The sequence below is a fragment of the Gigantopelta aegis genome, chromosome 2 (assembly GCF_016097555.1).
Source record: "Gigantopelta aegis isolate Gae_Host chromosome 2, Gae_host_genome, whole genome shotgun sequence".
In the NCBI taxonomy this organism is placed as follows: Eukaryota; Metazoa; Mollusca; class Gastropoda; order Neomphalida; family Peltospiridae; genus Gigantopelta; species Gigantopelta aegis.
This window is the reverse complement of record NC_054700.1, coordinates 26,594,771-26,666,859: the sequence shown is the minus strand read 5'-3', so window position 1 is coordinate 26,666,859 and position 72,089 is coordinate 26,594,771. Positions and strand designations below refer to the sequence as shown.

Genomic DNA, 72,089 nt, shown 5'->3' with positions numbered 1-72,089 from the left:
GTAGTAGTCTGGGGAGGAATGTAGACCAGGATGTTTCAACGTTTTAAAAGGGCACCTGTAGTAGTCTGGGGAGGAATGTAGACCAGGATGTTTCAACGTTTTAAAAGGGCACCTGTAGTAGTCTGGGGAGGAATGTAGACCAGGATGTTTCAATGTTTTAAAAGGGCACCTGTAGCAGTCTGGGGAGGAATGTAGATCAGGATGTTTCAACGTTTTAAAAGGGCACCTGTAGTAGTCTGGGGAGGAATGTAGACCAGGATGTTTCAACGTTTTAAAAGGGCACCTGTAGTAGTCTGGGGAGGAATGTAGACCAGGATGTTTCAACGTTTTAAAAGGGCACCTGTAGCAGTCTGGGGAGGAACGTAGACCAGGATGTTTCAATGTTTTAAAAGGGCACCTGTAGTAGTCTGGGGAGGAATGTAGACCAGGATGTTTCAATGTTTTAAAAGGGCACCTGTAGCAGTCTGGGGAGGAACGTAGACCAGGATGTTTCAACGTTTTAAAAGGGCACCTGTAGTAGTCTTGGAAGGAACATAGACCAGGATGTTTCAACGTTTTAAAAGGGCACCTGTAGCAGTCTGGGGAGGAATGTAGACCAGGATGTTTCAACGTTTTAAAAGGGCACCTGTAGTAGTCTGGGGAGGAATGTAGACCAGGATGTTTTAACGTTTTAAAAGGACACCAGTTGTAGTCTGGGGAGGAACGTAGCACAGTTGTAAAGCGCTCGCTTGATGTCCGGTCGGTATAGGATCAATCCCCGTCGGTTGGGTCAATTGGGCTATTTCTTGTTCCAGCCAGTGCACCACGACTTGTATATCAAAAGCCGTAGTGTGTGCTATACTGTCTGGGATGGTGCATATAAAAGATGCCTTGATACCAATGGAAATTGGTAGCTGGTTTCCTCACTAAGACTATGTCAAAGTTACCAAATGTTTGACATCCAATAGCCGATGATTAATAAATCAATGTGTTCTAGTGGTGTTGTTAAACAAAACACACTTTAACTGTAGTAGTCGATATATATGAGAGACTTGCCGAGAAATTGCCACCAGAAAAAGTCATGCCTCATACTTCATTTGATCCAGCAATTTGGTATACGACCATGGTGTTTATATATATTCAGCGTAACACAAAAACACCAAACTTATACGTCGTGAAATATGCACTAAAATCTCTCTCTCTCTGTCTCTCTCTCTCTCTCTCTCTCTCTCTCTCTCTCTCTCTCTCTCTCTCTCTCTCTCTCTCTCTCTCTCTCTCTCTCTCTCTCTCTCCCCTAGAAACTCGTGCGATTTGCGCCCTTGATCTCAGAACGCCACCCCTCCCAACATGTTCTACAAAGGCGCCTACTTAAGGTTCCATTAGACCAAATCAATTCCTATTGCCGGTAATGTTAACGTTTACTAATAAAACTGATATAAGCAGCGTTTCAACACCCAGGAAGTACAGCAACAGAAAGTGTGGCACCTCACATCTAATCTAGCTGCAAGAAAATGGGGGGTCACGTATCATTTAAGAGATTTAATTTATGTTTTTAATAGCAACCGTCATTTTTGCTGGAAATTGCAGTTCCATTTTTGGGGGTACCCCGCATTAGTTTCAACCTCTGGTATATACTGCATAACAACTGTATAACAAATAAAAGTGTCTTTATTTATTGTCAATGGATAATAGTATTAGCACAAATAATCAATGTCACATATTACTACCAATCACACCCACAGCTGCTTTTACTCCGTAAATATTTCACGGTGCACGTCGAACCTTGACACGGTACTCTCTTCTTTGGTACTATGCAACCTTAAAGGTAGCACAAACCAAATAACATCTGGCTGGGTCAAAGTTGAATGTGATCCCTTTGATTTATTTATTTATTTTACTTTTTTTTAAGTTATATTTTTTATCTGCCCAATAAATGTATGCAATTTTATTTCATCTAGTGCCACTGGGTCCTGTAGTCTGCACAGGGATTCTAGACTATGACGAACGAAGTTTCGGGGGTGGTGGGGGTCATATGGGATATTATTTGGTATAATGCAAATTATATGCATTACCGTAGTCGGTATAAATCTTTAAAACAATACGTGATTTTGTTACAATGTTGACCGATACTGCTGATGTTATACGATGACTCAGTCTTCACTGTAATTTTTCGCTTCGAAAATAAATAGAACACTGTAAAGGGCGCAAACAACCCTATTAATTTTAGTCGAGAGCGACGTTTCGAAGGTTAATGTACGAATTTTACCTTTGCTTGACACTGTAGCTAAACTAACTTGAATACTTGAACACTTACTGAGCAACTAAGATGAATATTATATGATTACTTGTGTGTACAGTAACAGGCTTCTCTTACCATAGTTTAAGTATTCGCATTGTGTTGGTTACAAATGGTACATATGAAGTTAGCAGTGTACCAAACACATCGATGTTGAAGTTCGAAGTGAGCTGCTGAACTATCTAATCGTACCTTGTCTGCAGTGTGTGAGGTATATGACAGAATTTGTTAGTTTTTATTTGACCAAGTTTCAGTGTACATTTTAGGGTACACTAAAATGTGCTCAGATTTCCTTGTGAAGAACTAGATCAGTGAAAGACTGTTCCGGTTACATGGTAAACCAGCACTATTAGGTCCAATGTTCTTTAATTTAGAATAAAGGTAAAATGTCGTGGTGTACCGGTATCTTTAGTGTCTTGTATATCTTGAATGAGGGGTCGGATTTAGCTCAGTCGGTTGAGCGCCCTCCCGAGGTGCTTGCGTCGCAGGATCGAACCACCTCGGTGGATCCATTCAACTGAAATTTTTTTCGTTTCAACCAGTGCATCACAACTGGTCACAGGCGGTGGTATGTGCTTTCCTGTCTGTGGGAAAGTACATATAAAAGATATCTTGCTGCTGATGGAAAAATGTAGCGGGTTTCGTCTGTTGACTTCGAGTCAGATTACCAAATGTTAGACATACAATAGCCGATGATTAATTAATCAATAGGCTCTAGTGGTGTCGTTAAACAAAACAAACTTTAACGTTATACTGAATGAAAAGTTAGTTTTTTTGTTTTTCCACGACGACAATATAAACCACAACGTTTAATATGCCTGTAGTGGGGACTGATTAAGAGTTTTAAAAAACATGATTCTGCCGAGTGGGTTCGACCCTACGCCCACGAGGACGTCAAGCGTGAGTTAGATCTGCGCCCCTTGACTGAAAAGATAAAAAGTTAAAGTTTTTTTTTTTTTTTAACGACACCACTAGACCACAATGATTTATTAATCATTGGCTACTGGATGTCAAACATTTGCTAATTTTGACATATAATCTTAGAGAGGAAACCCGATATATTTTTTCATTAGTAGCAAAGGATCATTTATAGATAGCACATACCATGACCGTTGCTATATCAGTCTTGGTGCACTGGCTAGAACGAGTAATGGGCCCACCGATGGGGTTCGATCCTAGACCAACCGCGCATCCAGCGAGCGCTTTACCACTGGACTACATTTCGCCCTGACTGAAGGGTTGCATGTCGCAGCTTCAGCAGTAAGGTCATTCAATATTCTTGCGCCGTCAGTGCATTAGATATGTAGACATCATAAACAAAAATATGACAGTCAATACTGATTTAATGTACTGTTTAATTTATATCAACTAAACGAGAGGTTTGATTTCAATGCCAGTAGTCATCAGAACTGCACAATGTCCATGTTCTAAACTGTGTTTGATTCTTCGTCTTAGCATGTCTTCAGATTCTGCGCAGACACCTTGTTGTCCGTGTACACGCATGACCTAACACCCTGACACGGTGCGAGGAAGGCAATTTGTGTAATACAATAGAGAGTTTATAGCTGTGCGTCTTAACATGTCTAATGTAGGATATTATTCTGTTACTTTATTCTGAGGTGAAGACTTCGTTATAATTAGCTGTCGAATATTTCTGAAACGAGAAAAATTATCCTCATTCATAAATCATACGCTTAAGAGGCCCATAGGAATGATATGTGAAGTGGACGATGGGGTTATAAGTATATTATTAAAAAATTATATAGAGTGTAAAACAAAGAGGTAAATAGTTTTGGTCTTAATGGGGGAGGGGTTGGGAGCTTCTTGGTTTCTATGAGCCTGTTTACACAAGTTTGCTTACTTTCAAGTTGTATATACTGACAAAGCTGTTTACTGTTACATGCACGATATGTTTATTGTAGTCACGTCTCTAAATAAAGCTGATTATTGTACAGTGTTAGGTCTATAGATATTGATAAAGCTGATTATTGTACAATGTCAGGTCTATAGATCTAGATAAAGCTGCTTTTTGCAGTGTTCTGTATATCTAGATAAGCTTCTTATTGTATTGTGTTGTGTCCGTAAGCTGAGTATTGTACAGTGTTATGTCTGTCTAAAGCCAATTATTGTACAGTGTTATGTCTGTCTAAAGCCAATTATTGTACAGTGTTATGTGCATCTAAATAAAGCTGATTATTAGTCCCCTATCAGTGCAATCGGATGGGCTATAAGTTTCATCTCAGTCCTTCTGTCTGTATGTCTGTCCATTTGTCCCAAATATAGTTTTCCAATGGGTTTTTTTTCTTCAGAATGCCTCGATATACAGAGCTTTATTGTATACTGTTACAGTTAACTTTCATAGTGATTTACCCATTTATCACAGAGTTATGGTCCTTGAACTTAAGAAATATGAAAATTTGTTGGGCCCAGTATTGGGCATGTATTGCTTTAGCAGTACTCTCATAATGTTACATGTATTAAACCAAAGCTGCTTTACATAGTCCAATGTGTATCTACATAAAGCTGGTTGGGTATACGTGTATCTAGATAAGCTGTTTGTTGTGTAATGTTACAAATATCTCTAGTCCGTCCCGTCCTCGTACAAAAATGTTTTGTTTGATGTAACAAGAAAAGTAAAAGTGGTTTGGAAATAACAAAAAAAACCTACTTTTGTGTGCAGTTTAAAAAAAACAATCGGCTCAGAAATAAATAGCAAGTGGTATAAAAAAAAAAAGCATTCCCTCTGGGAAGAACTATGGATAAATCTGCTTATTCAGCTGTTCTGGGTTACATATATTTACATATAGCTGCTTACCATACAGTGTTACGTTCATTGTCCTGAGTCCGTGCGGGTTATGCGCCACACACTGATATCCCCCAAAATCATGGCTCAGCACATGTAAGATCCTCAACTTGGAGTGAATCCGGTGCTGACCCGTCGTCGTTGGGGTGACGCGGTACTTGTAGCTGTCGAAGACACGGCGTCCATGCCGCTCCCAGTACAAGGTGGGGCGGGGCCTGCCCACGGCGCGGCACACCAAGTAGGCATCGTCGCCCTTCCGCATCCCCACCGTCTCCATCTCCGTGTACGTCACAGGTGCAGCTGCAACGTTCAAATCGGTGCACGCATCAGTTTATTTACTCACTTATTTTGTATGTGAAAAAAATATTAAAGGGACATTCCTGAGTTTGCTGCATTGTAAGATGTTTCCGACTAATAAAATATTGCTACGATTAAACTTACATATTAAATACTTACATATTAAATATATTTTCTTGTTTAGAAACTGGATTTTGTCTTCAAATAACTTCGTAAATATTTTAGGAAATAAAATGAAATTTAACCTAGTACAAATATTAGAACGATCATAAACACGTTTAATATACAGCCACTAATATTTTATGCAGAAAAAATATATTTGATATGTAATTACAATCGTTAAAAAGTTTTTGTCAGTCGATAACATTTTAAAAATTGCAGCAAACTCAGGAATGTCCCTTTAAAGTTTGTTTTGTTTAACACCACGAGAACACATGGATTTTTAATCATCGGCTACTGGATGTCAAACATTTGGTAATTTTGACATATAGTCTAAGAGAGGAAACCCATTACATTTTTTCCATTAGTACCAAGGGATCTTTTATATGCTTCATCCCACAGACAGGATAGCACATACCACGACCTTGATATATCAGTCTTAGTGCGCTGGCTGTAACGAGAAATAGCCCAATGGGGCCCACTGACGGGGATCGATCCCAAACCGACTGCGCATCAAGCGAGTTCTTTAACACTGAGCTATGTCTCTCCCCCATGTAATATTGTATGTGTATAAATTGGGCGGGATCTAGTTCACTCAGTAGAGCGTTCGCCTTAGGTACTTGCGACATAGGATCGAATCACCCCAAAGGACCCAATCTCTGATTAGGAAAAACCGGTGCACCACGACTGGCATATCAAAGACCGTGGTATGTGTTGTCCTGTCTGTGGGAAATTGCACATAAAAGATCCCTTGCTACTACTGTAAAAATATTTTAGCAGGTTTCCTTTCTAAGACTATGTCAGAATTACAAAATGTTTGCATCCAATAGGTGATGATTAATAAATCAATATGCTCTAGTGGTGTCATGAAACAAAACACACTTTTTTTAAAATGTTCTTCAATAAATGTGAATTTAAAAATGAATAGTTACCCGGTATTATAAATGTGTTCATTGCCGGCTCACCCCCTTTGATAAACGTGTACAATGGTCAGAATGAATGAACGAATGAATGAATGAATAAATGAATGAATGTTTAACGACACCCCAGCACGAACAATGGTCAGGTTCAAACCTACTAACTACTGTACATATTCATATTACTCTAAGAAAATCTCACAAATGTGTTATATATATATAGTTACCTTGCCCTTCAGGTTCATGTGGCGTGGTTTTTGGCGCCATCGTCGTAGTGATAGGGGCAGCTAAATAAAAAAAAGTACTTCAAATATATTTGGCTTAAAGAAGAAGATAAAAAGAAAAACAAACATGATCGTCAAGACTTTGGTAAACATAGGCTATCTTTAATACTGAGAGCGATGTGGTAGTGGAGATAAGACATGAACTACCGGTCTCAATGGTGTCGTGGTTAAGCCATCGGACATAAGGCTGGTACGTACTGGGTTCGCAGCCCGGTACTGGCTCCCACCCAGGGCGAGTTTTAATGACTCAATAGGTAGGTTTAAGACCGCTACATCGACTTCTCTCTCACTAGCCACTATAACTACTACGAACCCTCTCTCCTGGACAGACAGCTCAGATAGCTGAGGTGTGTGCCCAGTACAGCGTGTATGAACCTTAAATGGTTATAAGCACGAAAATAATCTTAGTATTAAAATCTGTAGTCCCGCAAATATACGAGGAACATATTCCCTGTACACCGGAGGTGAAATTTCGTTTAGTATATTTATAGTTATGTACGTTTTTTCATAAATGCCTTTCCCCTTTCTCTGCCTCCTGTCTCTGAATTGTACTGTGCAAATGACTATTTAACTTTAAGTAAACAGCTGCGGTCCTACCTGTGACGATGAGCTTGATTCTAGCCCGTGCAGACGGTGGTACCCCGTTTCTGGCGGTGCAGACGTAGTCGCCGCTGTCGTCGGGTGTGACACCAGTCAGCTGTAGCCGCTCACCCTTTGTCTGGTAGCCTGCGAATTACATTATGATCAATGAAAAGTTAAACTATATAATAGTTATAGAATATTAAACGAGCTTCCATTTCGTATCATGTATATGTCCAATCTAATTAAAATTAGCTCCACTATTACATGTGGATCTAAAGACAGCCAGCTGGAGCTCATGTCCACCAATCAAAACCTTACTTGCAGAATCCTGCCAGTGATTTAAAACTAACACTGCGTAGTTCCCAATGTCCAGGTAACATTTCGTCTGTAAATAATAATTTAAATATTGACCAATCACACTTCGCCTTTTATAACGTTATTTGGGAGCATACAAATTCTAAAAATATCGGGCGAGTCTATTTTAGTGGCCGCAGTACAGCGAACCATACCAATACGTACGGGGTGGGTTATCAGTCTTCAATTTTACATTAAAAATTATTTATTTATTTATATAAAAAACCCAACTAAATCAGTCTTCAGTTTTACATTACAAATTATTTATTTTATAAAATAAAACATGTTTTACGGCATTCGTAATTCACACGAAACATGTCGTATACCCTCAAGATAATTCGGAATGTTTTCAAATTATTTTTAAATCACTGGCAGGATTTTGCAAGTAAGGTTTTGATTGGTGGACATGAGCTCCAACTGGCTGTCTTTAGATCCACATGTAATAGTGGAGCTAATTTTAATTAGATTGGTATATGTCCCGAGTGAAATAAATTTCAGTTGTCACGACCTTTAGCGAGTGACAGTAAAAAATAGTTCACGAATATAGTTTGGTTGACGTTCCTCTAAGGTTGAAGTGCGCCAATCGATGACGTCATTGTGGGACGTCCCATTGGCGTTAAAGTGGGACATATCACTTTGATATGTACCAAAATATTTTTAAACATATTGGTAATAATACGACAGTTTACCTAAAAGCAGTGTCGTGTATAGATTATGGCAGGGTTCGAAATACTGCCCTCCCGATCGGTTTTTGCCGGTTAAAATCACCAAAGGCCGGGAGGTTTTATTGTCTGTCGGCCCAGGCAATTATTTTACGTTTATATTCACGCAATAATTTGAGTCTGTCATGTTTGGTTTTGCAGGTTTTGATTCGGGCCAGTAGTATTTGTAGGTTGCTGGACCGAATACCTGGTAGAAATGTCAGCCAATTGCCAGCCCTGATTATGTAAATTAAGATATTACACTGTGAGTTCGCTCCTCCTGAATTAACGATCGCTACCAGATACCGTTTTAAATAGCTAGCTTATACAACATCATTTTTTATTAATGTAGACATAATTAAGTTATATACCAAAATACTGATAAACACGTCAGATAATTGACTGTATAGCTGAAGGAATACAGTACACTGCGATAGAAATTTAATTTATATGTTTACAAGGAATAGTTTATTATACCATTTTATACCTAAATTTCATGCCGCCATTCATTTAACACAACACCCTTCGTTGGCGTAGGAAGGTGCCAAAAAGTGGGAGCACTTATATAAATATATATAAACACCCTCTATATATATATATATATATATATATATATATGCCCCCTAAACACCCCCCCCCCCCCCCCCCCCCCCCCCCCCCCCCCCCCCCCCCCCCCCCCACCCCGCTTCCTGCGTCAGTGCCCTTATGTGTAAAAAGAAACAGCCAGTAGTTGTGTAATGTATAAAATACACACCCGTTTTGATCGTCTTCTTGTTCTGGTAGACCTTTCTGTACCACGTGATCGTCGGTGGCGGAGAACCGGTGAAATGACAGGTGAGGGTCACAGAATGACCCTCTTTAGCTGTTACAACCTTCTTGAAACCATCCTTAATGCGACCTGGACCTGTTCGTGATGGACCTGAAACACCCAAATAATTAAAGTAAAATGTATACATGAATTACAAGGATAGTGGCCAGTTTACACCTGGCGACTAGCCAAATCCGAATCGTCAGTTATCAGCCCCAAATCGTCGAGTCATCTGTTGTTAGGGTGCACGCCCCCATCGTCAATCAAGGAGCGATATTTTGGACGTCCATACTCCAGTCGAAGACTGGAAATCATTGCTGGTGACTTGCGAAACTAGTTGCATAATCCATCATGCTATTTTCATCCAAGTTGTATTATAGGCATTTTAAACTGAGCAGCGTATTTATAATTTATTGTATACATAGTAAAAGGAAAAGGAAAAACAACCCCCCCCCCCCCCCCCCAAAAAAAAAAAAAAAAAAAAAAAAACACAACAACAACACCCCCCCCCCCCCCCCCCCCCAAAAAAAAACCCACCATTCTCAGAGTACTGCTAAAGCAATACATGTCCCCTACCGGGCGCAACACATGTCGTATCTAAATGATAAAGCTATACACAAAACTTCAGCACATAGCAATATCGTGAGGCATTGAGGGAAAAAAGACAGGAAAACTAATTTTCATATCTCCGAAATCATATGTCTCCAGACCATAACTCTGTCAAATATTGGTAAATCGTCATGAAAGTCAAACGTCTTCTGTTACAGTACATGATATATCTATACACACAATTATGTGGAAAAACTAAATCCGGAAAACTATATGTGGGACGGACATACATGCATACAGACAGACAGATGGTCAGACTGAAAGAAGGATGGAGATGAAACCTATAGCCCCTCAGGTTGGTCCGGTAGGGGACTAATAAAAAATCAAATTTAAAAGTTGCAAGAGATGTTTTACGCGCACTTGCCTATAAACAAGACAGTACATACCATGGTATTTGAAGTACCAGTCATGGTCTTTGATGTACCAGTCATATACCGTAGCTGAAGAAGTTAATTATCGTTCTTTGTACTAATACTTATCACAAATATTGATACACTTGTCGCCTAGTATTGATATGGGGTTTCTTATAATGTTACAACCATCTCGGTGGATCCATTCAAGTGATTGGGTTTTTCTCTCGTTCCAACCAGTGCACCACAACTGGTCAAAGGTCGTGGTGTGTGTTTTCCTGTCTCTGGGAAAGTACATATAAAAGATCCCTTGCTGCATTAGGAAAAATGTAGTGGGTTTCCTCTGATGACTATCCAAATTACCAAATGTTTGACTTCCAATAGCCGATGATTAATTAATCAATGTGCTCTAGTGGTGTCGTTAAACAAAACGAACTTTATAATATTACCTGCGTTTTTTTAGCTGCACCGTTCGTGTGAGCATGGGGTTAGTGTTTGCTAAACAGGTGTAAGCCGATATTACTCAATGTGCTCTAGTGGTGTCGTTAAACAAAACGAACTTTATAATGTTACCTGCGTTTTTGAGCTGCACTGTCCGTGTGAGCACGGGGTTGGTGTTCACTAAACAGGTGTAACGACCGAAATCCGCCTCCGAAACCTTCCGCACCTGGAGACTCCAGTCCTCCCGCCTAGTGTGGATTACTCGCAGACGTCTGTTACCGGAATAAACCCTTTTCCGAAATGTCAGCAAGTCACCTTTCTGGTCCATCCATACAACCTAACAAAAACACACACAAACACAATAGATTTTAACATCGAACTTTTGAAAGAAAAAAAGAGTAGTTTTTCTGTTAAAATGATAAAACTAGCTGTCCAAATTTGGGGGAAACTGAGATAATCATATTTTTATTGATTGATATAAAACAGTAGTGTATATAAAGTACGTGGAGTTATAATAGTTTTAAACGTATTAAAACACCGTGCTCTGATTTTCTCTCAAAACGTTTAAAGTTTTGTGGGTTGTTTTTTGTGGGTTTTTTTTTTTTTTTTTTTTTTGGGGGGGGGGGGGGGTTAATTCTTCAATTATTTATAATATGTTAAGTGTAACCTTACGTTTGACAGTGTCTTCAAAGTTGTTAACATGTATCCATTAAAATCGTCTGGGGTGAGCCTTCCAAAAATAATAATATTAATAAATAATCTTATATAGTGCTTATTGCCATTCAGGTTTATGTTTCCTCAATACATTCTAATATAACAGTTTGAAAATGTAGGTGTGGTCATTATGTCTTTCTTTCAAACGGACCAAAACTAGTGAAGGAAGGAACCGAGAGATTTTACCTTCCCAGGAAAACTCGAATGGAAAGGACCCTTGACATATATTACCATATTCTGATTGTTTGTTTACTATCCGCCACTTCCAGGCAGTAACTAAACTACTAACTGAAAACGGTTTTTAAAGTACCTAAAGAAGTCTTCTTTTTTTTTTTTTTTTACACACCCGTTAATAATAACACCGTGGCAAGTTTTAGGTATGACGTGGCGATATCTGAATATTTGTACATCACATTTACATTTTACTTTGTTTTGAGAGTATGTAAGAAACAGAATACTACATCCGTTAGATACCATTTATCTTACAATTCGTTGCTTTCGCTCGTTAGATACGACGTTTTAAAACAATCCGTTGCAAGATAAAAGGTATCTAACTGTCACTTGTGTAGTATTTTGCTTTTATTTTATATTATAAAAATGTAACAACATGTTCCGTAGTTTGATTTAAACCAAAATAATTATAACGTCAGCATATGTTGTTGCATCACGTGACTGACCTTGCGCCTCTTTAGGTTGATGATCGTGCATGGAAGAATGGCTGTTTCACCATAGTTGACACTGATTGTTGTAGGAGTGGAAGCTATGTATGTATCACGGTTACCTGAGAAAGAAGACAACTACACCCGTGAAAAGCGAATTACACCTAGTATAGATATTTAAAAAGAACTGTATTACATCTATCAATAATCTGATGGAAAACTTTAATAATAAGGCTACCTTTGCCGTAAGAAACAGCTAGACCATGTAGCGTATTGATGACCATCATAAATATGACGATGATGGTGACGATGGTAATGTTGATGTGGATACCAATAATAATAATAATACATGCATTTTAAAACCCTTTTATATTCTTGAACAAACAAAAAAACCACCAAACAAAAAAACAAAACAACCAAGAATGAACCATGTAGCCTACCAATAGCACGCTTACGTTGAACATTAGAACGTCGTGGCTTTGTAATAGGTCTAAAACAATAGTTTAGCGTGTTTTCCATGGTGTTTACATATGGTGTCCATGGTTTTATGCAAATCATGGTAGTCATGTGACTCGTGAAACATGCAAGATCTTTTTTGACCAACACGTCATTAATGTGCGCCAGACTGCTACATTCTGATAGCTAAGGAGGGTATGCTTTAATTCAGACATTGTTATTACAGACTTACAGTATTCATTATACAGACTACATGGCATCACCTATATCTTGTATAAGTATATGTTAGGAATGTGAAATTTCTGTTTCGATTCAGTATATTTAAATGGACTGTTCAGTTTATAACCATTAAAGAAAACCGTGGCTTAATTTGTAATACACTTTGGTTAATAAAACGTATTAAAGTGGCTGAAACATAAATAAAACTCATTATAATCGAATTTATCTATGATCCTATAATTTCAAAGTATATTTAGCATTGGAAGAAATATGTATTGTAATGCTAGTCTCCGACTACCAACTGTCACGACGGAGTTGACCAACTCGCCGATCTCTCTCCGACTGTCCAGTTGCTAGTGTGAGCGCTCACACGGCTCGTCCTATACAACTCCTACGACCTGCTAGTTGTTAATCTGAGAGCACCTGTTGTAAGCCGGGAGTTACAACGCAACTATCGAGATGGCCAACCCCGTCGTGTCAGTTGGTAGTCTGAGACTATCATGCACATACTGATCGTGGGCATTTTAAGGAAAATGAGTACCTGCTTAACATAAAATGGAGGCTAGAAATGCATACAATAAGCAAGTCAATGTAAGCACTAAACATATTGTAATATTAAAGTCACTGACCCTACTTTTTAAACACTATAACGTATTTTTTACATTTAAAGCCGATTTTGATAATTTATATTAGAAGTACTTACATTTTAATATTTAGAATATTCAGTAGCGTACACCTGAAGTGGTTCTGGTCATCCAGCTTGTTGTAATACGTCGAAATGCATTTCTTATCATTCTAAAAACGCACGTTAGTCTGAGAAATAATGGTTATTGAGACCAGCTCTGGTTATTTTTAGATGGTGTTATCCGATTTAAACATCACAGTCTTTATCTTCTCTCTGTTATTCACTTTATCGAGATATGCTGCATGTTTGTAAATTAACTAAACTTTGTGTACATTTTCATGGGCTGAAACAAAAGTATGCGCCGTTAATAATGAAAATAATGAAATATTGGTCAAAAACATTAGACTACAACCAGGGAATAGTTTCTTATTCCAGATAAACAGAAGAGGAAAACGAGAATTAAAGCAAATTAAGAAAATGAATCGCACCTCTCTGACCTCCAGCTATCTTTATCTGGGAATTTATATCTTTGCACATAAAGTTTGTTATCTCGGCGATCAGTGACGCTAGGTGTTACGTTTTCTGCGCCATCCATCATATTTTCAATCATTAACGTGCTTGTTTATTGGTTGCGGTTATCAGCAGAACATAGTTGTTTCGCCTATGAGGTCTAAACATATGTGGTAAGTTAGTAAACAATGTGAAATTTTTAACTTTGAAAATATTTACTTTTGTACGAGGATTTGTACGAGGATTTCGTGCAGTGCAAAGATTAAAGGTACTTGAATTGATCTAAAACTTAGGAGAAGAAAATAAATGGTTGCATTAAATATATTTTTTGTTATCAAATCTAGTCATGTTAATTTAATTACTCATTGTATAATCGTACACAGATTCATCCAGCATACCATAACTCAGAATTGTCAAATTTTATTATATCTGGAGATTTGATTAGAAGGGTTATGAATTCACACACTTGGATGGTTCATATACGGTGTATTTCTTAAAGGGAACACTTGGCATTATAATCATGACCGGCCTCGGTGGCGTCGTGGTTAGGCCATCGGTCTACAGGCTGGTAGGTACTGGGTTCGGATCCAAGTCAAGGCATGGGATTTTTAATCCAGATACCGACTCCAAACCCTGAGTGAGTGCTCCGCAAGGCTCAGTGGGTAGGTGTAAACCACTTGCACCGACCAGTGATCCATAACTGGTTCAACAAAGGCCATGGTTTGTGCTATCCTGCCTGTGGGAAGCGCAAATAAAAGATCCCTTGCTGCCTGTCGTAAAAAGAGTAGCCTATGTGGCGACAGCGGGTTTCCTCTAAAAAAAACAGTGTCAGAATGACCATATGTTTGACGTCCAATAGCCGATGATAAGATAAAATATCAATGTGCTCCAGTGGCGTCGTTAAATAAAACAAACTTTACTTTACTTTTTATAATCATGTTTAATTTATATATAAAGTACAAAGGTGCTAGACTTAATATCAATAATGTGAGACTGAATGTCAATAACACGATTAACTTCCCGACATTATACCGTCAGCTGCCAATAGACCCCCGTTCCCTTCCCTTGGGGAGGAGGATTTGCCACTAAATGCGTCTGAAAACATGTTCAATTTGACACTGATTTTCAGTTATAGGCTGTAATGTAGCCCCTACCCCTCGGGGAAACAAGTGGACTAAAGCATAGTGATACTTATATTAGTAGTCTGGCAGACTATGTCAAACCTGGAAAGTTTGTATTTAGGATTCTTGTAATTGTCTTGTGTAGGAACAGATGTAAAGTTTTGGAATGTGCCTGATAAATCAATGTCATCTTTGAGTATTTTAATTAATTCAAGATGGCGTCCAAGATGGTCACCATTTCATGGTATTGGCTATAACTGCCTTCATATTAAACCAAGAATGTTACATGTGATGTCTTGTCATAGGTTTTGGAGGTCAAAGAACCTATTTAAACCATTTTCAAGACTGGTTAGGGATTACATCATAGGAAATTCAAGATGGCTACCACTACGGCTGTCAATTTATGTTTTGGATATAACTTGCTTCACTTTAAACCTGTGACATCTAATAATTTTGGTGTGTAGTCACAGGTTTCAGGGGTCAGTTAATTTATTTTAGACATGTACAAGGTTAGTTGCGGATTACATCATAGGAAATCCAAGATGGCTACCACTATGGCTGACAATTTACGTTTTGGATACAACTTGCTTCACATTAAATCCAGGGTGACTAGTGATGAATTCAGAGGGCTAAGGTATCCATATATCCATCTAGAAGGTTGGAATGCTTTACATAATATGAAATTCAAGATGGTGGCCTATACAGATTCAGCTCTAGTCTATCCGGGGTCATCCGTCGTGGATCCGGCCAGACGATCCTTAACAGTGTGACCGGGGCTTTAACGACGCATTCAACACATTTTATTTACGGTTATATGGCGTCGGACATATGGCTAAGGATCACACAGACATTGAGAGAGGAAACACGCTGTCGCCACTTCATGGGCTACTCTTTTCGATTAGCAGCAAGGGATCTTTTATATGCACCATCCCACAGACAGGGTAATACATACCACGGCCTTTGATATGCCAGTCATGGTGCACTGGCTTGATCGAGAAACAGCCCAATGGGCTCACAGACGGGGACCGATCCCAGACCGACCGCGCACTTTACCACTGGACTACGTCCCGCCCATTTTGGTCTTAATAATACATCCAAAAAAAATTAAAAAATTATTTAACGACGCCCTCAGCACATTTATTTACGGTTATATGGCGTCAGACATATGGTTAAGGACCACACAGATATTGAGAGAGGAAACCCCTGTCCCCACTCCATGGGCTACTCTTTTCGATTAGCAGCAAGGATCTTTTATATGCACCATCCCACAGACAGGGTAGTAAATACCACGGCCTTTGATATGCCAGTCATGGTGCACTGGCTAGAACGAGAAATAGCCCAATGGGCTCACCGACGGGGATCGATCCCAGACCGACCGCGCATCGTCAGAGCGCATTACCACTGGGTTATATCCCGTCTATTTTGATCTTAATAATGCATCAAGACAAACTCTAATGCCATCTCTTTCAGATTATTATTCTACAACAATGGCACTGATTGAAATAGAACTGCACGTGTTATGAGTGTGGGTGTGGGTAATATTTTGCATGCTTTCATCAGAAAAATGTTCAAGTACGCCTGTCGTGGGCACAACCTCTGACTTCGCCAGAGAGTTCTGTCCATGACAGAACGTGTTATGATGTATAATTCATCTTACATAGCGCTTATAATATTAATAAGACTAACCTGGCATGATGAGTGACAGTGTTAGGAAATAGTTTCCCTCCCCTGATAGTGAGCACTGGTACTCCCCTGCATCCGAGTGGTTCACCCCCCTGATAGTCAGTGTCCATTCGCCAGAATCACGGAAGTGAATGATGCGGTATTTCTTTATTGGAGTGAACTTTGCTGTTCCTATAGATATTGGAACCGGATCGGACAGTTTGCGCCATATTACCTGAAAATATTGTATGAAGGACATTAATTATGTCTTTTAAATTGTCTTACAGCATTAGGCATAAAGACTGCCAAATGATGAAGTAGTTAGCGCTAGGAACCCCAACATTAACTGACAGGGAGAGACAGAGAGACATAGAGACAGAGCCAGAGAGACAGAGACAGACATACAGACACACAAATGCACACACACACAGAGAGAGAGAGAGAGAGAGAGAGAGAGAGAGAGAGAGAGAGAGAGAGAGAGAGAGAGAGAGAGAGAGTAGCTTATAGGGAAAACTGATTGTTTTCTTAATTGTTTTATAGCAATAGGTTCAACTGATGAAGTTTTATGTACAGAGAATGCATGCAAACACAAACACAAACACATACACACATACACACACACACACAGAGAGAGAGGTGTATCTTTAATAGTATCTTGGGACCGTGCTAACTCTAAAATAAATTGGGGTGCAGTAAAAAAACAAAAAACAATTGGATAATAGTAATATTTGGCCGTTTTCGGCTATACCAAAATGTCTATTTTTTAAGCAAGTTATATGTGTTTTACCCCTCAACCCTACCACGTGTAGCTGGTTAATAGAGAGTGTATAATAGTATATCTACTTACTGTCCGGTGTCCAATATCTTTGACATTACATCGTAACGTTACGTCGGTGCCAATGGTATACGTGATGTTTACCAAAGGCGAACGAAGCAGCGGATTTGGCAGCAGACAAACCACTAAAGAAGAAATAATGGGAAAATATCAATATTTTGTTCATCTATACAAACAAAACATGTTCACTTTCATAATAAAATAAATGCGTCAAATTAACTTATTTCTATTTTAAATGTATATGCCGTACTATGAATATGCAGTTTCAAATTAAGCGGTACTTAAAAATGATTCAAGTAATACGTTTTAACGACTCAGTGGGTAGGTATAATACCACTACACCCTCTTCTCTCTCACTAACCACTAACAACTAATCCACTGTACTCAACAGACAACCCGAATAGATGACGTGTGTGTCCAGGACAGCATGCTTGAAAACCTTAAAGGGACATTCCTGAATTTGCTGCAATTTTTAAGATGTTATCGACTAACAGAGACTTTTTAACGATTGTAATTAAATATCAAATATATGTATCTGCATAAAATATTAGTGGCTGTATATTAAACATGTTTCTGGTCGTTCTAATAGCTGTACTAGGTTAAATTTCATTTTATTTCCTAAAAAATTTTTCGTACGTACGAAATTATTTGAAGACAAAATCCAGTATGGGCTTCTTACAAATATTAAGACGATCAGAAACACATCGAATATACAGATACTGATATTCTAAACAAGAAAATATATTTAATATGTAAGTTTAATCGTAGAAATAGTTTATTAGTCGGAAACATCTTACAATGCAGCAAACTCAGAAATGTCCCTTTAATTGGATACAAGCACGAAAATAAAGTTGCAATCAGTCACTCAAACCAATTGCTCGTGCTAGGCTGTACGAGAAATTAAACCAAAGCATCTACAGTTAACACACATACATCAACAAAATTATATACTTTACGTATAGTGTACTAACCTGCACGTTGGAGAACAATGGACAAGCTCAAAGTGACTGCAAACCACCTAAGTAAATATGTTTCCGGGGTGATATTCATTTTATTAAAAGTTCTGGAAACATCAACACACTGTACACAGTAGGCTTGAGATCCGAGGAAGTCGTCTACGATATACTGCCAGTCATAACAAAGGTTATCACCGCTAATACATTATACACCGTGTGAAGAACAGTTCGCTATACGAGGCATTTGACGATGGTTTTATTACACTTTTCACGATGTTTGGCACCCAGTTCTTGTCTAATTATACTCGTGGTCATAAAAAAAAATTCCTCTTGAGTCTTACCAACAGATTTATGGCTCAGGACGAGGCTAATTAGGAGAATTAACCGATAACCTAGCAGGATGCGGCGCTTTAGCTATTTTCTTTGAAGGCGCCGGTGAATGTTAGATTATAGCAGTGTCTCAGAGATCATAAAATCTCTCAGAGATCATAAAATCACACTATCACAGATGGAAGCAGTATTACCAGTCGTTAATCATTACTAGTAACTAAACACAATACAATATTAGAATATGACAAATGTGTTGTCTTCCCTGTGGGAAAGTGTATACGAAGGATCCCTTGATGCCGGTGCAAAATGCAGTGCTGGGTTATCTCTGAAGTGTGTCAGAATTATAATATGTTAGACATCGTATATATAGCTGATGGTGAGGTAAACGCTTAACAACGGCTAGACAAAATTATATTTACAAATATTACAGTTGTGTTCTCTTTTATCCAACGCTTTAGGTTAACTCCAGAATGGACGTTTAAACGTTCACTTTACATTCCTATTTACAATGTTTGTAAGACACGCGATTGACGGTTGCGTTCTTAAAGATGTATGATGTAAGTACACAAGTGCAGGAAATGACCTCTATTTCTACAATACTGTGGTGATATTTCCGGGACAGGCTCTCAAGAGAAGACCCCGCTGAATGTTTTCCCACCGATATATTGCTACCTCAGTAGTTTTAAACATTTAATTAATCTCTTGCAGGCGATTAGCGGACGCTCAGAATGGTACATATCCCGGTTCAAACCTATTTACATCATATCGCTACAAAAACAATCACGTCTTTACAACATGAATTCCTGCCGTAGAATTGTCGGGTGGGGTGGGGGGGTGGGGGGGGGGGTACATCAGAAAATTGTCCACGATAAACATGCTTGAATATTTTTTAATGGAAGCATGCCACAAATTATACACTTTATGGATAACCTTTAATATATGCGCGTGAGTTTGTATCTAAGTGTGTGCGCGCGTATGTTTGTGGGTGTGGTGCGCGCGTGTGGTTAGGGCATCTAATACGCATAGGTCCTATATATCACCAATATATATTTGAATAAAACCTACCAATATATTTATTTTAAATAATAATAATAACAATAACAATAATAATAATAATAATAATAATAATAAAAATAAATAACCAAAACAAAACAATCAGCTATTATGACTGCTACAGAACTGGATAGGACTATCTTGGCGGTAAAGCGCTCGTTTGAAGGCATGACACCTTTCAGTGGACAGGTTTCTTCAGTTCCAACCAGTGTTCAGTGATTCAAGGCACTGATATGTATACTCTGCCTTATATGTGTGGAAACAGTTTCTTTTTATCGCGCCAGGAAGCTATATTCATTGCAAACACTGACGTTTTATGGATGATGAAATATTTTATCATCGCACTCAACACATTTTAGTTAATGGTTATATGGCGTCAGATTTATGATAAAGGACCATACAGATGAGAGGAAACCTGCTGCCGCCATGAGCTACTCTTCGATTGGCAGCAAGGGATCTTTTATATGCAGCATCCCACAGACAAGAGTTGTTCAGCACTGGCTGAAATGAAAGATAGTCCAATGTGCCTTCCGACAGGAATCGATCCTAGATCGACCGTGCGTCAGGCGAGAGCTTTACCACGCGCCAAATCAGTTTCAGTTATGAAGCTTTGCCAAAATATACGACATGACGACTCCTGCCTGGCATCTCAAAATTTATATTTGTTGTTTTGTTTTGTTTCTTTATTGTTTTGTTTAGTTTATTATTTTTATTTATCTGTTTATTTTATTTATTAATTAATTGTTATTATTATTATTATTATTATTATTATTATTTTGGGTTTTTTTTGGTTTTTTGTTGTTGTTTGTTTTGTTTTTTTGGTGTGGGTTTTTTTGTTGTTGTGGGGGGTTTTTTGGGGGTTTTTTGGGGGGAAGGGGGGTTTTCATGTGCACAGAACTGTTCAAATACAATATAAGTAAATGCTCGTGCACTTCACGAACTTATTTTATTAAAAGTAATAATAATAATAATAATAATAAGTAATCAAAATAAAACCAACAGAACACTTTTCGTAACCAAGGTAAATTTGAACATTAAAACATCTCACCAGTCTAACTTATCCGTAATTCAGTTTAGATATAGCTTTTTGACATTTCAATAAAGAAGTTTCGTCAGAACACGGTTATGGAACTCGCAGCATATTACTTGCGCATGGACAACGTACCAAAAAAACAACACGTCAGAAACGGATTCAAATGTTTATTCTGTGAAGACAAAGGACACAGAGAACAAAGACAAACTAACATAGCCGTGTGGTGAATCAAACACCTGATTTTTGTTTTATAGCATTGTACTCGGGGATTATTACTCAAGTCAAAAGCATAGTTCAAATATGGAGTGGGATGTGTGGGTGTGGTATTTTACTAACACACCATTATAATTGTATATTACTAAAGTAAAAGTTACCAATGTTCCAGTATAGTGGGTTGGTGGGCGGTTATTTTACAAAAATAACACAATCCACTTGTATATTGCTCAAGTAAAAAGCATTGTTCAAAGTACGGTTGTGGTGGGTTTTTTTTACTAAAACAAGTCAGAGTTACAGTTAAAGGTAAAAGCATCCATCACATTCTCGATATATCAATTAATAATAACCAGATCATAAATAATGTGTGTGGACTTGACAATTAGAAATGGCTTATACAGAGGGAAAGGAAAGGTTTTAACGTTTACAAAAACAACTAGTTGTCACTAGTTGGTTATTTGTATCTGTAATTCTCCTTGCACAAGGATATAAGTGAAAACGGTACCGGGCTGTGAACACAGTACCTACCAGCCTTATGTTTGATGGCTTACCACGACGCCACCGAGGCCGGTTGAAAATGGTCAAGACAAATCGGAATCAGAAGAGCTCAATGACAATGTCAGACAGACCACAGGAACATTCACAGAAATATACTAGTCACAACAAGTTAAAGGCCAGTGTCAAATTTTATCTTACACCTTTAGACAAAAAAATAAATAATAATAACTAATTTTATTTTATTTTTAAATTCAGGGGCGGTGATAGGTAATGAAATGTAGGTTACATACTTGGATAAAGCATTTCACATTGCATGTTCACGAGCCTTTTATTTTGTTTTCGGTAAAAAAAAACCGTGTGGCAATTGCATAAAAAATAAAAGAATGTTCGACTTTTCAAAACTTTTTTTTCTGACTACGCAGGGCATCTGCCTGAAAACTGCACGGAGCACGTGAAACTTCTTTTTTTTTAATTATGTTAACACATTTCATGTTTGATTCGGTTTGGGAGGGTATGTTATTCTTTGCAGTTGGTCTTCGGATAACCATGCCACCAAAACGCCAGTGGTAGAGTCCTGCCGTGTCTGAATGATGGCGTTTCCATTAGACATGTAGGGAGATGCCTATAAGTGAACCATTCCGTCATCCATTGGTACTACGCTCGCCTGATGCACGATCGATCTTTCATCGATTCCCGTCGGTGCGCGATCGATCTAGGATCGATTCCCGACCAGCCAGTGCTCCACAACTGGTACAACAAAGGCCGTGGTATGCACTATCCTGTCTGTGGGTCGGTGCATATAAAAGATTCCTTGCTGCTAATCGAAAAGAGTAGCCCATGAAGTGGCGACAACGAGTTTCGTCTCTCAATATCTTTGTAAAGGATCTGTTTTGAGATATTAGACAATTGGTGCAAAATTGCACTTTTAACCATATGTCCGAAGCCATATAACCGTAAATAAAATGTTTTCAGTGCGTCGTTAAATAAAACATTTCCTTCATTCCTTCCATTAACCGCAAGAGCGTTTCCATACCACTGGCAAAGCGAACTGGCCACCCCTCTCGGATGCAGTGTCCATGTTACCCGTAATTTCTTGTGACTACTACAGATAGCTGTTACCCATGTTACGCCCGGGTCACACATCAGGAAAAATGCACCAATGTCGGCGACGAACCTCTTCAACACAATCGCGGCACAATGGCAGTCTGTAGCCGAGAAGTGCATGGGCGGCTGATCGGTGTAATCACACGGTCGACCTGAGCTAAGTCTTTGAAAGCAGTGGGTCCTCTTACACACTGTGATATCTCGGTCTATAACTTAAGATTCTGGTTTGTAATAACAATTGTATTCATGTCTAGTTATGTGAAATTTATTATCGAGTGTATAATCTGCACATTTATCCCACTATACTAACCCAAAATGTTCAAATTTTACTTGGAGAAAAGTGAGTGGTTTATATTCGCGATCAGTTGACGTTATCCGAATCGTCAAACATGAGTATAAAACCCCTAGGGTGTGCCAAACTGCTGCATCAAATATCTGGCTCGAGCTTTTATAGACATCATTACAGCCAGTACTACACTGGATGTACAGAAATTAATATTTTAAACAAAAATCTGTAAGTTTCAATCAGTTTTTAGACGACTATGAACTTTTAAAATCCACCCCATTGTCAGTGTCGGTGTTGTACTGAAGTATGTATATTACGCCAATCTGTGACGACACTAAACATGTTGATTAGTAAATATTCATAACAAATACATAGATGTGAACACTCATGAGATATTCTCCACACCAGAGTACATGACGCTCATTAAGACACACATGTAGTATGAAATCTACCATCATGTAGAATATTACATTTAAATTTCAAACATTTTAATTCAATGCAATGATCAGTCTGACAATTATCAATTTTTTTAAAAATTAAAACGTTCAAACATTGGAAATGTGTATTTTTATATTGTAGAAAGTTTTGTAATCTACTTGATTTTCATCCATGATATATTATTACACTATGTATTATCATTGTAAGGCAATGAATGATTCAAGGCTCCCCATTGCTGACATTGTCTGTTTAATCTGGGGTAATAATACAATAATAATAATAATAAAAAGATCACTGTCTGTCATGGCCATCTGTGAAAACTAGGGAGAAAATAAGAACCTCAAAACTTTCACACCTGTAAATGATATCGTGACCAAAAAAAAAGTAGTTTGTTTTATTTAACGACGCCACTAGAGCACATTTATTTTTTATCTTATCATCGGCTATTGGACGTCAAACATATGGTCATTCTGACACAGTTTTTTAAATATTTTTTTAGAGGAAACCCGGTGTCGCCAAATAAGCTACTTTTACGACAGGCAACAAGGGATCTTTTATTTGCGCTTCCCACAGGCAGAATAGCACAAACCATGGCCTTTGTTGAACCAGTTATGGATCACTGGTCGGTGCAAGTGGTTTACACCTACCCATTGAGCCTTGCGGAGCACTCGCTCAGGATTTGGAGTCGATATTTGGATTAAAAATCCCATTCCTCGACTGGGATCCGAATCCAGTACCTACCAGCCTGTAGACCGATGGCCTAACCACGACGCCGGTCAAATATATCGTGACCAGTGTTTACTTATAATTATGGCAACAGAGTTGTTCTTACAGTTACTGTTATGAACACAGCCAAGTGAAATATCTAGATTGAGGATTTCGGGAATAGAAATCTCGTATTCGTGTTATGAACACAAACAAGACTAAAGTGAAATATCTAGATTGGAGGATTTCAGTAACAGAAGTTTCGTATTCGTGTTATGGACACAACCAAGTGAAATATCTAAAATAACAGATAGAGAATTTCAGTAACAGAAGTCTCGTATTCGTGTTATGAACACAACCAAGCGAAATACCTAAAGACACAGATTTCAGTAATATAACACTCGTATTCGTATAACTGTTGTCATTGACCACATACCAGGCTAGTCTTCGTCGACTGCCAACCTTTACATTTAGGCTAAAACACAGGTACACAATGTTCAAAAGAAGCACATGTCTTTTGTCCCGATAACATTTTTGAATTTACCATAGTTTGACACCCAATAGCGATGCATTTTTCGTGCTGAGGTGTCGTTAAACATTCATTCATTCATTTGTCTCGAAAACTAAAAAAATATGTTCAGACAAGCAAAATGTACTTCAATGGTTATCGGGACATGGTAAATGTTAAAACACAGAATCATAACTTTGAGCAATAAAAAGTATTATTGATGCTCTTGAACAAATAGCTATTTGGACAAGAAAATGTATTTTCTAGATGTACTTGTCCAGTGGACTAGTAGAACATCCTGCTCATTTCTGTCACTGATGCATACATGTGAATACAGAATGAACATGTTTAAAAAGATGTCTGTATTGACTGACTAATGGTGCACATCGTTCAAGCTAAATATACAGTGGACAACAAAAGAAATCCAAATATTAAGTTAGTTTTAATTCTATTTAAAATTATTCATCTTGAATCCCATTATTTTTACATCAGATCTATTAAAATGTTGAATGTCTTGTGAACATTTCAGGACCACTTTGACAGTCTATTTACCAAATTAACTGCATCATGAAAAACAATATATATACATATAATATATATATATATACTCATTTATTGTGTTGTTCTGTATACATGTAGCTGTAACACCAACCCTCACATGGAAACAATACCTACCTTGTGGTCCATGCTAAGTATATGGGTGTTAACTCAGTTTGTGAGAAATTCTAAATGCCAGCTTAAAAACACTTCAACACACTCTAGTCACTTATAAATATACTGAGACATAAATAATGCAGGGGTGCAGAAATAGAAAATATTTCACTAGCCCTCCGGACCAGAACCAACTAAAATGTACTAGCCCGCCAGTATTTCTACTAGTCCACCAGCCCATAGATCAAAATATTATTAACAATTTTATAATATACACTCCAAATGATAGATATAAATTTGACTAAAACATTATTAATAACACTTGGTTGGCAAAGTGAACAATATTACATGCAAAAAAAAAAAAAAAAAAGAGACACCTCCCCCCCACACCCCAAAACATTGATTAACAAAACATTTTTTTTTTTTTTTTTTAAATAGTCTGGGGAAAAAAGAAAAGACAGATCGCCAGTTGTACTAGTAGTTTTATTGTTTAAACTCGTCCATCAGAATTTATACTCGCATTTGACGAGCAGGCGAGTACTTTCTGCACCCTTGTAATGCAATACATATTACACCAAATATTTTCTTATAGAAATGTCATACCATATAATATATATTAAGCACGTGAACAAAAGACATACTGGTAATGACCGTTACTGAAAAAGGATTTTGTTCAAATTAGATTTTTAAAAAGTAATGAAATGTGTTTGAAGGAACAAAAGCAAAACTTGGTGTTCATTGCAACACAGCATTGCATAATATAAACATCGTTTTTACACCATTGCCTGTACTCAACTCTCTATAAAAGCAACTGTTTTTACACGTTTTGTGTTGTTTTGTTGGGGGGTTTTTGTTGTTGTTTTTTGGGGGGGGAGGTTTCGTCTTTCTACAATATGCCATGGTAATGCTGAATTTTTTTATAGTTTTAATGGTTTCAAATGCATTTTATTCCATCCCTCCCCCACCCCAATTTGAACAATATTTGCTTTCAGTTACAGCTGTTACCAATATGTCATTTGATATCCAATAACCAGCGATTAATTAATATATGAGATCTCAAGGTGTTATTAAACAAAACAAACTTTATTTCTTTTACTGTACTCCCAATTTTATTACATTTCAAATGATGTAACACGGCAAGAACTGACAAATCCAATACGAATGTCAAGCACAATTTCTCTACTCCTTACTGCAGGCATTAATAACTAGCTAATAATAATAGATGCCAGCTTAATGTTAATAACCAGATAGTTATTGATGTTAGCTCATTTACCATTCTGAAATGGAACACTAGTTAGTAAGTTATTTTCATTATAAATGAAAAATGCAAAGTAACGAAGGATCTAGTTTAAAATGCAGCACTAGCCATGTGTTAATTTCATACTGTGTGTTGCAACAGTGTCTTTTGAACTATGGTAAGTTCAAATACTGCCACATTTAAAACAACGAGTATTGTAGTATAGCGAATACACATTGGTTATGATTTCTGTTTGAGATTTCGTAGATTATTACTAGCTTGAGATTCCAGCTCTAACCTAAAAGGTGAGTATAAATAAAACGTTTATAATGACACCTTTTTCTAATGCAACTGAATGCAACAACAAAAACATTTTAACAGATATCATACCATATATTGAAATCATCAAAGCATTTTCAGCACTGGCTCGTCAAAATTAACAGATGACAAAACACAACCGAAGAAATGGATTTATCAGAGTATTCATACAGAATAAGCCTCACACTGACTGAGGTAAATGCCTACTGCCAGATGCCTATCGACGTATCGTATGGACGGACAGTAGTTTCACACAAAACAACCTCTTTAAAGCCGATGACCCAAATTTCTGAGCTACATATCTTTTTTTCTTTTTAAAAAAACCCAGATATGAATATTTTCAACTAGTACAAACAACAGGATGTCCAGAAACATGTTTAAGTTGCCAAAATTGATATTATAAGCATGTTTCAAGTAATGTGCAATTTTGTGGGTAGAATGATGGAAATACATGGTAAAAAGGAATCAGATTAGCACATTTTACCCAAATACCTCTATCATTTTTGCACGAATTTGATGATTTGCTCCCTGTCTCATACGCTTATGTTAATGATAATAAACATAATGTTTAAAGCATTATGTTAAAGCAATACATGTCTCCTACAGAACTCAATTTTTTTCCGTATCTCCTAAAATCAAGAGCCATACCTCTGTGAGATGTGGGTAAATCACTATGAAAGATAAACGTGATCTGTAACAGTACATGATAAAGAAATATACAAAAAGTCATTTCAATATCTTCAGGCATTGCAAAACAGAAGTCCAGAAAACTAAATTTTAAATCTCCTAAGTTCAAGGGCCATAACTCCGTCAAAACAGGACGGACGGAGATAAAACCTATAGTGCACTAAAAACAGTTGTACTAGCCAACACTATTTTGTACTGCCTACATGTAGATTATCACAACTACTGGAAACTGTTTGACAGTAACATTATCAAAGTCGACATTTACAATAAATGTTTTCTAAACAGAACTATCATAAGTGCCATACATTAGTGGTTGAGCATGGGGGCTCTGCCCCCTCACACCAATTACAAAGATTATGCATTGGCCACAATTCCTAACCCCAGTTCAAAGGCAAATTAATATATTACTGACTTCTCCAGGTGACGACATCTTAAGATAACACTGAAATAATCTGTCATCACAAAATATTACAAACACGATGACACCATAGACTAAAAATGTTCCCTGGGATGATGATTTCGATTTTTGATCATGAATAAATTTATAAAGTTTGTGCTGTGTTCTTTTATTGATAATAGCTAAATAATATGTAGGTCAAGAAAAACTGGCATAATGTATTTAGTGTAACTCTTAATGCTACTTTAATAGGCAACACAGTAACTTGCAATCAAGTTTCAGATTTGTTCTTACTTCAAATACTGAATACTAATTAGTTAACATAAACGTCTGTAACAAAACCTGTTAAAAAACACCAGAAAATTCAACATAATAATTCAGATTTCTTTTTAAAATGTTTCAAAGAAACACAAGTATCTCTGTCTGCAACAAAAAGATATATAAAACAATGGTATGTACAGGTAATAAAATATATTAAAAACAATATGCACTATTTTTCAGATGTCTTCTTCTCAGCACAAAATGAAAATTAACATTTTATGAAATGACATAAACCTAACTCAACATACCGTTATATTTTGTTTGGAAAGCGTAACTTAGTTTTTAGGCTGTTGTCATAGGTACACTATTAAGTCTAAATCCTTTTCGTTAATAACAAGGTACAGGCTGTGGCTATCACAACAATGCCCATAATGATAATGCTTTTTACAAATAACTGTATGTGAAAAATAACAGACATTTGCATTGTGGACACTTCTATAGCTTTGTCATGTTTATGTTTCAAAGATTCAAAATAATTGTGTGGGTTTTTTTGTACTGCATCCTTAGTTTGGTATTTTAATACACAATCAAGCTTCTGAAAATTGTGAAAGCAACAGTTTATTTCTCCCATCCATTTTGTTAAATACTCGTTTTTACTCATTACATTCACTCTTTAGGATTTCATTGACATGGTTATGACAGGTTTTGAAGAAAAAAAAGGAAATGGGTTACCAGAAACATGTTTTCATCATAACCCATAATTGATTTCAGTAAATATTCAATTCCCAGAGGCCTGGAAATCTGAACTAGAGGACATCATTACACAGACAACCTTTGTATTGGTTGAAGAGGCCAGGTACGCCACACGTCAGTGAAAAGTGATTCCATTTATTATCAACTTCACGACCATCTACACTTCTTGTACACAGTTTTATTTTCTAGTTTATACTTCGTCCTCTCACATATTCACCAACGAGATCACACATCAGCTTGGCAGACATTCACAAAACAGAACGTACTGCTGGTACCAGATTGCAATGTGACACATTGAGCTTGGATAAATCGGTTCACACAGTGGTTTCTAGGGTCTATGGCTAGTCCACGGTCAGTGGCTAATAGGCTGCTCACTGGCTAGCACAGCACTGTATCACACAAGCTTGATAATAGGGTAAACTTTGTGCTGGCTAAAGTCAAACTCCGGTGGATCCTGAAATCAAAACAAAACATGTGTAAATAAAAACAAATTTACAGTAAAATAATTAAAGAAATACAGACAACTCTCAAGAAAGATAAAATGATTAGAGAATAGTACATTTTGATTGCAGGTAATTTAAAAGATATCAATTTAAAAGTCTTGTTCAATATAAATGGCTCAAATGTGATGACAATGAATAACTCAGGGGTGTTCAATAATTACTTAACAAACTTTGGCATGATTTATAACCTCTCTCCCAATTAAGCACTTTGCAATGCTACATTAACTCTTATCAATATTCACCTCCACTTGCCCTGTAATCTGACCAATAATATTGGAATTCTTGTTTGATTTTAATTTGGTTTGGTTTGCTAATAAATATGAGAAAGAAAATCATTTGTTAAAGCATAAAATAGTAATGACTGACTACACATTACTTTTTAAATAAAATGAGAAAAAACAACAAAAAATACTAAGCAAACCTAAAAAGACAAACCCTCCAAAAAAAACACCTTTCAATGCTATCCCCAAAACACTTACAGTGGAATCTTTCTTGTGCCCACCTACTAGCAGTTTCATCACAACAAAATTGGTTTTTGATATTTTAATCAAGGACTGGATCTGAAAAAGAAACAAATAAATACAAATTACTATTTATTCTGCAATCTCTGTATATTGATGAGATATGATGGCCAGATAAATTTCTATATTTTCAGCCACTGACCAAAAATGCAGGTCACAAAACAAGCCCGACTCGACTCATACTTTTTATATCATTCGTTTTTAGTTCAATATATACAAATAACTTTTTGTGTTTTGATAAAGACACAAAACTTATTTATTTATTTATGAATTAATAGTTTAGAAATGCTTTTTCAATGTGACACAATGTATGTATACTGTATGATATCATACTGCCAAAGCCTTGCTAGTAGACGGTACTTGATTTTACAACTATTCCTGTTGGATGCTCGCTAAATAAAATAACCAGTAACTGCTTTAAGATATCGGCTTTACCCTGTTCAGGTCAAACAACGAATGCCACTAGGCTCAGACTCTATAATACAGACATTTGACTAAATCTGATGCCACAGATTTTTAGTTTTGTTCCATTTCAAATTTACTTGTTATATTAAACTTACACATTGGTCACTAGCACAAATACTACAAGAAGGAAGCCAACACCACCCCTTCTTGAAAGCAGTTTTGTTATTGCAGTGTGTGTACTAGCTGGAAACTACGTGCGTTTCTTATTGCAGTGTGTGTACTAGCTGGAAACTGTGTGCGTTTCTTATCGCAGTGTGTGTACTAGCTGGAAACTGAGTGCATTTCTTATCGCAGTGTGTGTACTAGCTGGAAACTGGGTGCGTTTCATATCGCAGCGTGTGTACTAGCTGGAAACTGAGTGCGTTTCTTATCGCAGCGTGTGTACTAGCTGGAAACTATGCGCGTTTCTTATCGCAGCGTGTGTACTAGCTGGAAACTGTGTGCGTTTCTTATCGCAGCGTGTGTACTAGCTGGAAACTGGGTGCGTTTCTTATCGCAGCGTGTGTACTAGCTGGAAACTGTGTGCGTTTCTTATTGCAGCGTGTGTACTAGCTGGAAACTGTGTGCGTTTCTTATTGTGTACTAGCTGGAAACTGTGTGCGTTTCTTATTGCAGCGTGTGTACTAGCTGGAAACTGTGTGTGTTTCTTATTGCAGCGTGTACTAGCTGGAAACTGTGTGCGTTTCTTATTGCAGCGTGTGTACTAGCTGGAAACTATGTGCGTTTCTTATTGCAGCGTGTGTACTAGCTGGAAACTGTGTGCGTTTCTTATTGCAGGCACTCAGTTTCTTATTGCAGCATGTGTACTAGCTGGAAACTGTGTGCATTTCTTATTGCAGCGTGTGTACTAGCTGGAAACTGTGTGCGTTTCTTATTGCAGCGTGTGTACTAGCTGGAAACTGTGTGCATTTCTTATTGCAGCGTGTGTACTAGCTGGAAACTGTGTGCGTTTCTTATTGCAGCGTGTGTACTAGCTGGAAACTGTGTGCGTTTCTTATTGCAGCGTGTGTACTAGCTGGAAACTGTGTGCGTTTCTTATTGCAGCGTGTGTACTAGCTGGAAATTTCTTATTGCAGCGTGTGTACTAGCTGGAAACTGTGTGCGTTTCTTATCGCAGCGTGTGTACTAGCTGGAAACTGTGTGCGTTTCTTATGGCAGCGTGTGTACTAGCTGGAAACTGAGTGCGTTTCTTATTGCAGTGTGTGTACTAGCTGGAAACTGTGTGCGTTTCTTATTGCAGTGTGTGTACTAGCTGGAAACTGTGCGTTTCTTATCGCAGTGTGTGTACTAGCTGGAAACTGTGTGCGTTTCTTATCGCAGTGTGTGTACTAGCTGGAAACTGTGTGCGTTTCTTATTGCAGTGTGTGTACTAGCTGGAAACTGTGTGCGTTTCTTAAACAGTGTGATCATTTGGCCATTGGAATTTCAAATTTTACAATGTTTAACACTAAAGACAATGCCATACAATACGAGAACAGACGACTGTGACAAGACAACATTACAATTTCATCAGTTGCTATGCAGTCAGCCTTTCTCACACACACAACACTCTTATTGTTTGGCACTGCCTTGAGCACAATCAAGCCTTATTCTCAAATATAAACAATATAGCTATAGGATAATTGTGAACAATATAACTATAGGATACTTGTGCTAATACAGGAGATGAAATTTAAAAACTGAGTTTGTTCTCATATGACTACCAAATTATGAATTATTATAATTGCTGATTGCAATGATCTACCAGAGAAGTAAGTCTACATTGCACTGGTTTAAATGATTATGGAACTATTAATTGAACTGTGTAATATGTAATATTATAAATATATTGTGTAATATGTAATATTGTAAATATATTGTGTAATATGTAATATTGTAAATATATTGTGCATTGGGTCATGACAGTGTTGCGAGGGGCCAACAATGGCCAAATTCGAGTCCGCCATTACTAGATATTCAAATGACGTAAGAATATGTGGCGCGGTGTATTTTTGAATGGAAATGACGTCAAACTCGAATGACGTCATTTTGGATGTCCTTACATCAAAATAAAGTTATGCCTAACGTTTTTTGTTTTTTGAACGCTGGACAGCTTTCAGTGTCAAATTGCCACTGAAATGTTTTTATTTGATGACTATGAATGCATACGTCAATCATGGAGTGTCACCCAAGTATGTTCGCTTAAATGTCAATAAACCTAGTGCCAAGACCTCGACTAATTTACATCTAATTTGCAAAGTTATCAAATTCTCAAAGTATGTGATCGGAAAAATATCACATACTTTGATTGCACTGAAAATGTAAGATATTATATGATAAATATAAATATTACATCTACAAAGACATCAAATGTGAACAAATGCATACATCAGTTGATACCCAACAGGCATGTAACATGCATGACACCGAAACAATTGACTAAAGAAAAACATCAAGAACAGGCAAACCTCTTCATCTGGGTACGGTAAACTCTCATACAGCTGCTTGGCCTGGTAGAAACACTTGCATGCTGCACTGTACATATCTTTAGCCGTCGGCTCACACTCGTAACGCTGTAAATCAGACATTTCCTAAAATACACAACAAGCTGGTCGTGAAAGGAAAGGAAAGCAAATATTTGTCCTAACAATACCTGAGCCCATTTTGGTGTGTCACGTAGGGGCAAGTGATCTTTTATATGCAGTTTTCCACCGTCTTTAATGTATCAGTCAGGGAGCACTGGTTGGTACGGGAATCCCCCACCCCCGAGTCGACCGAGGGACATTGATCCTACGACCCATCATGCCGTAGGTGAGTTCCACCTCCGAGCTACAGCCTGCCCCAAACTGGTCACATAAATTGATACACTAAGTGTAATCTATCTAAATCAGCCCAGTTTTATGGTCCTGAATCTTAATTTGGTTTAAATATGACCTGATCTGGTCTAAATCAGATGCTCTACTTTACTTTAATTTAATACAATTTTGCTAAATAATAGTAATAATCCGATATGTCACCTAAAGAGGGAGATAGAGCTTAAAAACACTAATATTGGGGGGCAGGATATTCATATTTACAAAACAGACTTAACTGCATCATTTAACAAAGAAAAGTTCACTAGCCATCGGGCAAGGCAATAGTAATTATTTACTAGCCCAACACTGAATATCACTAGCCATTAGAGTGGGGCTACCATAATCTAGAAGTTCTGTGATATGATCTGGTTTACACAGGTGTCACTGTGTAGCATTATTATTTATCAGTCACCTGTTATCTCAAGTCATTTAATATATTGACCTCGCCATAAAAACAACTGACAGTGTGATAACTGCTCGCCTAACTTAGATTATGGGCACCTATTTATGATATCATATTGATACTATATAAATTCAGATGCTAAGGGGAGCTAAAATTGCTCTCTCAGGGGGTTTAGAGAGTTAGCTCACCGTAAACAGCAAAGTCTGATATAGCATTAATGTTTTAAGCAGCTACCTATCCTAAGCAGCTACATTTTGATACGATCTTAACAAGAAACTTGAAATACTCTCACTTTGTACTGACTGTAGTGAACCATGGGTGGAGTGACCACGTTAGTGAAGGGGGCAAACCGATGGCAGTACCGCACTTCTTCACTGTCAAACTCGAAGTCTGTCTGCTTTATTTTCCCATCCAGCTGAAAGCCGAGCACAGCCTGAAATAACAAAAGAAAGGAATGCTCGTTTAATGACACCTCAACATATTTAAACCTTCTAACTACTGCAGGCGAGATGTCTCGCCCGACATCACGCCAGTCGACATGCTGTATACTGCATATAGTGCATTCCTCAATTCATATTTACCGCCGTTTTGCACACGATACTCACTGAAAAAAATTAGATAACAGGAAATGGAAAACAACTCAGCTTCCTGTATGTTTAGATTTTTTGGTTGAAAAAGTGGTTTTCGACAAGTATTTCTGCTTGACAACAATGGTGGCACGTTGCGGTCATTTTCAGGGATTGATAGCCGATTGTGACAGCTAATTTGATAATAAATTTGATCGTTTTACCAACAACGAAAATCGCCAAATATTGGGATATGAATCAGAGGTTGTTTTTGAAAAAACATTCTGGTCAGAAAACACTGTTATTGGGAATAATGGATATAAATACTGGACAGCTGGCCACAAATACTCGTTAATAAACAAGACGTTCCTCTTATTTTTGCCTAATTTTATGATGGGGATCAGGTTGATATATTTTAAAAAGTACATTCAATACATTTCCATCCAAAACAAGAATGAAAAATGTATTGAATTTTTAAAATAGGATTGGCCAGAAAAGACATGGCAGATTCGCATATGCATTGTGGGTGAGAAAAATTGGGTGGTTTTTTTAATAAATCAAATCACTTTATTCATAAATACATTAACAGTATAAATGTGTTTTGCCATGTATTGTGGTCTATTAGTATATAAACAAACAAAATAATATGACAAACAAACATTTACGGAATGTTTCAACATGATTCGTAAAACATTTCAGTTGACGATAATTTAAAACAAATACTAAATTAATGTAGACAGTACACAGCCTAAATCATGTCAATGTTTTTTTCTCCTTAAAAATTTTACACAAGGAATCTGACAATATTTTTATTACATTGGCTGACTGCCGTGTAGCAATTATGTAATATTTGAAAAATATGATATTTACACGTACGATGTTAATATTATATTCTGGTCTGTCCCACGTGTAAGGTCAGTACTTTTTTAAAATTAACAACAGCTAGTGCAACTAAAATGGGTTAACATTCAAACCATAATATATTTTGCTATCTAGGTTGCTTAAAAGTTTGCGTTAATCACAAATGATTCTTTGAAGCAACGCTGAATTACTAACTAGCGCTGTCACAAATTTCCTAATTCATCGCTGATATCAAATCTGAACACATTTCTTGTCATTGTATTGTTCAGTTATTTCTATTGATGGTCAAAATTCATAAATTATATTTATAACCCTTTTGCTTATCGCTTCTTTGATCAGTCCTTGTAAATACATCAACTAAAATGGCGGCAGAAATAATAAAATACCATGTGCTAAAAAACTGGTGAAGTATATCTGTAAGTAAGATTAATCAATGCTGTACTGTCAACTAAAATGGCGGCAGCTGTTAAAGCAAGAAAGTAACTCTAAATGAATGCCGGCAATTCTGCAGAAATAATAAAACACCCTGTGCTAGAAAACTGGCAAAGTACATGTATATCTGTAAGTAAGATTAATCATTGCTGTATTGTTACTTTGTCAATTACCAACACATCTATCAAAAACAATAGGCCAATCTGATTAAAATTAGCTCTACTGGGTCTACCAGTAGATCTAACAGCATTACGTGGACTCCCATGTCCAGGTGACATTTCATCTCTAAATAACAATTTAAATATCGATCAATTACACTTCGCCTTTTAAAGCGTTATTCGGGAGCATACAAATTCTAAAAATATTGGGCGAGACTATTTATGCAATAGGCGAACAGATTTTATGGCTATACCATCACGTTTTTTTGTTCGTCTTGAAACAAATTTTATATAAAATTTTATATTGCAATTAGTTTCCGGTATACTTCGTAATTCACTCGAATTATTTCGTATACCCTCGGCATAATCCCGAACGTTTTCAAATTTTTTTCAAATCACTGGCATGATTTTGCAAGTAAGGTTTTGATTGGTCGAATGAAAGGTCAACTGGACATGAGCTCCAATGGGCTGTTGTTAGATCCACATGTACTAGTGGAGCTAATTTTAATTAGATTGACAATAGGCCTACAGCGAATGCTGTTTAGTCCTACAAAAATGTTTTTGTTTCAAAATAATTTCAATTTGATTTTATGTTAAAAAAAAAGAGTAACAGGGTTTTGGAAATAACGCAAACTCCACCTACCCACACCAATTTTTTTTTATTTTTAAATCAACAACTATTTTTGTGTGCAATTTAGAAATCAAATGACTCAGAAATAAATAACTTGTCAAAAAAAGACGTTCCCTGTGGGAAGGACTATAAAGTTTAGCATTTTGTTATTTTTGTCAGATGCACATTTTAAAGTACTGACAGATTCTGGACTATCATTCACTGTCATACACTAGTACCATAATACGCTGTAAGACTAATAATGGATTAATCTAATTGTAGTCCATCTATAGTTAAAACAGCAACAGACTTTTTGATCTCGCTTTCATATAAAATACTCTAATTTCATTGGTTATTTAGCCTTGGACAAAACTCTTATACCCTGCGTGGGTGGAGTCAAATCTCTTATACCCCAACTGTAACTACTGGATGATTTGCCAACCACTTGGAAACTGAAATTGAAGAAAAGCGAGCATTTTGATGTGGCGAAGCATTGTAATAATACAGCTAATTTTGAATTTGAATGGCATTAATATTCCAATGACGTCACTTTACATCTCCCTTACAATAACACTAAACTGGGTACATGACTTTGCTATTGAAATTGTTTTTTTTTAACATTATTTATGCACCTGGATGTGTTTGAAGAATATCTTGTAATTAAGCATGTCGGCAAGATAAATTCGTTGTAGAAGTATCACTAGTGTTTTATGGATTTTTATACTCTCTGTACATGAATGCCTTCGGCTCAGGGTACATGAGCATACAGAGGGTATAAAAATCCATAAACCCCTCATGATGCTTCTACAACTTATAATATCCATCCAAGTTCATCATAGGGGATTGGTCCTATGACCAATGGTACCGAAGACAAGCATTCTATCACTGAATGTCATCCCACTCTGACAGATGAAAAGACACTGTTTCTACTGGTATATTAAAGGTCATGATATGTTCTGTTGTCGGTCTTGAAAAGTGCATATAAAAGATCTTTTGCCGCTAATGGAAGAATGTGGCAGGTTTCGTCTGTCGACTGTGTTAGCATTACCAAATGTTTGACATCCAATAGATGATGATTAATTAATCAGTGTGCTCTAATGGTGTGGTTAAACAGAAACCAAAGTTTAACCTTGTAGTATCCACCAAACATCTGCTGCTGGGTCTGAGCAATGACGATTTCCTTGCTGACAATCTTTGAACGCTTTTTCCTCCGGTGATTCTTTTTATTGTTTCTACTCTTCATTTGTTGATCTGAAAAACCAAACCAGAAACTTCAACTTCGACAACACTAAGTACGTGATTTTCATTTTAAAAGACAAACAAAAGAGCATTACACTATTGTTGTTAACATTATTATTAATATTATAAAACATGTTTTGTGATCTGGTGATTCACTTTTTATCTAATTTTAACTACTGTATTAATAGGACATGAAAATTCATGCTTTGTGTCCATTGCCTGCATGCTGTTAAACCAACTGCTGAAAATCTCATTATTTACATGTATGAACGTTTTTATTATTTCTAAAAAAATTGTCATTTCACTTATTAAAAGTTGTAAATTTGTTATAGGCACTCTTTCAAACAGGTTATAATTCTAATTTCCATGTGATTCAGGGTTTTTTGTTAGTGAAATCACAAACAAATTGTAAACATTGAAACGGCTAACAACAAGCGAATGTTTTAATTATTATGTACAGTGAACACATTCTACATAATTTAATAACCAACAATGTGTACATTATTAATAAATTTATGTAATTGTACCCTGAAGGCTTATATCCAAGAAACATCAATAATACAACATGACACAATAATTATCTGAATACAGTAATCCATTTAGCTCAAGGAAAATATTTTTCAGTTCCAGCATATTTGTTTCAGTCAGTTTTATTTTACTATTAATTTATTTATTTTTATTAATAATTTTTGTTTCTGCCTTCATGTCCCATAAAGATTTACTTAATCTGCTGCTGTGCCCCAAGTGTGTCCTCAAAATTGCTGTGATGCCCTCCTGATCCAATGCCCATCTGAGGCAATAATTGCAGTGACCCCTAACAGTGTAATTCAAACCCTAAAACCTAGTTAGTTCAGGCGCGTGCGCAGGGGGGAGGGTTTTGGGGGTCGAAACACCCCCCCCCCCCCCCCCCCGCTCAAGGCGAAAAAAAAAATTCATATCCCAATTTTTAATGTAATTTCTTTCCAAAAAAATGTGGTCAGAAAGCAGCTCGGCTAGCCAGCAGAAAACACCTCAGAATAGCCCTAGAAGGGGTCAATTTTTCAAACTTTTCAGGGGGAGGGCCCTCCAGACCCCCTGCCACGGGCTTCGCGCCTGCGGCGCCCGCAGTGTCAGGCTTCGCCAGACACCTCGACCCCCCCCAGCAAACTTTCCTGTGCACGCCCCTGTAGTCGAATGGGTCCGCTGAGGTGGTTCAATCCAGTGATGCAAGCACCTCAGGCGAACACAGGGATGGGACACAGCCCAGTGGTAAAGTGCTCACTTGATGCACGGTCTGTCTGGGATCGATCCCCGTCAGTGGAACCATCGGGCTATTTCTCGTTCCAGGCAGTACACCATAACTGGTATATCAAAGGCTGTGGTATGTGCTATCCTGTCTGTGGGATGGTGCATATAAAAGATTCCTTGCTACTAATGGAAAAATGTAGCGGGTAATAAATCAATGTGCTCTAGAGGTGTTGTTAAACAAAACACACTTTAACTCAAGCGAACACTCAACCAACAGCTAAATCACACCCCACTGGAACATCAAAGGCCATATGTACATGTGTATGGTCCTGTGTATCGGAAACTTCATATAAAAGATCCCTTGCTGCTTTATAGTTAGGAATAGCCTGTTTCCTCTCCATCTATCAATCAAATGTCTAAATAACCATACGTTAGACACCAAATAGTCGTAGTTTAAAACAAGCTGAAGTGTTGAACAAACATTCCTTTCCTTTAAATGGTTATAAAGTTTCTCTGTTTGTTAAAAGTTTTTTAACTATTATATGTCAATATAAATGACTAAATAAATATTTTAACAGTAATTACAAAAGGAGGGAAGCCTACCTAACATGGTCTCGTGTTCAAGAAGAAAATTTTCTGCCCTGTGCAATGTGGAAACCAGCCACGCATACAACAATTCATATAAATACCTGCAAAAGGATCAAGTTAAACAAAATCAATATACATGTATATGATAATAAATTTTAGACTACTACAAAATCAGAACTTCAAACTAAACTGCTAAAGCACAAAATATATGACAAAACCACTTACAATAATATTAGTAACTTACATGTAGTTTTAAACACATTGCAACTTTTCTTCAATAATCTACTTAGGGGATACCAAATGAGTAGCCGTTTGATACCACTGAAATAATGCATCTAACAAGCGAAAGCGAGTTGTTATAATTTAACAATTCATTGCAAGTCAAGTATTGTATAATTCAAATGGATGTAATAGTATTGGTACTGTAAAATAGGTACAGGTGCTGGAATGTTATGCATGAAATAGCAGTCCCAGTGAAAATTACGTTAAATCAATGTGATGGCCAATCGCGTTAGCCCTTATATGAAGCTTTGTAACAGTGTCCGACAAATTTTTGAGAAAGTCACTAGCCTTCACAGAAGCTTGCGCTAAATGCTCTGTGTATAATAGTAATACCACTGATAATTTCCAATAGTCCAGACCAAACATACATGTATACTAGCTGGGACCGAAGGCTAGTGGATCTGTTGAACCATGCTTTGTGATGTAATAGGAAAGCGTTCATCACAAGTAGGTGATAAATTTATCTATTAAATCAAAATATTTAGCAAAACTAGTGCTACCAGACGTCCCTACTCACCAGTACACATAGTGGTACTCGTAGAGTGCATACAGCTCCAGCTCGAAGCCCGACAGGACGTAGTTGATCATCACCTGCAGGCTGTGGTAGAGAACCCACGTACCAAAGCACGCCAGGTGGCTGCGGTTAGGCTCCACTTTGATCAGCAGACTGTGCAGGTACGAGTCCACCTTGTCCGCCTGGGAAAGCATCACATTAGTATTATTTACAGTCAACAGATGGTGCTGTGATAGTTATAATGTTAAACAACTGTAAAACAACATCACGTTAGTATTATTTACAGTCAACAGATGGTGCTGTGACAGTTATAATGTTAAACAACTGTAAAACATCATAACGTCAGTGCTATTTACAGTCAACAGCTGGTGTTGTGATAGTTATAATGTTAAACAACAGCTAAACAACTGTAAAACATCATCATGTCAGTGTTATTTACCTGTACAGTCAACAGCTGGTGTTGTGATAGTTATAATGTTAAACTACTGTAAAACAACATCATGTCAGTGTTATTTACAGTCAACAGCTGGTGCTGTGATAGTTATAATGTTAAACAACTGTAAAACAACATCACGTCAGTGTTATTTACATGTACGTATCTCTTGTCAATGTGTACATACAATATACCTTCAGTGACATATAGTCATAACAGGTCGAGAGCTTGACATTGTACGTCAAAATCTTGAGATAATATGTCGACATTTTATGATAATAAGTTAATGCACTCGACAAAACAAGTCCAGATTTTGAGATACATGTATAAGTCGAAAGAAAGAAAAAAAGAAATGTTTTATTTAACAATGCACTCAACACATTTTATTTACGGTTATATGGCGTCAGACATATGGTAAAGGACCACACAGATTTTGAGAGGAAACCCGCTGTCACCACTACATGGGCTACTCTTCCGATTAGCAGCAAGGGATCTTTTATTTGCGCTTCCCACAGGCAGGACAGCACAAACCATGGCCTTTGTTGAACCAGTTATGGATCACTGGTCAGTGCAAGTAGTTTACACCTACCCATTGGGCCTTGCGGAGCACTCACTCAGGGTTTGGAGTCGGTATCTGGATTAAAAATCCCATGCCTCGACTGGGATCTGAACCCAGTACCTACCAGCCTGTAGACCGATGGCCTAACCACGACACCACCGAGGCCGGTATTTATAAGTCGAAGTTCAATATCTTTAAAAGTAAGAAAAAAATGTGTGTGTCCTAAATATACCACCATATTATTTATTTTATGTTGGGTTGTTGGGTTTCTTACTGTATGAAAAGAAAGTTTGAGGCGTTAGTACATTTTAATTTAGTGTTTAACATAATTAATGTAGTTATTTTGACACTGTATGGCCGAACGTTCATTCATTTCCGTGGCAACAGGATTAAATAATAATCTTAAAGGAGAGGACAATTAAGGCATTTGGCCTGGTATGCATATTCAACGATATATAATGCACATTATTGCTTAATATCAACACGTATAATCGTATAGTTAATTAATAAAACAGTTAAATGTGACGGCTATTATATATGGCGAGCTGGTGGTTACGTAATACTTAACGCGTAACGTCAGGAATGAGCCTTAGAACTAGAGAAACACAATCTACCTGTTTTTTGCGGGATACTAGTAAATAGTCATACACTGCAATGTTCTGTAATAATACACATCCCAGTAAGCCAGCAATAAGTATATCCAGCACTATATATATTATTTTTCAATACAAAATAAAATACCATTGTCAAAGTGGCTACACAACAAGTTGAAACAATTAACAATGTTTTACCCATGCATTAACCTACGTACTGAAATGATACACGGAGTGTTTTCTTAGTTAATCGGTCTATGCTGTTAGTTGCTTCTACCTGTGATTCCTGATTGGCAGGTGTGTATTTGATTGGTAACCAGACGAGCCAATTAATTGACGCTGTCTAGACACAAAAATACATACCGGTATTGTGGAATAATACCTGTCGCCCCTAAAATTGTAATGGACATGGTTTATTACTGTAAATAGTTCTGCAAAATTATTGATTAAGTAGACCACAGAACTGACCAATTACGTAGTCCCAAAGAAAAGAAAATTATCACTTGGGTATCGTGGGTTGTCGTTTTTGCTCCAACTTAGCATGTCAATAGGCCTAATAGTGTACATTTTTCCTTTGGATTATTTAACAGAGAAAAATACTATAACCCCATTTTGTTCCGTTAATGCAACTTGAAATATATTTAGTTAAATAGTTTATTATAATATTTATATTATTACGTCATTTATGCTGTTTTACAAGTCAGGTTGATCAAAGAGAAGCGCCTTGTCTAAAATTACTGCTTTTGTTTACACTGTACATACAGAAGATGGTCAAGAGCTGACGTCACTTCGCCCTAAGCTATCCCACCGGACGTCATAAAAACGAAACAAAATGGCTGCCCCCAGTTAGCAGGAATAATCATGTTTTTTTATTAACTCTAAAATTACGCGTTTTTCATTTGCTAAAGTGTCAGTATGTGTTGGTGGTCCGGGTATACATCTTTCCAACACATAAGGCTCTTGTTTGAGTTGACCCTACCTTTAACCACTGTGAATTAAATTTATATACCAGGGCATAACTTTTTTAAGTTTTAGATAACCAATATGTCGTTCATGTGGTTTTAATGTTTACACGAACGATTTTCTTCAGTAATTCAAATAAAATGTACACATGAAAAGGTTAATGAGCAACGATATTCAAACAAGCTATTTTCGTAGCTTTTCTCCTATCATAAATACGAAAATATTCTTTTTGTGTGCTAGGACTAACTTAAAAGCTACCAGGCGAAAATAAAAATTAGGTTTGTTTGTCCTAGCCCGACTGACCCACGAAAATCGACCCATGTCAATCTTTTTTGACCTCTTTTGGAGATTTTAATTATTAAAAAAACATATTTAATCAATTTCAATTGATATACAAGTATAATATTTATCTGTTGATGGTATTTGTCAAACATTTTAAAACCTCGATATAATTTAGCCAAAATTCAACGTCAGTTTCGATTCGTTAGAAATTAGAAATTCTGTAAAATGCTATTCATAGTAACGAGAACATTTTCCTGCGACGGTGGCACGAGATCTCACTCACTGCAGTGCATGTTCGTAATACAATGGTACATGCTCTTGTGATAGGCAAAATGGGATTTAAACTAAATCAATCTAACGGTAGCTGCACAGGTACCTTCGCGTGAGGCAGATGAGGCTATGTTCGGGTATGCTTTGAGTCACAAAGTTAATATTAGCGATCAATTTTTCCGACACTACATGTAGGTACAGTCGCTAGAATAACATCGTGTTTGCTATTAATAGACATGATTCAGTCCAAAAGAACCTACACAACTGTTGAACTCCGCGAAGAATCCATAATCCGTATTCCGATTGACTTGAAATAGTGGTGAGATATATTTTCATGACACCCGTCTATAATTTGTTTAACATACTTTGTTTTCATCAGTGTCATTAAATATAATATAATATTTTAAGAAACTACCCATAAAGGTTCTGTGACGTGCTTCAAGCGTCTAATATCGTGACATCAGGACTTTAATAATTTCAGAACACTACCGCAAATTGTAAATATGTTAGTGGCGTGTTAACGCAGGTAGCATTTTATAATGAAAGTACACGGATACATTGTATCTTTCGCACACCGAAAATGTAGGTTTATTTTCTTCCAAAAACAGAGATAAATTTCGTTAAAGATTTTCTGACGAACGATTACAGCTTTTGCACGAACGATCCATCGTTTATGTTGATATTGATTTTGCATAACCAACAGACGAACGACAAAATCATTCGTGCCAAATTTTATGCCCTGTATACGCAGTCATTGGCTGTTAAGGCCATGGTTAAAATAGCTGCTCCAATTCAATTAGATTGTTGTAAAGCAATAGGCGAAGACATTGGCCTATTTCAACATTAAAAAACAAAGGGAGGGAGGGGGGGATAAGTAATAAACTCTGGATTGTGTACTAGAATAAATATAGTTTATGTCTATACTATCACAGGTTTTTCTCTGTCTTGAAATGAAAGTTTTTTTTATTGAAATTAGTTTTCGGCATATTTCATAATTCACTCAAAGCATTTTGTACACCCTCGGCATAATTCTGAATGTTTTCAACATCTTTTCGAATCACTGGCATGATTCTGAAAGTAAGGTTCTGACTGGTCAACTGGACATGAGCTCCAAAGGGAGCCTGTTAGGTCCACAGGTAAGTTATTAACCGGTGGAGCTAATTTAATCACATTTTTCTGTAATAGTAATAATGTTAAAAACTGTAAAACAATATCAGGTCAATGTTATTTCACTGGTTTTAATGAAAACAACTGCTGAACAGTATCAGATCAATGTTATTTTCACAGGTTTTAATGAAAATAACTGTAAAATAATATCAGGTCAATGTTATTTCACTGGTTTTAATGAAAACAACTGCTGAACAGTATCAGATCAATGTTATTTTCACAGGTTTTAATGAAAATAACTGTAAAATAATATCAGGTCAATGTTATTTCACTGGTTTTAATGAAAACAACTGCTGAACAGTATCAGATCAATGTTATTTTCACAGGTTTTAATGAAAATAACTGTAAAATAATATCAGGTCAATGTTATTTCACTGGTTTTAATTATGTCAACTGCAGGGGTTCTAGAATTTCTTTTAAATTCACTTGCCATGCTTAAAAGTTATTTTGCCCAATTTTCACTATAATATTGATAAAATAAAAACCAGTAAATAAAAATAACTAACTTTTTAATGTACAATTTGTCATCCTGATATCATTGACATATCAGATCAGTTTGTTTATCATTTTATAAAACAGATAGGCCGATTTGGCATACTTTATGGTTTGTCTAGAAAAACATGACTTGTAAATAATATGCTTCTTTTATTTTCGTACAATCATAGTGTTGGATTACTTTCTTCACACTTTGCCATCGGGCTCACAAAAAATAATTATTTGGTGGCCCAAGTTCAAAAACAACTGGACTACGTTCAGCCAGCCTGTGCAGAAAAACATACGCTTGACTGATTTATGTGCTTCGCAGTACACCAAATGGCCATGACGGGAACCAATAGTTAGTTGGCTCAACTTGGAGCTGGTGTTGGACATCAGGCTATCTAATGTTTTCTAGAACCCCTGAACTGCAAAACAATATTATTTTCATTTTCACTCAACAGCAAGTGCTTTAATGTTTCCAACACTTAATAACTGTCGAAATAATACTGCCTTTACACTGGCATTTTGACATAAATATAAAACCATGGTCAGCAAAATCCTAAGTAGTTATGGAGTTGATTCTACCAGATTTGTCCAAGTTATACTCTTAGTCTTAACCTCAAGTCATCAGTAACAAAATGAGTCTTGTGCTTACTGGAACAAATTAATTTTAATGCAATAGTAATGTTTTATGAGTAGTTTTAGTCATTGAAAACCAAAGACGGCAAGATGTACATTTTTAGCTCAGTGGAAGAACACTTGTCAGAGGTGTGATGGGGCATACTTTGGTTTTTCTTCATTCCAGTCAGTGCCCCGCAACTAGTATACAAAGGATGTGGTATGTACTGTCCTAGCTATGGGAAACAACATATAAAAGATACCTGGCTGGTTTTTAGGTAGAAGTAGCCTGTGTAGGAATAACCATATTTCACAAACCAAATACATGTAGATGTAGCGTGCAATGTGTTATTAAATTTCTTTTTTTGTGTGTGTGTGTGAAAAATTACCAACATTTATTGACAGAAATGCACTGATGGTTTATTTTATGGATCAACTTTTCAACTGTTATCAAGCAAGATGACTAGCATACCGAACGTTTTTTTCTCTGTGGCAGGCAATCATCATGATAATCTATTTTGATCATACAACCATGTTTCCGGTAACCCGAAAACCCCTATACAATAATTCAAAGAGTTATTATGTCACTGCCTGATATCAGGTCGCTGGGAAGTGAGTTGTGCGCAAGGCAGATGTTTGCTCAATTTTCAGGTAGGTCATTTCCTCATTTTTCAAACATCCATTTACAACAATAATTGTTGAAATGCATAAATAAATATAGCATTCACACTTCCCATAATATCAAATTGCCTCTTATTTTTCAATTCTCCATTATTCGCTCCCATTTGGAACTAGTCATCATTTTGAATTAAAAATTTTGAAACAAAAAATCAAGTAGCTTCTCATTGGAACAGCATCTAATGCCACAGTCACTTGCAGCCAGTGATGTCGATTTTCTTCAGGTCACACATAGACTTGCGTTTATTTTCACAGAACAAGGCACAAAAATTGTAATGATGTGACACAACGGACTGTGAAATATAATCGAAGTAGTTTATTTGAAATTTGAAAACACATAACTTTTTAGCTGGCTATGCCATTTCCAAAATGCTAGTTTCTACATAATAATACTAACAGTTTCTATACCACTCTTGACTGAAACATATTACAAAAATATAATTAGAAAGGGATTGCATGTTAAAAAATATATCAGGTTACTATGTTTTGATGTTGTAGTTATTTGGCTCGGTTCAATAACGATGTAACAGGCTCGCTGAAGCTCGCCTGTTACACCATCATCTAAACCTCGCCAAATAACCACAATATCAAACTGTAACAAGTATTTTATGAGTACTGCTAAAGCAATACACTAACCATTTTTCTTATCTCCTAAATTCAAGGGCCAACCCTATGTAAAAACTGGGTAAATCACCATTCAAGTTAAACTTGATTAGTAACAGTACATGATTAAGCTATATACCCTGTAAAAGAAATGACCTCAATATCTTCAGGCATTGCAAAACAAGTCTAAAAAACAAATGTTCATATCACTTACATTCAAGGGTCATAACTCTCTCAAAATTGGGTAAATTGCCATGAAAGTCTAACTTGATCTGTAACACTACATGATAAAGTTATATACAAAATTTCAGTTCAGTATCTCAAGGCCTTCTGAAAAAGAAATTTGTTTTTCACATTGCCTAAGTTCAAGGGCCATAACTCCGTCAAAAATTGGTAAATCAACATGAAAGTCAAACTTTATCTTTAACAGTATATGATAAAGCTATACACAAAATTTCAGGTTAATATTTCAAGGTCTTCTAATATAAAAGTCTGGAAAACAAATGTTCATATCTCCTAAGTTCAACGGCCATAACTGTGTAAAAAATGGGCAAATCAACATAAAAGTCAAAGTTGTTTTGTAACAGTACATGATAAAGCTGTACACAACATTTCAGCACAATATCTCAAGGCATTCGAAAATAAACTTCCGGAAAACTAAATGTGGGACAAAAGGACAGACAGACAGAGAGAAGGACCGAGATGAAACCTATAGTCTCCTCCGGCTGGACAGGACTAATAACCAGATATTCTATATAAGATTACCTCCTCCTGAAGACTTGCAAAATCCTCCAGCACATGCGCCCACTTGTCTCTCTGGCGAGCACGGTTGTGTCCCGTGATTTGAAATAGCATGCATATAGGGTTCACAGCATGTGTCAACAGTGCATCAACGTACTCCTTGGCCTGGGGGTTATTGTACAGGGAACACCTGAAAATAAACAGTCAATGATTGTACATACAATACAGAGACAGAGACAAAGAGTACATATACCGTATATTGCCGTGTATTAGCCGACTCCTTGTATAAGTCAACCTTTTAGTTTGTCCCTAAATGTCAAGTATAAAATCATCGGCCTCGTGTATAAGCCGAAATCATCTTTTGTCCAGTTGTATGCTGTATGGATTTTATAAATACTGTCAACAAACAGACTTGTGCTCTTCTTTTTCATTGTTTTTTACCTTTAATTATTACAAACACGGTAAATGTAATCGCAATGTTAACATTTTACATGCGGTGCAAAAATAGTTGAGCACCCATATATCATAACACTAAAATTATTAATTCAAGCTGTAACAATACATCACTGCATACATACAAGTAATTACATTATTCATTGAACAGCAGAAAATAAACTAATTAAGGGATGTTTAATCCCTGCCCCCCCCCCCCCCCTCCCAACCCCCACTAAAACAAAAGATACCCGATGATTTGTGTTCACTGGCATATGGTATGGTCATGTGACAATTGTGGAAGTATTTATTATCATGAAATTCATGTTGTTTTAACTGGCCTCGGTGGTGTCGTGGTAAAGTAGGTACTGGATTCGCAGCCTGATAGTGATACTGGCTCCCACCCACAGCGAGTTTTAAGAACTCAAGACCACTACATCATTTTCTCTCTCACTAACCATGAACAACTAACCCACTGTCTTGAACAGACAGCCCAGATAGCATAAATACAGTGGCAATCAATAAATCATAAAAATAAGTTGAAATGAATGAATGTTATGTTTTTTCAGTCGATAAAGTTACTAATGAACATAATTTATTTGTTGAATTACTTTACAATTTGATGTACCATGCAAACTAAACAATGATATTAGAAATATAATATATTTTGAAGTGAAAACGCTTTATAAATTAAATTTGCTATATGAAAGACTGGTCTTGTCAAACAAAGATGGTAGACAGGATGAAACAATATTTCACCACTGAAATAGATAGTAAAACAAGTAATTTTTGTATTATTCATCAAACTTATAATGCATTCAAGAACAAAAAAGTATAAAATATTGTATGATGGGGTGTTTTATGTATACTGTGCACAAGTTATTGCTACATAAGCTGGTAAAGGCTTTACGGGTCTTATCAAAATTAATAAGTTGTGGTCTGGAGTGTTTTTGATCAGGATTTTATGAACCAATCTGTTGCCTCCGTGTATAAGCCGACTCTCTTCTTTAGAAAAGTATTTCTAGACTTCAAAACTCAGCTAATACACGGCAATATATTGTAACACTGATAGTGTATATGCTTATTTCACCAAAGTACACATTCTGTAAGTGTTGAAGAATGCACACACACATGCAAAGGCACACACACATGCAAAGGCACACACACACACACACACACACACACACACACAGAGGCACACACACACACACACACACAGGGGCACACACACAGACACTACACACACTACACACACACTACACACATATACACAGGCACACTTACTTCTGGGCAAGAGCAGGAGGAGCCATGAAATTCCTAATTGTGTCTTTCATAAAATCCACCACCGTGTGGCTTCCAAATACTCGATGGTTTGGAGGTAGAAATGTTTGCTGCAAAAACAAGAAGCATATTTTAAAACATTCAGTTTTTATAACAATACTTACTCAAATATACAAGACATTACAGAAAAAGTAACTCTAAAAATTAAAATAATGTAACAATTTATTTTAAAATGGTAACAACATTTCTCTGAACTGCATGAAACCCTACACCAATTCTTTACTTTATGACAAAAATAAATCGCTTAAAGGTACAAACACTAATTACAGCCAATGAAAATTGACACTAAGTTTAATTACCCCCGGTAATCTACAAACCTGCAACACATTTCTATAAGGTTATAAAAGAGAGAAATTAAAATCTGTGATGTTCAAACAGAGAAATATTGTCTAAAAATAACTTGAGCTTGTCTCGATAACCATTACTTCTCAGACACATGTGCGTATTTAGAATTAAAAATGCATTTTAGGGTATTGCAAAAACCTGGAAGACCAGAACCAAGTCAGATATTCTCAGTAATAAAATGTAAGTACTTCCAATTTAAATGATCAAAAATAGCTTTAATAGTGAAACATATGCTGTAGTATTTTAAAAACTATGGCCTGTCAATTTAAAACTGTAGTTGAATATATGTAAGCACATCTTGCAATAAGTATACAGATGAGCCATGACAACATTCATAGAAAACATTAGTTGAGTGTCAACAGGGTTCACAGCCTTAAATACCAATCAAATTCAAAGATTTTCAAAGACTTTCATCTACCATTTTCAAAGACTTTCACACAGCGGTCAAAGACAATAGAATGCCATAAAAATACCAAATCAATCTGTTTACGTTTCTGTCCATGGCAAGAAATTATTGTGGGTTTTTTACACGTACATGTGTATCATGACAGGTTAAACCTTGTAAATAAAAGTATTGTGTTATGATGTAGCTATGCCAGCAGAAGGAAGGTCAGAATATTGATGTTGACTGAACAATAAAAAAATGAACACAATACGAGAATTTAAAGACTTTTAAAGACTTTTATTACAATTCAAAGACCTTCAAAGACTTAAAAATAATTTTTCCAAATTCAAAGACTTTCAAGGTATTTAAAGACCGCTATGAACCCTGGTCAATGCTGGGGTAGACATTGGTTGTCATGTTATCAACATACCAGCAAGAAAAGCATGTTACTGTTAGTTGTCATCTATTTACTTTACAATTATTTTAATAATAAAACAAAGTTTTACTGTATTTTACTGTATTGTATTTTTGTTCCTATTATATATTGTCAATACCGAAATACACGAGGGTAATAATCTCTTTATCATATAAGCTCAAGCTTAATACAACATGTTTTTGTAAACTGTACCCGCAACTTTAATTCCAGTCCGCCATTACTAGATATTCAAATGACGTAAGAATATGTGGCGCGGTGTATTTTTTAATGGAAATGATGTCAAACTCGAATGACGTCATTTTGGATGTCCTTACATCAAAATAAAGTTATGCCTAACATTTTTAGTTTTTTTTAACGCTGGACAGCTTTCGGTGTCAAATTGCATGTTTTTATTTGATGACTATGAATGCATACGTCAATCATGGAGTGTCACCCAAGTACATTTGCTTAAATGTCAATAAAGCTATTGCCAAGACTTCGACTAATTTACATCTAATTTGCAAAGTTATCAAATTCTTAAAGTATGTGATCTGAAAAATATCACATACTTTGATTGCACTGAAAATGTAAGATATTATATGATAAATGTATGTATCTTTGAGCTGAAATATGTAGATATGTACTTTTATGATCACCGACAAAAAACATGTTGTCCAAGTTCCTCATCTGTACCCCGTCTCACAGACATGGTCACATAAAGGTGTGTGTTTACCCAGGGATTTATCGAGGATATTTTCCCAGGGCCCCATACCTGATGAGATCGTGAAAATTAGCATGATTTAATCATAAATGAGATATTTTTTCAGGCCACTGAATGACACAGTACACCACTGTTAAATTAATTTATTAAAACAAACACAATTAGATAGATAAATAGGGAATTTTTAGCATAGGAATTGGGAGTTTTTAGTGCCACTTTCTTTAAGAAAGGGGCCAGGGCTAACTCTGGCACTCACCAAATGCGCCAACTGCAAATTTCAAAAACAATTGGCGAATTTTATTTTAATTTGGTGAAATAATTTTATGAAATAACTGATATTTTGCTAGAAAATATCTGGGTTTCTGCAATTTTTCAACTTTAGTAGGTAATTTGGCGAAATTTTCTGCTGACCCAGAGCTAGGCCTGGGGTCCCATGTTCGGAGCCACTGAATTCCAGGCTAGATCCATGTTACCTGCAATATGGACCGTGCTAACACACAGGGTGAACACTTGCTGAACTCGGTGAACACTTCCTGAAAAGGGAAGAAAGGAATGTTAATAATGTATCACATAAAAAAAACTTAGGTGTCAAGCGAACAGTCATTTTAACCATGCAAGGTTTCTGTCAGTGTGTAACAAGGGTAAAATTACGTATCCTAAAATCTTGGAAATTAATGGATACATTTTTTATAATTTTTTAGAAAGATTATATTAAGAGAACTGCTGTTTAAAATTTGTCGAAGTACATGAATATAGTTAAACTTATGATTTTGTGTTGATGACTGACGTTAGGATTCATGATATAGTTCCATACCCACTCATCCCAACAAATGTATCATCAAATTTAGACCCTGAGGGATACGATATCCCACAGCATTACAATGTGTGTTGTGATCTAAAGCATGTTTAGTAATTCTATAGTCAACTGTACATAAAGCAAGAAATGAAAAAGTTATTTTGATAACAGATACACACCAGTATATTATGTAGAGTTGTTAAGCTTGGCACACCAGTAACCACTTGCAACTTGTTAAACAAGTTGTCAAAATACTCAAATGCTTCTGAAGAGGTTTTGATCATCGTGTAGCGAGGAAATGTCGGGGGAAGCAGTCGTTGATTAATTAAAGGCTCAAAGCCCATGATGGTTGGATAATCTGAAAGACAATCAGGAAATCATCAAACAAATTTTAAATCTTTATTGCCCCAAGGAGTCAAACAGTAAAGTTAAGGTTGGGAAGCCTTAAATAATTACCGTACATACAGTTGTTCTAAAGATGAGGCCCATAAAGTTGAACAAATGATACTAAACAAACTGAAAATTTAACTAAAATTGTAATTGTCTTTAGTTTAAAGCTTCAATCGTGACCATATATTCAATGACAATCTTTAACAATTTCAAATGAAAAAAGTAAAGTTTGTTTTATTTAACGACGCCGCTAGAGCACATTGATTTTTTATCTTATCATCGGCTATTGGAAGTCAAACATATGGTCATTCTGACACTGTTTTTAGAGGAAACCCGCTGTCGCCACATAGGCTACTCTTTTTACGACAGGCAGCAAGGGATCTTTTATTTGCGCTTCCCACAGGCAGGATAGCACAAACCATGGCCTTTGTTGAACCAGTTATGGATCACTGGTCGGTGCAAGTGGTTTACACCTACCCATTGAGCCTTGCGGAGCACTTACTCAGGGTTTGGAGTCGGTATCTGGATTAAAAATCCCATGCCTCGACTGGGATCCGAACCCAGTACCTACCAGCCTGTAGACCGATGGCCTGCCACGACGCCACCAAGGCCGGTCAATTTCAAATGAATGCAGAATAAACACAAACATAAAGCATGACTAGGTATTTCTTGCACCTTTACCACCAAACATGTGATTAAAATACACTTTATACTTCTCTGTCACAACATTCTTTGAAATGTCTTTGTTTTCCCTTTAAAGGAGAGGAATAGTTAATGACACCTCAGCACATTTTAAAATTACTTCTATTTGGTGTCTAACAAATGATTGATAAAAAGAGAGCAAACCCCCCTGCACAGATAAATAGGCTAATCCTGCCTGTAAAAAGAAAAAGTTTGTTTTGTTTAACAACACCACTAGAGCACATTGGTTTATTAATCATTGGCTACTGGATGTCAAACATTTTGTAATTTGACCTATAGTCTTAGAGAGGAAGCTCGCTACATTTTTCCATTAGTAACAAGGGATCTTTTATATGCACCATCCCACAGACAGGATAGCACATACCACGGCCTTTGATATACCAGTCATGGTGGACTGGCTGGAACAAGAAATAGCCCATCATAACTAAAAGTTTTAAAACATTTCATCAATACTTCTCTGCAACAGCTTTAAGATATTGAAATATTTTTTGTGGGTTTTTTTATTAGTTGTAACACATACAACTCGTTACCAACCAAATTCCAAATGTTTTTAAAAAAGAAATTTTGAATTACCTATTTTCGGATATTCAAGGATTATTCTCTGTGATCATGATCAGTAATATTACAGTGTGCTGTCAATCTTTTCTTGTTTTCTTTTAAGTGGAGCAATTAAGGATTGTCTGTTATTTGATGTACGTTCATTGGGGTATGAACATAAAAAAAAATCATCTGCAAACTGTGTGGATCAGCGAAGCCATTCTCATATAACTTTGTGGATGACTTTTTTTGTTCATACTCAGACGAATGTAAAAGAAATGACAATACATGTACTTATTAAATTTGAATCATACCTGCTAATAACACTAAAAGTTCATACTTTATTTGGAATTATTTTTGGCTCATAAACAGTAACGCTCAATAAAACGAACTTGCCCATATACGATGACGTCATCAGATACGATGTTCCCTCACGGACATAATTTTAACATTCATCGAGAAATGAACAAACTCCTGTTCGTACATCTGGACTAATGGGATGTTTCATCAATTATCAACTTATTTTCATTATCCATGATCCACCGTAAAACCCAAAATAACATGTGGAATTTGTTTAGGATCTCTACCGTGAAAGCTTAATGAAATACGAAGAATGTTATTTTGAAACTCACCATTTTTCGTCGCTTCCCTCACAGCAGGTTTTATTCCAAGATGACTGGACGACACTAACTGAGGCAAAAGTTCCGACAGCTGAGACAGCAATTTTTGAGCCTGTGATATTCCCTCACACTGCCAAATACAAACACACTGACGTTTAGATTGTGCACAAGCATTTAACAGTAAACTTTAGTTCATAGGCATACGGGCTCCTGAATCTGGATAACAACATTTTATTTATATATTAAGTATTACTACCAAACACGCTTACAAACTAATCATAACTAATTTTGAGGGTAGAATGACGGAAATACATGGTAAAAAGGTCTCAGGTTAGCACATTTTGCCCGAATATCTGTATAACTTTTGCCCGAATTTGAGGATTTGCTCCAGCACTAGGGGGGCAGTTGCCCCTCCCTTGCCCCTGCCTCGTATGGTTATGCTTTAGTTTGGTTAACGACTCCACTAGAGCAGACCGAGTAGTTAACCATCAGCTATTGGAAATAAAATATTGATAATTCTTATATACGGTATTTATATTTTCTCACTTAATTTAAAATGCTGTAGTGGAAACTATTTATTAAAATGCTTGTGAAGAAATGCAAAAGAACCATCTACTAGGGCTTTTGATATACCAGTCTTGGTGCACTGGTTAGAACGAGAAATAGCCCAATTGGCCCACCCACTGGAGGTCAACCCTAGACAGACTTCATGAGATAGATAGATAGATATTCTTTATTTCCTCCATAAAATGAAGATTATTAAATAGTTTACAAATACAATAACAAATAGACAGGACATAATACAGCATCAAAATAAATAAATGTAAAAATACAAAAACGGTTACTAATCAATACTAAATGACTTCATATAACTTTACTATTAGTGTTAAAGAAGAATGTTCCACTTTCGTAGTGTATAGCTAACCAGTAGCATTACACTTTTTCCACATATCGTAATCTAGTGACAATTGTCAATCTACAGGCAAACTGCCAAGTAAAAATGACAAAAACAAATCTTCATCTTCCCATAACTTCACAAATAATTCAACATTAAGCAAGTCACATACCTTGTTAAACAGAACATCTCTTTCTTTAAGTTTATTTTGACAAGACATAAACACATGTTTAACTATATCATGAGCTACTGTGCCACATAAACATTATTTTGACTGCAATGGAGTTGAACCAACATGAATGAGTCTAGCGATATCACGAAAGTTGTGTGGTTTTTCTAAAGCAAGAGTCCATAGTCTATGTTCAGAACCAGACCTAATTGTACAATAGCGTGAGAGAGACAGTCTAGATTAGTTTGTCTTTTATAACTACACCACTAAAGCACATTGATGAATTAATCATCAGCTATTGGATGTCAAACATTTTGTAATTCTGACACGTAGTCATCGGAGGAAACTCGATATATTTTTCCTAATGCAGCAAAGGGATCTTTTATATGCACTTCCCCACAGACAGGAAAGCACATACCACGGCCTTTGACTTGTTGTGGTGCACTGGTTGGAATGAGCAAAAACCCAGTCAATTGAATGGATCCATGGAGGTGGTTTGACCCTGCGATGCAAGCACCTCAGGCAAGAGCTCAACAGACTGAGCTAAATCCCTCCCCCAGTTTGAGGTAACATGTATCAGGTAAATAATATCATGATACCTACAGTAGCTGAAGATGCCAAATACCAAACATAGCTAATTAAAAACAGACATACAAATACACATAACCAACTTAAACAGTGTCTATTGACTATAAAGTGCTTATATTTCTTCACACTACAAAACAAAAACAGTAAGACTTCACATTATAAAATAATTACATCATGAAAAGTGATGAAAGATAAAACAATTGCATACTAATAGAGTACACGGTTGCAGAATGAAATACGAACATACCTTTTCTTTGTTAAAAGCCAACAGCATTGAGTGAAAGAGTCGGTAAAATCGGATGCGGGAATGTAAAGCCAATGCCACTTCATGCTGTAAAGTATAATACATTCATTCATTTTTGTTAATTCATCGACCGCTTATGTTCATACGGTATAAAGTTACTTACAGACCTATGTTTTCACTGAACAATTTCAGGTTATGGTGGTGGTTTTGTTTTTGTTTGTTTTATTGGGGGAGGGGGTTGAAGATGCATTATTCCCAGTGTTCATATAAACTGTCTCATTTGTCTCGTCATATATGTTAGCCAGTTTTAAAAACTGTTATGAAAACTAAAAAAAACCCACAAATTGCCTCTTTTTAACTTCACATGCTGTATTTCTTAATCAGCTGTAGGGAACTTTTCCACAGACAGGACTGAAGATAGCACAGCTTTCAATATCCCAAACATGGGGCACTCAATGGGATGAAAAAGAAAAGCAATGGGTCCACGAATGGGTTCTAACCTGCAACCAAAGGACCGTATGCTAGTGCTCCACTGAGATCCCATCCCATATATGTATTTTATGAAGAGATAGTACTAAACCAAATAACTTCCAGCTGGGTCAAAGTTCAAGGTGCACCCAACTGTTGATAGACCAGTTAATACAAGTCATGTGATTGGTGATAAATGTGAGTGTGCTGGTTGTAAAACAAAAATAGTTTCATCTGGGCAAAAAATCTATGCAATTTCATTTCATCTAGTACCTCTGTATCAAGTAGCCTTGTGCTTGAAACATGTATGGGGTATCAGTCAAAAAAAGTACCAAAATTTTGTGCCATACTAGGGTAGTCATAGACACTACTTGTAATCTCTGAAATGAACAGCTTGACCTCCAAATTGTTCCGATTCACACTAAAGGTGAGGGGTGATACTATTTATATCTGTGGTGTATATGTCGATTGATACGCTGCAGGTAGGAGTTTTAGCCAAATATGTTACTATTGTCGTCTATGGGATTTGATTTGGTGGTATGCACCCTGAAAAGGCTGTATGGCAAAAGACCTTGACCTGAAAGGAATATCTCATACCTCGTGTTCAGTGCTGTCATTGCGGTTCTCACCAGGTTTACTTCTCGTTGTCTGAAAACAGAAACAAGAGGTTAGCGGAGATACGACACTCTCTCCATTAAAAAAACCCTCACAGACATTATTCTAGTGTCGGGAATTAATTAGAATGTTATCATCAGTCATCCGTTATAATTGGTCGGCACCAACCGATCAACTTTCAGTTAGTATTATGTAAGAAGGATTTGAATTATAAGTACCATGAACCTAGTCTTCTTCAACATACAGATGGCTAATTTTATATTTAATAACTACTTAATACCAGTTTTCTTTACATACACATACATGTACATAAAAACAAACCCAAACACCAGCATATTTACATCAATGCTATAATCTAAACTGGAGGAACAATTACAGTTATCCTTTTCGTGTCTGTGCTCGAATGACGTCGTGGATTGAGCCTTACCGGTATGTCATGAAGCGGTGTTACTTCATTTACGCTATGGCACACTATTATGATCTAATTTCTTTATAGCTCATAAATAGAGTGAAATTATGTATCTAAAGTTGTAGGTTTTTTTCTTAAACTACAGTATGAAAAGCAAACAAATTAGAGTTCGTAAATAATTTATAATTTCATTGTGTATATTTCATAGTGGGGATGATTTCTAGGTTTGATCTGTTTTACATTGAAACTGTCAATTTTACCGACCAAGGGATTGTTAAGTAGGCCTACTATATCTAAAATAAAGTTTCCTAAACCCACAGATCATTAGTTGGGTCATATTTTAGTTCACTTATTGTATAAAAGTTACATGACGTTAACTAGTATAAAAGCGAAATTGTCTAAACCGAAAAGACCTCCGTTGCTATTTTTTGTGGTAAATTCTTCATTTGTAACAGGAGTACATCAGATACATACGTCATGGTGTATGTACATTATACTATTGGGGGTGTTTACACAACAGACAGGGGCAGCTATAGTAGGTATAGTAATACTGGTGCACCATCACATTATTTATATAGCGGCACGTCGTCACATCACGAAAGGGTTAGTTTTCCCACACAATCGACTGTGGAGTTTTATAATTGATCATCACATCAGAGTTAAACCAATCAGTTTTCGATTATAACTGATGACGAGAACATCATTACATCACACACCTCTATTATTATTATGCAGAAATTCATACCATACAATATAACCATAAATAAAATGTGTTGAGTGTGTCATTAAATAAAACATTACTTTCTTTCTTTCATACAATACAAGAGTTATAACTCCACAACTAGTAAGGCATCAATCCCAGAATCTAGAATCTAACATTGCTACAGGTTTTCTAATAATAAATCACTGAATATTGCAAGAAAAAGTCAAACATTTGGTAATGCTGATATAGTCTTAAGGAGGAAAACAGCTAAAAAAAATTCAATAGTAGCTAGAGATCTTTTATATGCACCATTTCACAGACAGGATAGCACATACCAAGGCCTTTGATATACCAGTCGTGGTGGACTGGCTGGAAAGAGACATATCTCTATAGCCACCTGACAGGGATCGATCCTAGACCAACCATGTATGAGGCAAGTGCTTTACCACTGGGCTACGTCCTGCCCCACATATCAATGACTGACAAATGATAATTGTGTTCACCTATCACCCACACAAGTCTAGTCTGCATAACCTATTTTTTGTTCATACATTAAAGCTGGGACAAGTGACCCACATATCAATGACTGACAAATGATAATTGTGTTCACCTATCACCCACACAAGTCTAGTCTGCATAACCTATTTTTTTTTCATACATTAAAGCTGGGACAAGTGACCCACAAGGTCATCTGAGGTTATAGATGAAAATGGCATAAAATACAAAATCTGAAAAACTTTGCAGGGTCTTCAAACATAGGAGGCTGAGTTTAGAGTATTTCATCAATAACCACAGGGACAGTTTTAGGTAGCACTAAAAATTAAAATCTGGAATTTAAGCAACAGTCAATGAATTCTAAAATATGTGGTTTCTCAGTATCACTTATAGTCCTTCCCAGCAGTGAATGTCATTTTCTTACTATCTGCATCACAATCTATTTATTTCTAAACAAATTGTTTTTTTAAACTGCACACAAAAATAATGTTGTTTTTTGGTTATTTCCAAAACATTTTTACTTTTCTTTCTCCGTCAAATGAAACTGAAATTATTTACAAAAAAACAATGTTCATGTACATGTAGGTTGGGAAGCACTATAATTGAGATCATTTGCGCTTAAAAGAAGGTAAATAAAAAAATATTGAAACATGGATGTGATACACATCTAAAAATAAAAAGAAGAAAACTATATTCTATACACAAATAAAAGTTTAGAGTTTTTTTGCATTCCAGATCAAATTCTACCAGCCTCTGTGGCGTAGTGGTCGATAGCCAGTGGTAATACAGTCGCTCTATGATCGATCCCCGTCGATGGGCCCATTGAGCTATTGCCCCACAACTCGTGTAAGAAAGGCCATGGTATGTACTATCCTGTCTGTGGGATGCTGCATGTAAAAGACCGTTTGTTGCTAATTGGAAAGAGTAGCCCATTGCGTGGCTGCAGCGGGATTTCTCGCATTATATGTGTGTTTCAACCGGCCTCGGTGGCGTCGTGGTAGGCCATCGGTGTACAGGCTGGTAGGTACTGGGTTCGGATCCCAGTCGAAGCATGGGATTTTTAATCCAGATACCGACTCCAAGCCCTGAGTGAGGCTCAATGGGTAGGTGTAAACCACTTGCACCGACCAGTGATCCATAACTGGTTCAACAAAGGCCATGGTTTGTGCTATCCTGCCTGTGGGAAGTGCAAATAAAAGATCCCTTGCTGCTAATCAGAAAGAGTAGCCCATGTAGTGGCGACAGCGGGTTTCCTCTAAAAAATCTGTATGGTCCTTAACCATATGTCTGATGCCATATAACCGTAATAAAATGTGTTGATTGCATCGTTAAATAAAACATTTCTTTCTTTTTTTCCCAGATCAAATCCAAACTACTTTGTGAAAATCATTTTGCTCAACAAAAAAAAACGAAACCAGATAAAAAACTGAAAAATTGCATCACGAAGAGCGAGTTTTAACAACTCAACAGGTAAGTGTAAGATCACTACACCCTCTTCTATCTCACTAACCACTAACCCACTGTCCTGGACAGACAGCCGAGGTGTGTGCTCAGGACAGCGTGCTTGAACCCTAATTGGATATAAGCACAAAAATAATCTGAAATGAAATGAAATCATCATTTGATAAAAAACATTTTAAAATGTCTTATAAAACAACAGCCAGGGAAGAGTGGAAGCAGTGCCACATGTAAGCGAGCTAATAATAGATCTAACCTTGATCAGTCTGTTAAGGTCGTCTTCTATTTCCTTCATCATGCCACAACACCTCGCATCAGACATGTCGGGGGCCATCTTGAAACCATAGGACAATGGCTGGAAGTCTTCCTGGTAAAATTAGTCAAATATACTTGATGTTATCAGTTAAATGTTCCTGATGATATTAGTTAAATATTTCTGATATTAGCTAAATATTCCTCATAAGATTAGTCAAATATACCTGATGATATTGGTTTAATGTTTCTGATAACATTAGCTAAATATTCCTGATAAGATTAGTCAAATATACCTCATGATATTGGTTTAATGTTTCTGATAACATTAGCTAAATATTCCTGATAAGATTAGTCAAATATACCTCATGATATTGGTTTAATGTTTCTGATAACATTAGCTAAATATTCCTGATAAGATTAGTCAAATATACCTCATGATATTGGTTAATGTTTCTGATAATATTAGTCAAATATTTCTGATATTAGCTAAATATTCCTGATAAGATTAGTCAAATATACCTCATGATATTGGTTTAATGTTTCTGATAATATTAGTTAAATATCTATGATAATAATATTTAAAATAGCAAAGTTATAGTTTGTTTTGTTTAACATTTGGTACTGTTGACATTTAGTCATAGACACAAAACCCGTTAAATGTTTTCATAAATTACGTAATCAGGATAACTTATAAAATGTTGACATTTCCTAACACTACAACAGTTACTTCACACAATCAAAACTATAACTTTAATTTTGTCTAATTATTTTTCATGGCAAAATTCAAGTACTTTTACAGAACAACATAAATAAAGGTTGTTTTCCAATAACATTCAAGACCAACTACGATCTGATTTATTGAGGGGCATCGAAGGCAAGAGCGAATGAAGGGTACGGAAATACATTGCTGTTGGTAGGAGTGAAATTGAGAGGCAGTGCTCTACAAAGCAAGTTCAAATTTACCCTGGCCAGTAAAGTATAATATTTTAGTCGCCAGCCACTTACATTTAGTAGCCAGCTAATATATACTTGTAATTAATTTGATTCATCTGCCAATTTACGGAACATTACTAATGTCGTAATTGTTATTAGGAATGCATTCGAATGAACTCGTGAAGAGGTGATTCCTAGTTGTTAAATAGTAATTACAAGTTACTGTTTGTGTCCAGTTCCACTAAAACAGTGAACGACTATTAACTATCATTATTACATTCCGTACCCAATAATTGTATTAAATTAATTTAAGCGAATTACTATTTTAATGGCACTGCTAAGATATGCATTTAAATTGCAGTACTCATTAAAAGTTAAATAAAAGCATTGTGATAATATCTACCAGGCTTCAACGTGTTACTAGTAGTTACCAATCGGCTAACTTGCTTTTAGTTTAAATAATATTTATCGTCACATACTGTCTTGTAAAGCCATAAATACTGTTTTGTAAATAGTCGTATCTTTAAAGCTGTCTAAAGTCGAGTCATGAAATTAGAAACAAGTTTTCATCCTCCACTGGTAAACATGACTTTCGACATGATTAAAACGACATTCACGACTGGAGAAGTCGTTATCGTGGAGGGACCCATTATCACGATAAGCACGAGACGATTGGAGTGCAGCATAACACATATACAAGTCGACATTTAAAATAATTAACGTTTGAGTTTCAAACAGACAAGTAAAGACATACAGTGGCTCAACAATCCCATTTTAATCCATAAATAAAACCTGGCTCTAAAGGGGACTGAACTAGGGCCGAATTATTTCCAAACGCTTTATATTCAAGTTAAGGGAGATAACATCATAACGAAGTATTACCTCCCCCTTAACGTCACCGTGTTTACTCTTGAATACTGGAAAATTGTTATTCATAGTCCGATTAACATGTCTCAAACAAACTACAGATAAAAAACATGTTTTATGGAAGATAAATTGCTACTAGTCCACAGTGTTTTTTGATGTCCAGTTTTGTTTACAGATTAAAGTAAGATTATTGGACAGTCGCCAACCGGCGAATGTGATTTAATTTTTTAGATGCCAGGGATGTTTTTAGTCGCCATGGCGAGTATTTTACTCGCTTTGTAGAGCACTGAGAGGGTTCACAGCAAATGCTGTAGGACTGTTGTCTAATTTGAACAAACCCCAGACTAATAGAGGAATCAAAATTGCATATCCTAAGAAAGAAAACTACCAAGTTGACTACTTTGACAAACCTCTTCGAAAACACCAGCTCTGTTGATTTTGTCTCGTATGAGGTCAACGATGCGCAGACTACAGATGGAGAAAGCTTTTAGATATCGGTCCTCTATGAGGTGTGGGTTGTGTAGATATAGGTTGGTAAACACAGTCTGAGCAAGGGAGTGGCCCTCAAGCCATGTCACCTGCAACAATAACATAGTTTCACAGAAAAAACAGCATTCCATAAAAATACAGTTACAGAATGGATATTTCATAAAATAATTGTTTCATAATGTTCAAAAAAAAATAAAAAAATAAACAAAACAAAAACCCCCAGATAATAAGTAATAACGAGTCATTATTTTTCAATAAAACACTACATGCATATTCCATAAAATACTGTTTTATAACAAAACAAAAACCCCAGATAATAAGTAATAACGAGTCATTATTTTTCAATAAAGCACTACATGCATATTCCATAAAATACTGTTATAACAAAACAATACAACAGCCAATAATGCAAAATAACTGTTTAATAATTTTCAAAGTCTAAATATATTAACCATTTCCAGTTTGAATTGATTCCTAATTTTCCTCAAGAAGGTACAGTGCATACATCATACCTCTAAAGTTTGTTTATTATTGATTATTTGGTTGAAGATAATTGTAATAAGCAATACACTGTGTCACGGGGATCCTATAATACCCGTAACTGAATAAAACATGATTATCCAAATATCTCTCCTAACTGTATATTTATTAGATCTCTCTGTAACGGACAGGCTACTACGCGAGTGGCCCAGCTCTAGGAGTAATCAGAGATAAGATCTTATATAAATATATATATATGTAGCACGTTTAATTCACTAGAAAACACAACAAAACACAATACACTTTGGAATCTGTATTAACTAACGCTGACAAATGTACTTGCCGCAGTAGTTAATTAACAACAACAATATAATAACAACCCAGAGCTAAACACTTAATTAGTTAATCACTAGGTGTCTAGTTTACACAATATTCTAATCACTTCACCGTGATACAACACACACACACGTGTGATAACTGAGAAACGCTGCCAGGGGAACTTAATTAATAAAGGAATTACAACTCTATTCCTAACTGGTTCATTTTTAATTAACCCTTAAATACTCATTCAGTAACCTTGTAATACAGAATTAATACTGGTCCTCTAGGATGACCGGCTAAGCTTTATCTTACCAAATACTCGTATAAATATATTAGAACATTCCTACAATTTACTTCGTCAGATTACCGGAGACACTGTCTAAAGAATATTGGTATAATACAGTATTAAAATATTTAAAGTCACATCAATCACATGAAGGTTATACAACAGAGCAGAAATATATATTTACCAAGTCCGGTCTGAACTAATATAGTTCGTTCAGTTGGACCACGTTTGTTCCCCTGGATACTTCCAATGTTTCTCCTCGATATATTTAAAATCCTAGTTATTTATTATAAAAATCCCAGACTGGTCCGGAGACAGTACGCGGGACCGAATCTTATGATGTGTATTTTTCCACAGCGACCAAGACGGTATATTTTCTTACAAGCCTAGACTGATCGTCGCCATTTCGCTAGAGATACCATGGTCGCGCGGAGGTATTACGTAACCACTCTCCACATGGCCTCCACACCTGGTCTGGGTGTGTATTATGAGGCACGTTTGCGCGGAGGTATTACGTAACCAAGCTGCACACGACCCTCTAAAACAATTAACATCGCCACAGGCGAAAAGATAAGAGCATGTTCCGTCACACACTGTCTGCAAAACTAACACAGAAGCTGTGACAAATGAATGATAACATGTGTTTGTAATAACCAAGACTGTAAAATGATCTTTGAAGGGACGACAAACCTAACCAAGACTGTAAAATGATCTTTGAAAAGATGACAAACACAAAAACTTACTAAACAACACAACGTAGCATCAGTTATTCCGATTAGTTCAGGCACCGCAAGATCCTTAATCTTTATAGTTCCAGCCTTAATAAGGAATAAAACCAAAATTATTAGTCATGTTCATACATAGACAGAACCACATACACGTTATTTTGCCTTGTTATTTATTGCACGAGTTTATAGTGCATACAAATTATAATATTATACCACGAGACTGCGTAGCGATCAAGTGTTACATATCTTGCGAAGTATAATCGAGTGCAATAAATAACATGGCAAACCAACTGGTATGTGGTAGAACTATATTTATTACATACAACATTTCTATATTATGATGAACTATAGTTAGATTAAATACATGTAGGTATATACTAAAAAGACTTACAGGTTCATTTCTACCCATATTCATGTACAGACAGATTGTAGTTTTAATGCCCTTAATCAAGGGATGACAATGGAACAGCCCATAATCAAGGGAGGACAAATGACCAACCCTTAATCAAGGGATGACAATGGAACTGCCCTTACTCATAGGATGACAATGGAACAGCCCTTACTCATGGGATGACAATGGAACAGCCCTTAATCATGGGATGACAATGGAACAGCCCTTAATAAAGGGATAATAACTGGAACGGAGTATGTTCACATACTATATAAAGGTATACGTAATAGGAGTGACAGAAAATTTAAATGTTTTCCTTGTGGATTTTTCTAAATGTTTAAAACAATAACCTATAATTTTAGACATAGCCATTATTAGTTATCCCTCACAATAAAAGTTAGAGTTTGTTTTATTTAACAACACTACTAGAGCACATTGACTTACTAATCATCAGCTATTGGATTTCAAACATTTGGTAATTTTGACATATTATATAGTCTTAAGAGTTTAAAAACCTCATAATAAAACTGAAACTTTATTCTGACACTGCAACGGATATTGACCCCGTAGTCTCCATTTAGGTAAGTGCTGACTAAAGAAGAAAGTGCTGAACATGCCAATACCTCGATGCCCTGCTCCATAGTGAGGACCTTCCTCTTGATCTGGTTACACACCATGCCGGCATCCATCTTGGGATCCATCATCTCAATGGCCGACATGGCTTCAAACAGTCCAAACCTTGACACAAAGCAACAAACTCAACAACACTTAAAACTAGTAACACAAACATCAATACAAAATTAAACACAATGAATGGAAGTTATCCATGATTTGTTGTTCTAACTGCGAGAGCTAAAATAAGATTTTGTGACCACATTTGCCAAACATTTATAATAAAAAATACACATACATACAGGTGTATTCTGAATACGGCAGGCGAGACATCTCACCCAACATCACGCAAGTCGACATACTGTATACAGTGCATTTCACAATTCATATTTCCCGCTGTTTTGCATATGTCACTCACCGGATATAATAATAGCACTACAGGAAATAGATTAATTCAGAGTATGGCAGCTTTAGTTTTTTGTTTTTCAATGGAAAATACCTGCAAATTTTGAGTTGAAAAAGTGATTTTCGTTAAGTATTTTCGCTTGACAACAATTGCAAAAAGTCGCTGTCATTTTCAAGAATCGATAGCCGATTGCGATAGCTAATTTGATAATAAATTTGACCGTTTTACTGACAACAAAAATTCAATGTAATAGTTTGTTTCCCAAAAAATTCTGGTCAGAAAAACAGTTATTGGGAATAATGGACATAAATACTGGACATCTGGCCCATAAGTAAATGTTACTTTTTGCCTAATATTATCAACATTAACTGATCTAAAATATCATAAAAATTACAAATAAAATACACACGAAAATAATACTTACTGATTTAAATATAAACTTCATTTTATGTATTTATACAAATTTTAAGTGAAAATAAAAGTTATAAATTTGTACCCTCTCAATATATATTTTTGTTAAAAATTAATCCTGGCTAGTAGTCAGAAGGTTAAGGATTGTGTGTTATTTCTTTTATGTTCATCAGGGTATGAACAAAATAAAATTATCCACAGTTTATTGGCGAAGCTGTTCACGTGTAAGTTTGCGGATTATTGTTCATACCCATATGAACGTATGAGAAATAAAAGACAGTATTATAATTAAATTTGAACCATACTTACTAATAATAACACTAATACTAGTAATAGTAAGAGTTCATTTTTTTATTTTGAATTTTTAAAAATATTTAAGTATTGTCTCTGTTATTTCTTTTACGTTCATTAGGTATAAACAAAAAACATTATCTGCAAACTGTCTGAATCGGCGAAGCCATTCTCACATAACTTTGCGGATGACTTGTTTTTTCATACCCAGATGAACGTAAAAGAAATAACAGACAATACTTATAATTAAATTTGATACATACTTACTAATAATAATATTAAAAGTTCAAAACAAAAAAATGTTTGGTTAAAACAATAACACTAGAAGTAAGACAAATGACCACTATAAAATGACGTCATGAGGTATGACGTTCCCTGATGATGTACTTTAACTCCCGTTGCTATGGCTGGGCCAATGGGATGACGTTATACTGTGATGAATGTAACGGAAATTTAATTATTGTTTCTTAAACAACAATGCTCAACAAATCAAAGTATCAACATAAAGTGACGTCATCAGATTGGATGTCCTCTGACAACATAATTTTTACATTCATCGAGAAATTAACAAACTCGTGTTGCTACAGCTAGACCAATGCGATGACAATAAATGGTAATGAAAACTTAATTATTAAACAATGCAGCTTTGTCCTGCTTAAACTATGGACATTTAATTTTTTTTAATTAACAGACTAAACACATGGATGATGTTCAAGCTGGTGGTTCACATGATAAACACTAGAACGTACGAGGAATCATGAAGCAAGATGCCTAGCCCCAGCTGTGATGATGCATCAATGAATTCTTTGGTCACATCGGTCCAGTTGTATAAAGGCTTTTCACTTTTCTCGGTGCAATTTTCCATTCTGAAGCATTAGAAAAGAAATGGGTAAAAAAACAAGCAAGTGTTACAAATACAAAAACGAAAAAGGGCACTGAAAAATAAACTCTTTTTACAAATGACCTTGTTTTTCGTTATCAGCATTATAGTATCTTGTACACGTGTGTACATATTGTCTTCTAATTTAATGCCTCACTTACTTGCGAGAGGGATGTTGGCAATCTGGGAAGACAATATATTTTCTGTGTCACTGTGTGTAGCAGTTTTGGCTAGTGTTTCACACCTGTACAAGATAATACTTTTTTGTCTATCAATTAACAAGTTACATGTAGATATTGCCAATATATTTGTTGATGGGATATATTGCCCTGTAGGCTATTTGACCCACTGACATCACCGTTCCTGGTGATAATTCACTAACGAATACACTGAACAAACAGTGGCATAGCAGGGATAGGGTCAAAAATGAAAATGGGACAATGGTTTAGAATCAAAGATGACAAAATTAGGCTGCAAAGAAAATTACATAGAGTAGGTCATGCAGTTTTAAACAAAATAAAAAATGGTTAATTTATTTTAAAACTTCATTCACCTCTTCAGGTCGAGATAAATTTTCAATAAATAATCCTAATTAATATTAATAATAATAAAAAAATAAAGTAATAAAAAAAATTTTAAACATGTACATGTATACCAGTATATATACAGTCAAACTTCAATCACTCCACCTTCGATTTCTCAATCTGTAGCGACGGTCCAGGCCGAGTTGCTATACAAACTAGTAATAACGATCTTCGAAACATCAAAATTCGAAAACTCAATAAATTTGATCTCTCAATCTAATTCTTTGGTCCGGCCATAAAGATTTAATAGAGTATGCACCTCTAAAACTCGACACGTGTGGATTGATTAAACTGTTGTTGCCGATAGTATATTTCAAAGACGAATGCACTGTCAATCATGTTAATCAAGCGAAGCGCGCCTGTCTCGGGTGGTCTTGGCTGTCGAGAATAAAGGTGATAATTACAGAATAATAGATCGCCGACTAAGAGGAATGAAATGATACTGTGTTTGGTAGTCGGTGTTCGTCCGTGGTGGAAAGCCTCACTACGTAATACTTAATTACAGACACAGTCTGATTAACTTCAAAGAGCAATTGTAATAATTGTTAGCACTGTTTCTATTTATGTATCAGTTAATGTTTATCAATTACCAGTCATTTAGTTATGTTAAAAATTGATACATCACAGATCAAGCAATCTGGGAAAGGATCTGGTATAATGTGGGGTTTGCCAGATCAGTTTTACTTGTCATCAAGCAATTCTGCATAGGGCCCATAAATGGGAGTGAATGGCCAGACTGGATTAAAAAAAAAGTAGAGGCGTGAAGCGTAAATAATTCTGTGTAAAACAAATGTACTTACAGTGTTATTCGTCATTCAGTGTTTTATTTGTTAAGTTACGCTCCGCCATGTTTTGACATCTGTAAAATATGTTGACGTTACTTTCTGCTATTTATATATGCATGTATATGCCTTCTGTTTTCGGGGGGGGGGGGGGGGGGGGGGGGGGCGGCGTCGAAGATGCCAACAGATGGGGTGGCATGGGGTGAGGTGACCGATATATTAATTCACCTTTCAACTGGGGATGCATAGTTTTCAGAGTTCAGAGGTAGGCAGCGAAGTGCACACTTCTCATAATATTAAGCGAAATCAACTAGCTGCAATGCAGTTTCAAACTATATTAATTTCGAAAACTCAAACTCACTGAAACTCGAACTATTTCCTCATCCCCTTCGAAGTTTGACTGTGTGTGTGTGTGTGTGTGTGTGTGTATATATATATATATATATATATATATATATATATATATATATAACCCAACAACAGGTGAGCTGTTTTATTAGGTACTATAGGGGTTGGGTTCCCAGAAACATTGTTTTTAAGTCTTATATAAAGTTTGTTGTAACTGAAATTTGGGCTAGTGCTTTACTTTGGTGGGATAGTGGAATTTACAAACCCACTAGCCCTGTGGCTAGTGACTTTAAAAAAAATGTGTCATACCCTGTAATTGAACAGGAGATAATGTCAGTCTTTCATTTACAGGCATTCATTTTGGTTTGGGGCGGGACGTAGCCCAGTGGTAAAGCGTTCGCTTGATGCATGGTCAGTCTTGGATCGATCCCCGTCGGTGGAACCATTGTGCTATTTCTCATTCCAGCCAGTGCTCTACAACTGGTGTAACAAAGGCTGTGGTATGTACTATCCGGACTGTGGGATGGTGCATATAAAAGATCCCTTGCTGCTAATTGAAAAAGAGTAGCCCATGAAGTGGCGACAGTAGGTTTCCTCTCTATATATCTGTGTGGTCCTTAACCATGTCTGATGCCATATAACCATAAATAAAATGTGTTGAGTGCGTTGTTAAATAAAACATTTCCTTCCTTCCTTCAATTTGGTTAACTGATTAGTTTTAATATTATATTTTAATAAAGATTTCAAGATATCTGAAAAATATTAATACATACATTTTTTAAATGTGATTCCCAAATGTGGGATAATACTGTTCTGACCTTTTTGTTTTTATTTTCTTCAAAAGAATTGATCGCTTTGATATCGCCGGCTGATAAATGTAGTTTCATTTTTAGAACTGGTGGTGTAAATATTATTTGGCACCCAAAATAAATAATTATAATGCTAAACACTACAATTTCCGTTGTTTTTATAAGCGGTAACAAAATAAAACATTTCTAATATTTCATTAGGAATTATTGAATAAACAAATAACAGTGAATAAAAATAATCAGGTACAACAAATTAACAAAATATCAGACAGTGAATGGACACAAAAGGCAGAACAAACATTTAATTTGGCGAATAAATTTCTCGTAGGAATTGTTATTTTATTAGAAAATACCTGGGTTTTTGCCATTATTTAAGTTTAAATAGATGATTTGGCGAAATTTTCGGATCACCCAGAGCTAGCCCTGCATTTGCCACTAAAAAAGTGGTTTTCCAGCCAGACATTGCCGACACAATAAAAACAAAATAAATGTTTTTATTGGTCTTGAAAATAAAATAGAACTTTTCTTGTATACATGTATCAAACAGACAAATGGACATAATAACCAAGTTTTTATCAGTTTCCGCACTCGCCGAAGACAGTTTTCTTTGGTGTCGAGTTTGGAGACATACACAGATCGATGTTTTCAGTGTGTGTGTGTCAGGATAGAAACGGTTGATCGACAACTTAACTGTACAGATAATTAATTGACAAAGTTCTACTTATAAACAGAGAAGGCGTGGACACTGTAGTTTTAATGATTATACAAGAGAATATCAGCTTTGGAATGGTTGATTGAAGTCTGTGTCTAGGTCATGATCTGTGTAAAAAAGAATAAACTTTTTTTCATAAAGGATTAACTATTTGTTAATTGTTAATTTAGTAAGTCTTCAAATATTACCTTTTGGATATATGAATTTAAATGGTTGTGGTAAATAATTTTAATGTGCTAATTTGGGGGTAATTTATAAAAGTCACTGTAATAAAAATCATGGGCTAGACTTGTCTGATCATGGAGCAGCATGGCACTGATCTAGTAATTGTAAGTTCTTGTAGTGAAGTGGAGGGGGAGACAAGATGGCGCGTGCCACTCTTAAAGTATGCTAATTTGTCAATGAGTATGACAATTAGCAATCGACCACTGTCAAAGGAAAGTTATGAGGACCGTGCACCTAATTAGGACATCTTTGACCTATTAGAGGTGTGAATACCTGTATACTGTTAAGTTTCAAAAGTTGTTACAACCAAGTCAATTGTCACACCTGTATAGCCAATTGAAGTCAAGCGAAAATTCATTTAAGGTGCTTCCACGACATCCAGGCACTTACTTACACACCTAAGGCGTAGAAGCCATATTACAGATGGTTCTTACAAACGATGCAATGATCTTAATTATGAGAGTCAAAGGTGAAGTTGACTTTACCCTTGAGCATAAACAAGGCAAGTTCAGTGGCATAGGGTAACTAATTTGCTAAAATAATCTCTCAGATATATCAGACTACTACACCAAAATCTAATTTCTGACAGTGATGTACATCAAATAGAAAGTTTTTGAAATGATGATGAAGTCAGGAGTGGAGTGGCGGTTTACAATTGAATTCCAATTAGACTTGGCCCACAAGACCTCTGGCAACAGACCTCTCTTTTTGTGTCTAAACGACACACATGTCAATCATAAAGTAACTAACGTCAGAAAGCAGACGTCTCAAACAAAACATGTGCCTTAACCAAAGATCTAAGCAAACCTCTATGGAACAAGTTGAATTATCACACAAGTTTCTCAATGCAAGTCGCCATTGAACTGACTCGCACTTAAATATTTACTAAAATCTCATTGGTCTAAATATTCCTAGCGGAAATTATTGACCCAATTCGAGCGTATTACACGTGTGTACAATAACTATGCTGCGTAGGGGGATGGATATATAACATCATTCATAATGGAATAATCAAGAGGATATTTCATGTTTTTTGTAAAATATGATTTATATCTCATCGAGTGAAGTTTGCAATCATATGTCATGAGTCGCGCTTCTCGTGTGATATGACTGCGAACTTCACGAGACAAAAAAAAACATTTCTATTTATTTTTA

At 36.2% G+C, this 72,089-nt stretch overlaps 2 protein-coding genes across 3 annotated transcripts; both read right to left on the bottom strand.

Moving 5' to 3' along the window:
• Positions 1-3,613: 3,613 nt before the first annotated feature.
• LOC121383287 (neurotrimin-like) lies at positions 3,614-19,148 on the bottom strand. The gene is made up of 10 exons (XM_041513209.1): positions 18,353-19,148; positions 17,394-17,506; positions 16,571-16,781; positions 11,972-12,075; positions 10,713-10,917; positions 9,127-9,291; positions 7,333-7,461; positions 6,679-6,738; positions 5,091-5,378; positions 3,614-3,929 (listed from the first exon to the last, which is right to left on the bottom strand). Exons 1-10 carry the CDS (start codon positions 18,429-18,431, stop codon positions 3,913-3,915), a joined length of 1,371 nt encoding a protein of 456 aa, XP_041369143.1. The 5' UTR covers positions 18,432-19,148; the 3' UTR covers positions 3,614-3,912.
• Positions 19,149-26,246: 7,098 nt separating this feature from the next.
• On the bottom strand, positions 26,247-71,798 carry LOC121383271 (N-alpha-acetyltransferase 35, NatC auxiliary subunit-like). 2 transcript variants are annotated; one of them, XM_041513190.1, is made up of 20 exons: positions 71,742-71,798; positions 67,344-67,460; positions 65,498-65,612; positions 64,499-64,573; positions 62,590-62,757; positions 60,381-60,491; positions 57,042-57,092; positions 55,980-56,063; positions 54,093-54,210; positions 52,011-52,189; positions 51,509-51,568; positions 49,113-49,219; positions 47,421-47,586; positions 40,016-40,194; positions 39,232-39,317; positions 37,292-37,413; positions 33,828-33,968; positions 32,746-32,868; positions 29,792-29,872; positions 26,247-29,263 (listed from the first exon to the last, which is right to left on the bottom strand). In XM_041513190.1, exons 2-20 carry the CDS (start codon positions 67,457-67,459, stop codon positions 29,204-29,206), a joined length of 2,142 nt encoding a protein of 713 aa, XP_041369124.1. In that variant the 5' UTR covers position 67,460; positions 71,742-71,798; the 3' UTR covers positions 26,247-29,203. The 2 variants fall into 2 exon arrangements, with proteins under 2 accessions (XP_041369124.1, XP_041369132.1); XM_041513198.1 differs by having other exon boundaries at positions 32,746-32,850.
• Between the last annotated feature and the right edge of the window lie 291 nt (positions 71,799-72,089).

Bases quoted from the DNA above. Each gene is read 5' to 3' on its own strand.
- LOC121383287 (XM_041513209.1), bottom strand. From the start codon at position 18,431: ATGAATATCACCCCGGAAACATATTTACTTAGGTGGTTTGCAGTCACT. The intron at 9,292-10,712 runs GTAACATTATAA...TGGGTGTTTCAG, and splicing joins AGTGCAGCTCAAAAACGCAG to GTCCATCACGAACAGGTCCA. The intron at 7,462-9,126 runs GTGTGTATTTTA...TGTAATTCGCAG, and splicing joins CAAGAAGACGATCAAAACGG to GCTACCAGACAAAGGGTGAG.
- LOC121383271 (XM_041513190.1), bottom strand. From the start codon at position 67,459: ATGGAAAATTGCACCGAGAAAAGTGAAAAGCCTTTATACAACTGGACC. The intron at 62,758-64,498 runs GTAAGTTTTTGT...TTATTGTTGCAG, and splicing joins ATGCTACGTTGTGTTGTTTA to GTGACATGGCTTGAGGGCCA. The intron at 33,969-37,291 runs GTTAAACTTTGG...TTGTTATTTCAG, and splicing joins TGTTTGGTGGATACTACAAG to GCTGTGCTCGGCTTTCAGCT.